Genomic DNA, 72,089 nt, shown 5'->3' on the forward strand with positions numbered 1-72,089 from the left:
TCCTCAGGTGGAACAAACCATGACAAGAGGACATAAATTTAAGGTGAATGGTGGAAAATATAGGGTGGATGTCAGATGTAGGTTCTTTACCCAGAGAATAGGGGGGCATGGAATGCACTGCCTGTGGAAGTAGTTGAGTCGGAAACATTAGGGATTTTCAAGAAGCTATTGGATAGGTACATGGATTACGGTAGAATGATGGGGTGTAGATTGATTTCTTCTTAACCTAGGAAAAAAGTTCGGCACAACATCGTGGGCCGAAGGGCCTGTTCTGTGCTGTATTTTCTATGTTCTATGTTCACTGTTAAATGCAAACTTGTACTGATGCTCTTCAGCTACGGGGATAGAATACAGGAGTTGGGACGTCTTATTGAAGTTGTACAAGACATTAGTGAGGCCACACATGGAATACTGTGTTCAGTTCTGATCACCCTATTATAGGAAGGATATTGTTAAACTAGAAAAAGTGCAGAAGAGATTTACGAGGATACTACCAGGACTTGATGGTCTGAGTTATAAGGAGAGGCTGGATAGGCTGGGACTTTTTTCCCTGGAGCGTAGGAGGATTAGGGGTGCTCTTATAGAAGTCTATAAAATAATGAGGAGCATCGATAAGGTAGATAGTCAACATCTTTTTCCAAAGGTAGAGGAGTCTCAAACTAGAGGGCATAGGTTTAGGGTGAGAGGGGAGAGATACAAAAGAGACCAGAGGGGAAATTTCTTCACACGGAGGGTGGTGAGGATCTGGAACGAGCTGCCAGAGGCAGTGGCAGAGGCGGATATAATTTTTTCCTTTAAAAAACAGTTGGATGGTTTCTGAGCCCTCCTCAGATAATGGAATTATGGTCACTGGTCCCAAAGTGATCCCTCACTATCACTTCCGTCATCTGCCCTTCCTTATTCCCCAAGAGGAGGTCATGTTTTGCCCCCTCTCTGATTGGGCCATCCACATATTGAAAGAGGAATTCTTCCTGAATACACTCGACAAATTTCTCTCCATCCAAACCCCTCATGCTATGGCTGCCCCAGTTAATGTTGGGAAAGTTAAAGTCCCCAACTATTCCCACCCTGTTATTCCGGCAGCTATCTGTAATCTCTTTACATATTGCCCCCTCAATATCCTGCTGATTATTTGGGGGCCTATAGTACAGTCCTATCAAAGTGATCTCACCCTTCTTATTTTTCAGTTCTACCCATATAGACTCAGTGGGCGAACCCTCGGATATATCCTCTCTCTGTACTGCCGTGATACTGACCCTAATCAAAAACACAATTCCCCCTCCTCTCTTTTCTCCTGTTCTATCTTTCCTACAGCATCTGTACCCCAGAACATTGAGCTGCCAGTCCTGCCCCTCCTTTAGCCATGTTTCAGTAACAGCTATAATATCCCAGTCCCATGTACCTATCCATGCCCTGAGTCCATCTGCCTTGCCCGTTAGGCCTCTTGCATTGAAATAAATGGAGTTCAATCTGTTTATCTGCCTTCCACTTTTCTCCTGACTGACTTTTGTTTCAATCCTCGCTTTATTACCCTCTGACCTCCTGCATCGGTTCCCATCCCCCTGCCACATTAGTTTAAACCCTTCCCAACAGCACGAGCAAAAAACCCCCCCAGGACTTCGGTTCCAGTCTGCCCAGGTATAGACCGTCCAATTTATAATTGTCCCACCTCCCCCAGAACCCCCCCAGGACCGGTTCCAATGTCCCAAAAATCTGAATCCCTCCCTCCTGCACTATCTCTCAAGCCACACATTCACCCTGCCTATCCTGTCATTCCTACTCTGACTAGCACATGGCACTGGTAGCAATCCCGAGATTACAACCTTTGAGGTCCTACTTTTTAGTTTATTTCTTAACTCCCTAAATTCAGCATGTAGGACCTTATCCCATTTTCTACCTATATCATTGGTGCCTATATGCACCACGACAACTGGCTGTTCACCCTCCTCCTTTGGAATGTCCTGCAGCCGCTCTGAGACATCCAGGAAACTTTCACCTGGGAGGCAACATACCTTCCTGGAGTCTCGTTTGCGTCTGCAGAAACTACCCCCTTACCATTGAGTCCCCTGTCACTATAGCCCTGCCATTCTTCTTCCTGCGGCCCTGCGCAGCAGAGCCAGCCACGGTGCCATGACCCTGGCTACTTCTGCCTTCCCCTGGTGAGCCATCTCCCCCAACAGTATCCAAATCGGTACACCTGTTTTGGAGGGAGAGGACCGCAGGAGACCCCTGCACTGCCTTCCTGCTCTTTCTCTGTCAGATGGTCACCGATTTCCTATCTCCCTCAGTACTCTTAGCTACGGTCTGACCAACTCGCTAAACGTGCTATCCACGACGTCCTCAGCATCGCGGATGTTCCAAAGTGAGTCCATCCGCAGCTCCAGAGCTGTCAAGGGGTCTAACAGGAGCTGAAGCTGGACATACTTCCTGCACGTGAAGGAGCCAAGGTCAGTGGACGTGACCCTGAGCTCCCACATCGCACACGAGGAGCATGACACGGGTCTGAGATCTCCTGCCATGTCTTAAATCTTAGGTTCATTTATACAACGACAATTCCAAAAATCAAAAGAAATAATAATAGACAAATGAAAAGAAAAGAAAAACTACTGACCAATCACCACTACTTGCCAGATAGATTCAAATTTAGCAAGTCCCCTCTTGGCCAATCTAATCACAGCCCTTCTGTGACCTCACTCTTCAGTTTCTCCCAGTCTGAACCTCAGATTCACCGTCGACCCGCTGACCTTCCCAAGATGCCGTTGCTCCAACCACTCGTCTCCGCTCCGCTCCTGAAAAGCCAGAAGAAAGAAAACAAAATGAAAGGGGAAAAGCGCCTCCTCCCACTCTGCACTGAATTACCGCCCTGCTCCAAATGACCAAGTTCCAATCCTCACTCGGGCTCTCTCACTCACTCAGGCTGTCTCAACTTCACCGTGCACTAAGCTTACTGAGTGTGCGCTTTATACCTCTCTTTATATAGAACCCAGCTAAACTGAGATGACTCACACAGGTTAAGCTTCAAACAGAAGAATCCGATTTACACCGTGGCCTCTAAATCAGGCTTCAGGTGATTGACAGATAACTGCCACTCAGCAATTAGGGTGGGGACAGCTTCAGCCAATCAGACACAAACTTTTAACTGAGAAACAGGACAATTAAATTGAACTCTTACTCCGAGCTATTCAGTTTTAAGGGGTCTCATCTCAGGACACCCCCTTCACTCTCTTCATCGCTGAACTGTTCTACCCCAGGCAACATCCTGGTGAACCTCCTCTGCACCCCCTCCAGTGCAATCACATCCTTCCTATAATGTGGTGACCAGAACTGCACACAGTGCTCCAGCTGTGGCCTCACCAAAGTTCGAGAAAACTCCAACATGACTTCCCTGCTTTTGTAATCTATGTCACGATTGATAAAGGCAAGTGTCCCGTATTCCTTTTTCACCTCCTGATTAACCTGCCCTTCTGCACGCAGAGATCTATGGACAAACACGCCAAGGTCTCTTTGTTCCTCAGGACTTCCCAGTGTGGGGCCATTCATTGAATATTTCCTTGTCAAATTACTCATTCCAAAGTGTAACTCCTCACACTTTCCAGGGTTAAATTCCATCTGCCACTTTTCTCCCCATTTGACCATCCCGTCTACATCTTCCTGTACCCCAAGACCCTCAGCCTCACTGTTAACCCCCCGGGCAATCTTTGTGTCATCCGCAAACTTACTGATCCGACCCCCCACATAGTCATCTCAGTCATTTATATAAATGACGAATAATAGGAGACCCAGCACAGATCCCTGTGGTACCCCACTGGACACTGACTTCCAGTCACTAACGCAGCCGTCTGTCATCACCCTCTGTCTCCCACAGCTCAGCCAGATTTCAATCCACTGCATCAAGTTCCCCTGAAATTTGCTGAAACGCATGAAAACGACATCAACGTCACCCTCTGTCACTCTTCCTCTTTAACGTCATTGCCTCCTGCGAAAAAGGATATTAAACAAGCTTCTGTCGTCTGGGACACTTTGTGTTTCAATGTATTTACTGGACCTGCAATAAACGGTGTGGATAAAGAGGATTGTTATTCTGTTGAGATGATCAGTAAAACTCTTTTTGCTGTGACTCTGTCACTCTGTGTTTCTGGGGGTAAGTACAAGTTTTAGTTTGGTTTGGAGAAGTTTAACTTGTTCTAAAAGAACTCTCCCTGGTTTGTGCTGCGGTGTCTCTGCACCTGTAACTTGTGTGAATTCTAGAGTTAGAACATTCAAACTGGACATGAGAGTTTCAGCAGAATTTATCACCACATTGAGAATGTTCAGTGCACCTGACACAGAGTTACACAGACTGGGAACACGGGTCAGAAAACTCGGTTTTCCCATTCCTCTCTGTTACTCATTTAATGTGACAATGGGTTTGAGTGACAGTCTGGACATTAAGTGGGTGTGTTTGGAGTGGATTGAATTAATCTGTACATTAAGTGGGTGTATTTGGGGTGGTTGAATTAATCTGTACATTGAGTGGGTGTGTTTGGGGTGGATTTGAATGGCTACCGACAGATTTTTTAAAAGCTGTGTTTTTAACGTTGTGATTCAGAGCTGAGTTCTACCAATTGAGACAAGCAGACACACAAAACAATTTTCTTTCATCAATAACATTTAATTTGTCAAAATATAACTCTTCCATTACTCGACAAGCAATGAATCAGTTTGAAGTTCTGGCTCTGTTGTGACACCAAACCCTGTAGCTATTCAATTTCAGTAACTTTCCCCAGAGATTAATGTGTTAAATGACAGTTCAGGTGCTGTGTGAGGGTTTTAATTGACGGACAAATAATGGTCAGGAGATCGAGAGCGTGTCCTGTTCATTTTAAAATTGTTGTTTGGAGTGTTTAATATTGGACTGAATCACCCAATCGGTCAGCTCAATGTCGCTGTCTCAATGCAGCAACACATCTGAACGATGACACAATGCTTTTCTCTCTCTCATTTCCCAGAATGGCAGCTTTAATTGAGAGCTCCACTTCCTGAAAAGGCAGCTAAAACCACCGCTTTCTGACTGAGAGATACAAGTGCCCCAAACTGAGCCAGGCTGACACATGAGCTTCACTGTAGCTGTAGAATGTCGGCCTGTGCTCTCACCGTGGGCGGGATTCTCTGCAGCCGGACGGCAAAATCATGTTTGGCGATTGGGCGGAGAATGGGCTCCGACGCTGAAATCGGGGCCGGCGCCGGTTTGACACCGGTCAGCCAAGCTCCGCCCCCTCCGGACTGCAGTCATCGTGACGCGCGCCACGTGCAGTCGCACTGCCATTGGCGCCTCATCGGCCGGCCCACTCACGGTGCTCCCCGCCTGATGGGAAGATTCCCGATGCCGCGGGACACGTGTGGTCCCACAAATAGTGAACCTGGCGTGCCGGCTGCAGACTGTGTTCAGCACCGCCAAACCCGGCCGGGACACGTGTCGCTGGATGGGGGGCTTCTGCGTGGCCTGGGGCGACTGGTGGTGGATGGCCAGGCGGTGGCCAGGGGGTGGACTTTGGGGTCGCGGATGGCCGGTAGGGTCCGCACACCGGCGCCGCCATGTTGTACGGCGCGACCACTGAAGGTTGTCTGCCGTGTGCATGTTTGGCCCAGGAAGCGGCCATTCTCCATTCGTTTTCGGCATTGGAGGCGGCGCCGGCGCTCGCCCCTCACCGGTACCGGAATCGGCGAGGGGTTTGCTCCGATTCTTTTGATGTGAACCTCCGGCGGATTCTCTGCTTGAGCCGGCGTTTAGCCGCAGGACAATCCAGCCCCATCTCTGTTTCACAGACAGAATACAGTGAGGAACATCCTCATCATCTCCCAAGCTGCCGATCAAAGGGACAGGCTCTCTGCCGGGAATGGGATTGGTTAATCTTCCAGAGTTCAGTCCTGCCTTCTCAGAACAAGAAGTGCAAACCGGGCCAGAAAGGGGAAGCACCATTTTCTGCATCAAAGTGGAGCCTCACTGTCCTTGTGATATTGTGATGATCCAAGGGTGATTGCAGAGTGTGGGCCCTCCACAGTGTCCTGTAGAGATGGGGGTGGGAAAAATATATCTTCATTCACTGACAGAGGGACACACAATAAACACAGGCTGAGTCCTCAATAACAGGAGCCAAACTCAAATCAACAGCTTTTAATTTCTATAATGTTTACAGTTTTAAAAATATCAAGTTATTTCCCAAAACTGTCAAATATTGGGAGCCTTTTCTGCCTGATTTAACAAGGTCCATTTTGTATGAGAAAAGCACATGAGGGATTTGACATAGAACATACAGTGCAGAAGGAGGCCATTCAGCCCATCGAGTCTGCACCGACCCACTTAAGCCCTCGCTTCCACCCTATCCCCAGAACCCAATAACCCCTCCTAACCTTTTTGGTCACTAAGGGCAATTTATCATGGCCAGTCAACCTAACCTGCACATCTTTGGACTGTGGGAGGAAACCGGAGCACCCGGAGGAAACCCACGCAGACACGGGGAGAACGTGCTCAGACAGTGACCCACCGGGGAATCGAACCTGGGACCCTGGAGCTGTGATGCCACAGTGCTATCCACTTGTGCTACCGTGCTGCCCTGTGTCAGTGATGGGGCAGATATATGGTCAGAGGATCACCTGCGAGACAAAGGTGATGAATCTGAAACAAGAACAGAGAATTCCGGAAATATTCAGCAGGTCTGGCAGCATCAATTAGGAGAGAAAGCCCCGGAAACATTGAGTCCTTTTAGCATTATTCCCATTTATCTGTTAGACACGTTCCGAATGAAAGGCAAGGGAATATCGAATGAATGGTGTCTGGTAAACTTGAATCTGTTCCTCAGAGAAATAATGGACAGGCTGAATGAGGATTGGAATTGCTTTGTTTGTCGTCATGACCAGCAGGTGGAGTTCCCCAAAAGTTATTGATCGGGGTGAGACCCCTCGATTCATCACCATCCGGCTGTGATACCCGCTAATTGTCACAAACCCGGGTGAGGGGGGAAGGCTGGTTCCATGTCTTCATCCAACCCACCCTCTGCTGGGAACAACAAAGGTTTAATCTAACAAGGTTCCCTTCCCGTCAGCACCTTTTCCAGACCCAATAGATCTGTTTAAAAGGAGCCAATTCAACCAGCTTTTCTTGAGTTAAGGTTGAGTAAGTTAATTAACCAGAAAAGAATCTCAGTTGAAATGGTGGAACACATGTATCTTCATTCATATAGATTAGAAACAGTTCAAAATAAAAAGTTATAGGGAAGTCATTGAGTTATGAGGTGTAGGTTTTGCAGGGTTTGTGGTCAGCTTCCAGCTTCTGTTGCTCAGCGTCGCACACAGACCGACCGACAATCAGACCGAGAGAGAGAAAATGACAGAATGGCCAACACACAGGCTTTTATCACTCAGATGTGTACTTCAAGGGGCTGCTGTGTACTTGTCTGTCTCGGCTATTGTCAGCAGGGACCTTGAGAAGAGAGAGTCATTATGTCCCTTTGCCTTCCAGAGAAAGTAATCAGTCTGAGAAAGTTTTTTACAAGAACCTTGAGTTGTGTCGGAGCCCAGGAAGACATCCCATTGTTCTGTCGAGACCTCGTGCAGCCATTCTGATCGTGGATAATGGGCTGTTCATCAGCCTCTTCCATGTCTCGTGTCCATTAAAAAAAATATCCAACTCAAGTCCTCTTAAAGTCCAATATTTCCATGTATAACCCCAAGTTTTTCTCTCTATCATTGTAACAGTGTGATAATACAATCTTTCACCTTTTTTTGCAATGGTTGACTACTTTTTTTGCTAGGTTTTTTTGCCTCAAAATAATGGAAATTTCTTGCAACTGTGTAATAATTCTTTAAATGATCGTCATTGCCAATCTACTGTCAGACTTTTTGATGTATTTTTCTAGTCCAGCACTGCCAATTCCCCCCTCATACCTCCATAGTTTATTTGTTTAGATTGAAGACCTGAGCTTCAGATCGAACGACATCACTTTCAAACTTAATATAAAATTATGGTCACTCTTCCCGAATGGTTAATTTACAACAACATTATTAATTAGTCTGTTCACATTGCATAGAATCATAGAATTTACAGTGCAGAAGGACACCATTCAGCCCATCGAGTCTGCACCGCCCCTTTGAAAGAGCACCCAACCTAAGTCGACACACCCACCCTATCCCCGTAACCCAGTAACCCCGCCCAACCTTTTTATTGGACACTAAGGGCAATATAGCATGGCCAATCCACCTAACCTGCACATCTTTGGACTGTGAAAGGAAACCAGAGCACCCGGAGGAAACCCACTCAGACACGGGGAGGACGTGCAGACTCCGCACAGACAGTGCTAACCACTGTGCTATCGTGCTGCCCATAATGCAAGATCTAAAAAAAACTGTACCCTAGATGGTCCCTCAAAATAATGTATAGAAGACGTTCTTGCAATACATTCCAGGAATAATCTTCCACAGCGACTCCAATGTGAATGAGGGTTTCTCAGTCTACATGTAGATTGAATTCACCCATGATTACTTTATTAACCTTGTCACAGGCACATCTAATTTCCTGACTTATATCATGCACAACGCAGAGAGTGGGGTAAAGGGGTATTTTTCAGGATGGCAGCCGGTGACTAGTGGTGTACCTCAGGGGTCTGTGCTGGGACCACAACTTTTCACAATATACATTAATGATCTGGAAGAAGGAACTGAAGGCACTGTTGCTAAGTTTGCAGATGATACAAAGATCAGTAGAGGGCCAGGTAGTATTGAGGAAGCAGGTGGGCTGCAGAAGGACTTGGTCAGGCTAGGAGAGTCGGCAAAGAAGTGGCAGATGGAAGACAATGTGGAAAATTGTGAGGTTATGCACTTTGGAAGGAGAAATGGAGGCATAGACTATTTTCTAAATGGGGAAATGCTTTGGAAATCAGAAGCACAAAGGGACTTGGGAGTCCTTGTTCACAATTCTCTTAAGGTTAACATGCAGGTTCAGTCGACAGTTAGGAAGGCAAATGCAATGAGGCAATATAAGGCTCTGGTCAGACCCCATTTGGAGTATTGTGAGCAGTTTTGGGCCCCGTATCTAAGGAAGGATGTGCTGGCCTTGGAAAGGGTCCAGAGGAGGGTCACAAGAATGATCCTTGAAATGAAGAGCTTGTCATATGAGGAACGGTTGAGGACTCTGGGTCTGTACTCGTTGGAGTTGAGAAGGATGAGGGGGGATCTTATTGAAACTTACAGGACACTACGTGGCCTGGATGGAGTGGACATGGAGAGGATGTTTCCACTTGTTGGAAAAACTAGAAGCAGAGGACAAAATCTCAAACGAAAGGGACGATCTTTTAGAATAGAGATGAGGAGGAATCTCTTCAGCCAGACTGTGGTGAATTTGTGGAACTCTTTGCCGCAGAAGGCTGTGGAGGCCAAATCACTGAGTGTCTTTAAGACAGAGATAGATAGGTTTTTGATCAAGAAGGTGATCAGGGGTTATGGGGAGAAGGCAGGAGAATGGGGATGAGAAAAATATCAGCCATGATTGAATGGCGGAGCCGTCTCGATGGGCCGAGTGGCCTAATTCTGCTCCTCTGTCTTATGGTCTTATGATGCCCGACATCACCATGACTGTTTTGTGGGCTACAAACAACTCTGACCAATGTGTCCTGCCCCTTGCTGTTTCTTAAACCAGTCCTGATTTCACATCTTGGGCGAAATTCTCCGTTAACGGCGTAAAGTCCGCCGATCGGCACAAAAAACGGCGCAAATCTGACTTGCGTCACGCCGGAAAAATCGTTGCGAAGTCTCCAGCCCGAAATAGGCAAGCAGCGACGTGACGGGATCCGCACTTGCTCACGTGGTTCACGCCGTGCAGCGTCATACACGCCGCACGGCTTGACGGCTCATAGCGACGCGCTGCTCCCCCCCACCCGACCGGAACACATGACCGGAACACCCGACTGGATAGCTGGCCGCCGCTCAGCCCCGAGGTTCGAGTCACGCGATGTGGAGGCGCTCCTGGACGCAGTGGAGCAGAGGAGGGAGGCCCTGTATCCCAGGCACGGCTGCAGAGTTGCCCCACGCCACAGCCGGCGTCTGTGGAGGGAGGTGGCAGAGGCCGTCACCGCTGTGGCCCTGAGACCACGGACAGGCACCCAGTGCCACAAGAAGGTGAACGACCTCGTCAGAGCAGGCAGGGTGAGCCTCCCCCCGCCCGATATCCATATCCCCCCTCCCCCATATCCCCCCTCCCCCATATCCCCCCTCCCCCATATCCCCCCTCCCCCATATCCCCCCTCCCCCATATCCCCTCTCCCCCATATCCCCCCTCCCCATATCCCCGATATCCCCCTCCCCGATATCCCCCATATCCCCCTCCCCATATCCCCCATATCCCCCCTCCCCCTCCCCCATATCCCCCATATCCCCACTCCCCCATATCCCCCATATCCCCCCTCCCCCATATCCCCCATATCCCCCCTCCCCCATATCCCCCTCCCCCATATCCCCCCTCCCCCATATCCCCCTCCCCATATCCCCCCTCCCCCATATCCCCCGTCCCCATATCCCCATATCCCCCTCCCCCATACCCCCCAAATCCCCCTCCCCATATCCCCCATATGCCCTCTCCGCAATACCCCCCTCCCCCATATCCCCTCCCCATATCCCCCTCCCCCATATCCCCCCTCCCCCATAATCCCCCATATCCCCCCTCCCCCATATCCCCCTCCCCCATATCCCCCCTCCCCATATCCCCCCTCCCCATATCCCCCCTCCCCATATCCCCCCTCCCCCATATTCCCCCCTCCCCCATATCCCCCCTCCCCATATCCCCCCTCCCCTATATCCCCCCTCCCCATAGCCCCCATATCCCCCCTCCCCCATATCCCCCCCCTTATCCCCCTCCCCCATATTCCCCATATCCCCTCTCCCCCATATCCCCCATATCCCACTCCCCCATATCCCCCCTCCCCCATATCCCCCCTCCCCCATATCTCCCCTCCCCCATATCCACCCTCCCCAATATCCCCCCTCCCCCATATCCCGCCTCCCCATATCTCCCCTCCCCCATATCCCCCATAACCCCCCCTCCCCCATATCCACCCTCCCCATATCCCCCATATCCCCAAGTGAATCCAGCCCTAACCTTAACCTCTGCAATACACGCGCAACCGATGGCGTGCATTCATATACCTGCCTAACACTGCTGCCTTTTACCCCTGCCACCAGCCCCACCCCACCCCCGCCACAGAAGAAGCGCGCACAGAACAATAGGGAGCATGTGAGGACTGGAGGAGGGCCCGCTGATGAGAGGCCACTGACCGAACACGAGGAAAGGGCCCTGGAACTGGCTGGCGGACCTGAGGACCGGGAGGTTGCTGATGCAGAGGTCGGGGGCGTAATAGCAAGTGAGCCACCGACAGCCCGTCCCCATATCCCCCCTCCCCTATATCCCCCTCCCCCATACCACCTGATCACTGCCCGCGTGTCTAACCATGCATGCTTCATTGTGTATCGCAGGAGCAAACGTCGAGGCACCCATCCCCGCAGATGCAGACCGCCCGCAGGATGCCCCTCGGAGGCCACGGGAGACGGAGAGACCCGGACCCTCCGGCATGCGACGCCCGCAGGATGCCCCTCGCACACCACGGGAGACGGAGAGACCCGGACCCTCCGGCATGCGACGCCCGCAGGATGCCCCTCGCACACCACGGGAGAAGGCGAGACCAAGACCCTCCGGCATGCGACGCCCGCAGGATGCCCCTCGCACACAACGGGGACGGATAGACCCAGACCCTCCGGCATGCGACGCCCGCAGGATGCCCCTCGCACACCACGGGAGACGGATAGACCCGGACCCTCCGGCATGCGACGCCCGCAGGATGCCCCTCGCACACCACGGGAGACGGATAGACCCGGACCCTCCGGCATGCGACGCCCGCAGGATGCCCCTCGCACACCACGGGAGACGGAGAGACCCAGACCCTCGGGCATGCGACGCCCGCAGGATGTCCCTTGGAGACCACGGGAGACGGAGAGACCTGGAGCAACAGGGAAACGACGCCCCTGTCACGTGCGGGTGCGACGACGCAGGCGTGTGCCACCCAGCGACGAGAGGGGCAGCCACAGGCCCCCGTCACAGCCGAGCCAGGACACCACTACCCAGGACACCACTACCCAGGACACCACTACCCAGGGCACCCCTACCCGGGACACCCCTACCCGGAACAGCACTACCCAGGAAGACAAAATACCGGACAGTGACACAGAGTGGATGGGTGGAGACGAACCCCCTCCCCAAAGTGCCATGGACTCAGAGTGGGACGAAGAGCACGACACAACGCCACTGCTGTCACCAACACCCTCCACCATCGCAGAAACACTCACCTCGGTTGGGCACTTTAGTGATGAGGCGTCTGGTACACTCACTGGTGCGCACAACACAGCCGTTCCGGTACAGCAGGTGGAGGTAGGAGCAGCAGAGGGGCCGGGCGGTCGGAGGGCAGCCCAGTCCAAGCGAACATCTGCCGCCCAGATGGATCCCGGGTTCCTGGAGTTACCACACCCACACATAGATCCGATGCAACCACCGACCCGGAGACGAGCGAAGAGGGTGACGGGCGGCTTGCGGCGGCTGCAGTCGCAGGTGGAGGAGTCCACCCGCGTCCAGGAGCTGGGAGTCGTGCCGGTCATGCGTGCCACCCAGGCCGACACCGCACGGGTGGCGTCCGCGGTGGAGGCAATGGGTGCGACGGTGTCAGACATGGGGAACGGTTTGCGAGGCCTGGGGCTTTCCGTGCAGGCGGCGTCTGTGGCCCAGGACATGGCTGCCCTCTCACAGGAGGCCATGAGACAGTGCCAGCGCCAGATGGCAGAGGCGCTCAACGCCATGGCCCAGTCTCTGCAGGCCATGGCCCAGTCTCTGCAGGCCATGGCCCAGTCTCAGCAGGCCATAGCCCAGTCTCAGCAGTCCATGGCCCAGTCTCAGCAGGCCATCGCTGAGGGCATCGGCGTCAGTGGCCATGTGCGAGCTGGCGTTGCACAGTCACAGACAAGGTTTGCCAACCCCCTGGGCTCCATGGCTGCAAACCTGCAGACCCCTGTCGATACCAGCATGGGCCTCCAGGACTGGCAGCGCCAGATGTCGGGGGGGCGTCGGATGGCCAGTCCGTTCGCATCCCCCACCTGTTGATCTCCAAATTTCTTTCTCTGTCAGTCTGGCCTCAATAAAAGTTGAGACGGATTCGCACGTAAACAGAAGTTATTTATTTAGCTTGCAAGCTTGAATCATCTTACAGAAATGTAACAGGACATCCAGCCTCTTACACTCCAGAAAACGACTGAACTAACAGACAAAGGGATCTCTGCAAAATCAGTTCAAATGGTATCAAGTTTCACATACTCGACGGACATAAATCAGCCTATGTCCCTCCTGACCTGTTCGATCTATTCTGATTGGCTCACTTCCAATCCCTTTCTCTGGCCCCTATCAATGAAGCATCACCCTCATAGACACACCTCTTCCTGCTTTTTCCATGCGGTCTCAAATTCCTTTGTCCCTAACTGCAAGAATCAAAGTGGCTTATTTCTACATTACATTAACTAGTAACTCTAAAGTAACTATTTTATATCACATTCGTCATTCCCTCCTTTTATCATTCCATGATAACCGAACTATCCAATCTATAGCTACGGTTCCTCATCTAAAAAGATCCGTCGCTGCATTTCCAATTCCTGTCTTAGCCCCCCTTCATCTGCCTCACCCTCATGGATTTTAACAGTTAAATTTTTTTTCTCGGTGATTGGGGCGGTGATCTGATCTAGTGCACCCCGCATTCTACCCATCACACATTTAAGGATGGCCAGGCCCACAAAGATGCAGCCGATAGCTACCACTAGATACATGGCCATATTTATCAACCAGTCCTTCCATCCTCCAGATCCCCAGTTACCCCAAGAGTCAGGATCCTGCATCCCGTCCAAGTGATCCCGTATGCGATCCATAAATTTAGTAATGTTAGCGGTCAAGTCCTGAACACCCACGATCCACTTGCCCTGTACTATGGCGCATACCCCACCCTCACGGGCCAGAAGATAGTCAAGAGCATACCGGTTCTGCATTGCAAACAACCGTAGCTGAGACAACTCCTTGGTTATTGCCCCGAGGGCTCCCAAGGTTTCATTTCCCAAGATGGTAAGGCCGCAAACAAAATAATTCCGATCACTAACAGCCAAGGAACCCCCCACACCTCCCAGTGTCAATACGCTCAGAATGCCCCACCCGGCTGAGTGGCCCCGGTTGGGTGCAAGAACCTGAGGTTTTTTCCAGTTCTCGCAAAATTCAGCAGAGACTGCCCAGCGTGCTAACTGATTATGCAGGTTCCACGCCGAAGGGCAGGGGACTGTGGTAGGGACTAGAGTCCCTATAGCAATTCGGCGGGGAAATGGGGTGACAAAACGTTGGTCGCCGTACCATTAAATAAAAAGTAGTATCCTTGTTCCGTGTGGAGACTAGCATCACAATCAGCATATCGGTTGCGTAAGGACCTCCCAGTAGCCCAGTTTATCCAATTTTGAAATGCCCATTCGGGCCGCCCAGCAATGCAGAAAGCCCTATTCCCAACAGTGATATGAGAGACATTCGCCCAGCCACAAAGGAGCTGGAGGCCAGCGTTCAATGGAACGCAAGTGATGTTGTAACAAACGCATTGGCCAGACGCCTGGGTGATATGGCACCTCCTGTCCGTACAGGTGGGGAACAGACATGTTATATTTGTGTCCACCTCTACCAGCAAACAGCCGTACCCTTCACTGCTGAAGCAATTCTCGTACGACCGGGAATCCCTATTGGGAGTGAAGTGGCTAGGTATGTACGCCCTCCACCGTCGCAGCCTATCATACTGTGAATGGGGATTACCCCGAGGAAGGGGAAGGCAAATAGCCGGTGGTGCTGAATCCGGATCGTAAGGAAGAGTGACTTGCTCGGGCAATGGCTCGGAACGCTGACAATGAACCACCGTTTGGGGAGTGCCCCAAAGCGGTGAAACAGAAAATAACCTAGACACCGCTGCGGGGTTTGGGTAGCAGACAACCTGTCCCTGGCCATACAGACGGTGGTAAATCTGGTAGAAGAGATTCATACTACCCGGGTTTTCCTCAGTTTGGCCTTTAATTAACTTAAGTGCATCTCCCGGTAACCTACGTTCTAGCTGTACTTCCCTTCTCATACGCCCCGTCCTCTCTCTAGTCCCTTTCTCTTTCTCATGGTCTCTTCCTACACTCTTCTGACAGCCTGATGTTACCTTTATTGTACCACTTTTAACACATCCAAAATCAAATTTACATGTATTCCAAAAACAAGGCAATGTCCATATAATGTTCCCTTCCCATCGCCGGGACCCGTGCAACTGCTTCATGACTCCCGCATTCTCCTTAACTTTGATGACCTTCATGAGTCGATACCATGTCCTCGTATATGGGGGCAGTGAAGAACATCACCTTTGCATAGGTGATGTATCCTTGTAGATTGGTTGGGGCTACACAGATACATAATATTCCCCTTTTCCATGTCCATCGCCAATAACACGCCAAGCGAAGTGAGGCCAAATATCAGACAGACGATGCGTAGCCACTCCATCATGCTCCACACCTGTAAAATAGCACTGGAGAAGGGAGGCAGGTTAGTATCCGACCTTTTACAGTAGTGGAGATGGACTCAATTTTTTTAGTTATGAGGGTCTGATTGTGTCTCTCAACCACCCCGGCTGCCTGCGGTCTGTAAGCACAGTGTAACTGCTGGCGTATGCCCAACTGGGAGCAAAACTCCTTGTTAATTTGTCCAATAAAATGAGGCCCATTATCAGAACTTAACTGAGCTGGTATACCGTACCGGGGAATGATTTCCCTCATCAAGACTTTAACCACAGTAGCAGCTTTACTATAGATAGTCGGATACGCCTCGACCCATCTGCTGAACACATCCACAATGACCAAAACATATTTGTAACATTGACACCTTTCCAACTCAATGTAATCCATTTGGAGCATCTCAAAGGGACCACTGGGCAACGGGGTTTGCCCCTTCCCACAAGGGATACCTTTTCCGGTGTTATATTGCTGACAAATCAAACACCGATTACTGATACTTTGGGCCAACCCCTGCATTTTAGGGTGCCACCAAGTGTCCAGCAACAAATCACTAGTCCCTCGAGCCCCACAATGAGTTGCAAAGTGTACACATTCGATGACCCATAAAGCCAGTACATCAGACATACAAGTCTGATGTGCAGGCGTGGTCCATAAAGAGGAAACAGAATCATATGTACAACCTAACCGTTTCCACATTTGTTTATCACTCTCAGGAGCGTCCTCCTGTAACCTTATGACGTCTTGGATGGTTGGCATTGGCTTGTCAGAAGCAGACACATTCATAGTAGATCGTTTAGTCTGACTTAACATTTTAGGCACCATCACTTGCTGAATTTGTGCGGCTGTGCGCGCTGCACAATCTGCTCGTTCATTACCAACGTCAACTGGGGTTGTACCATTCGTGTGGGCAGCGCATTTAATAACGGAAATCTGCGCTGGCAGAAGGAGGGCCTGCAGTAGGTCATTAACTAAACCCCGGTGGGATATTTGACCACACATAATCATGTCAGGTTGTTCTGACGAAATGTCACTCAAATCGCCCCTTATTGTGGTAGTTTCCTGAATCAAGGCTAAACAGTCGTGGCCAGGTGCGTCTTCATGGACAGGGGGACCTCTAAGAAAACAGGCTGGATTGATAGTGGTACAGTATTTAAATGTCAGACGTGGATTGTTCAAAAGGTATATCTCATACCTATTCTGACGAGCTGCGGTAAGATGCTGACCATTCGCCCCATATCCCTGGCATGGTACTGGTCATGGACCTGACGTGTAATATGAGGGCTTACCGAAGCTGACTGTGGCCATAAATGTGGTGATATTGTAACAAAATCGGCTGTACCTTCTTTTCCCGTGACTGTGGCTGTAACCTTGACTGGCCATTCGGTCTCAAGTAATGGCCGGTATTTGTCCTCCAACTCCCTGTTTCGTCCAGTTCTGTCATAGGCCAGGGTAACGTGATGCAGTGATAGTGGCTGTTCAATGTCTAACGTCCACCACTGGGGGGTGATAGAAATATAGCACTGTTGTCTCATCCTCCTCTTCGCTGATCCACCCACCCAAAGTCACTATATTGGAGCTCCTGCTGGTAAACTACCATTTCTGCCGCTTGTTGGGATCGCAGATCATCCTTTTTCATTACATACTCAGTCTTAACCTTTGTAACTGAGCCTCCTTCTTGGCCTACACCCTCCTTCCAGTAAAATCTGACTGCCCTTGCCATCTGGGAAGGGTCGTTCTCTGTCCAATTCATGTTATTACATTTCACAGCAGTAACCACAGAAGGTGGTAGGCAATGCATTAACATAGCACAGTATTGAGGGGAATTCTGACCAGTTTGATACAGCAAATCGCCTGACTGCCCCCGGTAGATTTCATTAAAACGCCCCAGACATTCCTATGGCTCGTCAATCTTCCTAGGTTTTAGGTCTAAGATAACAGAAAGATTTATGGGCCTTTGAAATGTGCTATTCAACGCATTCAAGATCTGTGTCCTTCTTTTCTCTATTTGCTCTCTTTTTTTTAAAACTTAAACATGTTTGAAAATTCAAATTGAATTACTGCAACTTGCAAGCTTAGCTCTGATCTCAACTCAGAACTAAATTTACAATTTGCTTAACACAAACTTGTATAACATTTACAACTTAATTATTTCTTTATCTTAACAATTTTTCTTTTAACAAGTTTTTTTTCTGTTACATACACATAAGTATTAGCAAAATCAACTATCATAAGTATTAGCAAAATCAATTATCATCTCCAGATTGACACTTTTTAAAATGGTGTCCATGATCTTCTTTAAGTTTCTATTAATCTCCAGATAAAATGAGATAAACCTTATTTCAAGTAAGTAAAATTTAAGATTCTGGCAATTTCAATCAATTGCTTTCGAAAATAATAACTTTTATCAAAGAGGTGGAGAAACCCACTGGTTTCCTTTAATTAATTCAAAACGTAACTTTGCTGGTGTTCACTGACTCAAAGGAAAGGTATCCGATTACACTGCAGACTGGTGCTGTTATCTCAAGGCCTGAGTGAGAAGCACTGTCTGTTTTCAACTCCGCCTGCTGCTGTTAACCCTTTGAGAGACTTCTGCTTCAACCTCACAATCTCAACTAGACCTCGGAACTTTACAGTCCAAGGAGACAATTTTAGCTTAATCAACTATATATTTAAAACACTCACACATAGAGTTGAACCATCTTCAGATTTAAAAACAGTTATACTGGACTGAACCTTCATTAATTAAGTCACATCAGCCTCTGAACCCTAATAATAGACTGAACCTTTATTATTTAAGTCACATCAGCCTCTGAACCCTAATAATAGACTGAACCTTTATTATTTAAGTCACATCAGCCTCTGAACCCCGATAATAGACTGAACCTTCATTATTTAAAGTCCCATCAGCCCAAAACCCTAACCCAAGCCGAAACAACAATATGAAATCCCATCAATTAAAGTGCTAATCCCCAGACTGACCTGTGATTTCGTCGAGGCGGTCTTTCTGTGCCAACCGCGAGTGACCAGACTAATCAGACGATAAGAAGAGGGGAACAATCAATGCTGGTCGTTTTCCATTTCTACATTGAGGGCCCTTTGTTCCCGTCCTCCTGTTCATAATCAGTCTAATTCTGATTTCGCAGTTGGATCAGGATCGCCCAGAGAAATCCCGGTTTTCGGCACCAAATGTTGATCTCCAAATTTCTTTCTCTGTCAGTCTGGCCTCAATAAAAGTTGAGACGGATTCGCACGTAAACAGAAGTTATTTATTTAGCTTGCAAGCTTGAATCATCTTACAGAAATGTAACATTGGCTCACTTCCAATCCCTTTCTCTGGCCCCTATCAATGAAGCATCACCCTCATAGACACACCTCTTCCTGCTTTTTCCATGCGGTCTCAAATTCCTTTGTCCCTAACTGCAAGAATCAAAGTGGCTTATTTCTACATTACATTAACTAGTAACTCTAAAGTAACTATTTTATATCACATTCGTCACACCCATGTAGAGGCCTGGGGGCATCGGGCACCCCGAGGGAGGAGGAGGTGGTATGGTCCGTCCCGGGTCCCCCTGTAGGGGAGGTCCCGGAACACTGCGACACCTCGGACTCCCCCCCTTCCGTCCCAGGTGCATCGGGTGGGCAACGGGCAGGACAGGCTGGCAGCTCGCCATCCCAGTCGCCCGGGCCGCAGCCTGGCCCACCTAGGCCAGGACGCCCCAGGAAACGGCCGCCAAAGGGATCCCGTGTCAGAGGGCAGGAATCACAGGAGTCCACCTCCAGTTCTGCTCTACCATCTGGGGAACCACGTAGACATAGTCAAAGGGCCCGTAAGGCCAAACAATTAGACACTGAGTAAGTTGGCACGGGTGCAGGGCACAGATGAGTTTTAGGGGCTAGGGCACGTGCATGAACTCCTTTGGTTATTAAAGTCAATGTTACACCTACAGAAGCTGCCTTTGTGCTCTGTCCAAAGCGTGCGGGGGTGTCATGTACGTTGAGCGCAAGTGTGTGTGTGATGGGTGGTCTTACCTCAGCCCCAGGTGAGTCTGCCCCCTTCCCCCTGGGCCGCCATCAACATCCCCCCGGGCAGAGGACGGGACCGTGCGCTGCAGTGTCACAGCCGCATGCAGGGATGATCCGGGTGGATGGTGGTACTGTGGCCATGGGTCAGACATAGTCCAACGATGTGGAGCCCGGAGCTCATCGCAGGGCGGGTTGTCATCATCCTCCATGGCCTGCGATAGACACGCGTCCACCCGCAACTGTGTGAGCCCGGCCCGTTGTGCCGCAGGTGGATCGGCAATGGGGGGGGGGTGGTGTGCATGCGGGTGGGGTGGGTGTGGTTGGGGAGGGGGGTGAGGGTGCTGGGTGGGTGGATGGGTGGGGGGGTGGGTGGTCGGCTGTTGCCATGGTGTGCAGTCTGTGGCCATACTACCCGATTCCCACGCCCATCTAGTCAGTGAAGCGGGCAGCTATCAGTCTGTCCCATGCCCGCTGGGCCAGCTGGTAACGGTGGACAGCCACCCGCCTGTGTCTACCCCGTCTGCCCTGACCATTGCCCCCATCCCCCTCATCTGGGGAGGACTGCACCTCTTCCTGCTGCTCCTCCACTCCACCCTCCTCTGCCTGCGGCACATCACCCCTCTGCTGGGCTATGTTGTGCAGGACGCAGCACACCACAATGATGCGGCCGACCCTATCTGACCGATACTGGAGGGCGCCCCCAGAGAGGTCCAGGCACCTGAAACGCATCTTCAGCACGCCAAAGCACCTCTCTATCACTCCCCTTGTCGCTACATGGGAATCATTGTATCGGTTCTCCGCCTCATTGCGTGGCCTCCGTATAGGCGTCATCAGCCACGATCGCAATGGGTAGCCCCTGTCGCCCAGCAACCAGCCCCTCAGCCGGGGATGGCGTCCCTCGGACATGCCGGGGATGGATGACCACGACAACACGTATGAGTCGTGTACACTTCCTGGGTGACGGGCGCAGATGTGCAGGATCATCATGCGGTGGTCGCAGACCACCTGTATGTTCATCGAATGGGTCCCCTTCCTATTGGTGAACACGGCCCTGTTATCTGCAGGTGGCCGCACAGCGACGTGCATCCCATCAATCGCGCCCTGGACCATGGGGAACCCGGCCACGGCAGAGAAGCCCACGGAACGGGCATCTTGGCTGGCCCGGTCCACAGGGAAGCGGATGTAGCGGTGCGCCATGGCATATAGGGCATCTGTCACTGCCCGGATGCACCGATGCACCGATGTCTGCGATATGCCGGACAGGTCCCCACTCGGTGCCTGGAATGACCCCGTTGCATAAAGGTTCAGGGCCACCGTAACCTTGACGGACACGGGGAGAGGGTGTCCCCCGCCAGTGCCACGCGGTGACAGGTGTGCCAGCAGGTGGCTGATGTGTGCCACGGATTCCCGCCTCATCCGGAGTCTCCTCCTGCATTCCCGGTCCGTGAGGTCCTGGTATGACTGCCGGGGCCGGTACACACGGGGCGCCCTCGGGTGCCTCCGTTGCCGTGGGGCCGCGACGTCCTCCTCCCACTCCTCGTCCTGTCGGTCAGGTGTCCCTCCAGCCTGGGCGGCTGCCGCCTGTCCCTCTGCGGCAGCCTGCGCCGCCTCTCTGGCACGCTCCTCCTCCTCCTCCTCCTCCTCATCCAGGGCAACATAGACATTAGCGGCTGCCGCCACGGCGGGCAACATCGCTGGATGATCGGAAAACCTGACGGCTTGATTGCGGGGGGCGGGGTGGGGGGGACGACATGTCATCATTGCCCATATCCCCTCCTTCCCCCCAGCCAGGTGGCATGGACCGCATGGGTCCAACTGTTGGAGGCTGGCACCTGGCCAGGTGGACCAACTCACTTGCCTTCGCATCCCCCTCCCCGGCACGGACCCCACATCCCCCACCCCGGCACGGACCCCCCATCCCCTTCCCCGGCACGGGCCCCCCCCATCCCCCTCCCCGGCACGGATCCCCCCATCCCCCTCCCCGGCACGGACCCCCCATCCCCCTCCCCGGCACGGACCTCCCATCCTCCTCCCCGGCACGGACCCCCCATCCTCCTCCCCGGCACGGGCCCCCCCCCCATCCCCCTCCCCGGCACGGACCCCCCCCAACCCCATCCCCGGCACGGGCCCCCCCCCATCCCCCTCCCCGGCACGGACCCCCCATCCCCCTCCCCGGCACGGACCTCCCACCCTCCTCCCCGGCACGGACCCCCCATCCTCCTCCCCGGCACGGGCCCCCCCCCATCCCCCTCCCCGGCACGGACCCCCTCCCATCCCCCTCCCCGGCACGGGCCCCCCCCATCCCCCTCCCCGGCACGGACCCCCCCATCCCCCTCCCCGGCACGGACCCCCCATCCCCCTCCCCGGCATGGACCTCCCATCCTCCTCCCCGGCACGGACCCCCCATCTTCCTCCCCGGTACGGCCCCCTCCCCGGCACGGACCACCCCCCCATCCCCGGCACGGACCCCACATCCCCCTCCCCGGCACGGACCCCCCCCCCATCCCCGGCACGGACCCCACATCCCCCTCCCCGGCACGGACCCCCCTCCCGGCACTCACCTGGAGCCCAGCCCACTCTAACCACCCCCCCCCCCCCCCCCCGCCGCACACACACACACACAACCCTAGACACACCTCTCCCCACACATTCAGACTGCGGCCACGCCATCGCCTGCCCAGCGGCCAACCCCCCAGGCCGTCACTCACCTCCACGCTGGTCGGCGTGAACCTGGAGCACAGGTTTACGCCGATTAAAAGGAGGCTTGATTTACGTTGACGTGACCGGTTATCACGTCGACGGGACTTCGGCCCATCCGGAAGGGAGAATATCGGCAGGCCCAAAATCGGCTGCCTTGCGCACACCCGTGCCAGTCTACGATGTCTGCGGCGACATTAACGCCCCGCCGACTTTTCTCCCTTCGGAGACTTCGCCAACCGGCGGGGCCGGGATTCACGGCGGCCAACGGCCATTCTCCGGCCCTCTGGGGGGGCGGAGAATGACGCCCCTTGTTCTTGTTCTCTAAGCTCCGCCCTCACTTTTGTACTAACCTTATCCACTATTGTCAACATTACCCCATCGCCTGTTTATTTTTTCCAGTCCTTCCTCAATGTGGAATATCCTTGAATACTCAGTTCCCAGCCTGGTCACCCAGCAGCCATGTCTCCATAATCCCTATTGGACCGTTCCCTCTTTACTTCTATTAGTGCCATCAATTCACCTGCTTTTAATTCAGCCTTTTCTCGATTTTGACTCTATTTGCTGCTAATCTTTTTTTCTGCCGCCTTCGACTTTCATCTACTACTTTTCAATTCTCCATTTCCAGCTTTGTTTTCTCCTATCGGAATTCCCAGTCAGGTTCCCTCAGGCTCTGCCCTTATTCGCTGAGATTTTCAAAGTTGTTGAGTTCCATCAAAACATTTTCCTTTCCTGTTGCTGCCTCTTCCCACGAAGTCAGCTCATTTTTATTAACAGTTCTAATTCTGTGTTCATTCACTTTGTGTTCAGTGCTGCTCTTTTTTTATTCTTGTCTTGTGGCTCCTCGTTACAGATTTCTGAATCTATTTTGGTGAACTGTTGCCTCACTATTTCCCGTAAGTTTTGGTCTACAAGCTCCCTGTTTCAGTTTCACTAATGACAGTATTTCAACTTCCCTGTCAGGAAACATCTTCCGCTGCCTGGAAATCTGTCGGTACTGTTTGAGTTCATTCTGTTCAAGGATAATTCGCTTTAGTTCATCGGTACAAGAGTCTAACTACAGAGGCCATCCAGAGTTTAGTTTTCAATGCTGCAAACCTCTCCATTAGCAGCTCTCACTGCCCAGACATAGTTTTTCCATTATTGTTCTTCTATCCCCTGTAACAGCTGCATTTTGGGGAGCGAGTGTTTCTAACTTTCATGCCACACGGTCATCGTTGTCAGACCAATGTTAATTGTCCATCTCTCTGCCTTTGGGAAGGGGGTAGTGAGCTATATAACTATATAAATACGATGGAGAGTCAGGGGACAGGAATCCTGTGGTGAGTAACTCACCTCCTGACTCCCCAAAGTCTCTCCACCATCTACAAGGCACAAGTCAGGAGTGTGATGGAATACTCTCCACTTGCCTGGGTGAGTGCAGCTCCAACAACACTCAAGAGGTTTGACACCATGAAGGTCAAAGAGGTCCCACTTGGTGGGCACCCACCCCATCCACCACCTTCAATATTCACTCCCTCCACCATCGACACACACTGGCAGCCGAGTGCACCATCGACAAGATGCACTGCACCAACTCACCAAGACTCCTTAACCAGCATCTTCCAAACCCACGACCTCTACCAGATATTCCCCTTCCTAACCGAACTGTGGGTGTCCCTACCTCAGACAGACTGCAGCGGTTCAAGAAAGCAGCTGACCACCACCTTCTGAAGGACAATGAGAAACGGGAAATAAATATTGGCCGAGACAGCGATGCCGACATTATTTTAATTCTATTGCTGTTTTTTATACTTCTCACATTTTGTTTCCCTGGTCTGTGTGTCAGCTTCTTCCTTTCGCTTTATACAAATGGTTGCTTAACTTTGTTTGATGCGCAATCAATTACACTCAAGATGAAGTGATTCCATAACTGAAGGCTTTAATCTGCTAGAACTCTTCCCCAGCAGCTTCGATACAGAAAGTGAAGGCTGCTGGGACGGCACCGGTTCTTATACTCCGCCTCTCAGGGCGGAGCTATGTACAACAGCCAATGGTAGACTCCTGGGTCTAACAAATGGTCATCCACCTCTTAGGTACCGCAATAGCTGGTACTACCACATTCACCCCCTGTTAAAAACGAGCCCGGCGGGGGTGGTTCCGTTCTCCCTCTCTACCTGCCCGTTTCCCCGGAAGTTGGAAATTGTCGTCCTGCTCGAGGCGATGCCCTTGCTGAGCAGGAATTGACGCAGTTCGTCGCTCATAAAGGAGGACCCCCTATCACTGTGTATATATGCAGGGAAACCGAACAGTGTAAAGATACCCTGGAGGGCCATGATGACGGTGGTTGTGGTCATGTCTGGGCAGGGGATGGCGAATGGGAACCGGGAGTATTCGTCAATCACGTTAAGAAAGTACGTGTTGTGGTCGGTGGAGGGGATGGGGACTTTGAAGTCCATGCTGAGGCATTCAAAGGGACGGGAAGCCTTTATCAGGTGCGCCCTCTCTGGCCGGTAGAAGTGCGGTTTGCACTCCGCGCAGATTTGGCAGTCCCTGGTGACGGTCTTGACCTCCTCGATGGAGTAGGGCAGGTTGCGGGCCTTGATAAAATGGAAAAAGCAAGTGATCCCTGGGTGGCAGAGGTCCTCGTGGGGGGATCGGAGGCGGTCCATTTGTGCGGTGGCACATGTGCCGCGGGGCAGGGCATCAGGAGGCTCGTTTAGCTTCCTCGGACGGTACAAGATCTCGTAATTGAAGGTGGAGAGTTCTATCCTCCATCGCAAGATCTTGTCGTTCTTAATCTTGCCTCGCTGTGCATTATCGAACATGAAGGCAACCGACCGTTGGTCCGTGTGGAGAGTGAATCTCCTGCCGGCCAGATAATGCCTCCAGTGTCGCACAGCTTCTACTATGGCCTGGGCCTCCTTTTCGACTGAGGAGTGGCGAATTTCGGAAGCATGGAGGGTTCGGGAGAAGAAAGCCACGGGCCTGCCCGCTTGGTTGAGGGTGGCGGCCAGAGCTACGTCGGACGCATCGCTCTCGACCTGGAAGGGGAGGGACTCGTCGATGGCACGCATCGTGGCTTTAGCAATGTCTGCTTTGATGCGGCTGAAGGCCTGGCGGGCCTCCGTCGACAGGGGGAAGGTTGTGGACTGGATCAGGGGTCGGGCTTTGTCTGCATAATTGGGGACCCGCTGCGCATAATAGCTGAAGAACACGTGGCAGCGCTTCAGGGCCTTGGGGCAGTGAGGCAGGGGGAATCTCCATGAGGGGGCGCATGCGCTCAGGGTCGGGGCCTATGACTCCATGTGGTGATACACCGTGCATCACTCCACTTCGCGCTACGTGGCCTAGAATGGCTAGACGGTCGGTACTAAACACACATTTATCCTTCTTGTATGTCAGATTAAGGATTTTCGCGGTCCAGAGGAATTTGCGGAGGTTGGTGTCGTGGTCCTGCTGGTCATGGCCACAGATGGTGACGTTATCCAGATACGGGAACATTGCGCTTAATCCGTACCGGTCAACCATTCGGTCCATCTCTCGCTGGAAGACCGAGACCCGATTAGTGACACCAAAGGGAACTCTTAAAAATTGATAGAGCCGCCCATCTGCTTCGAATGCAGTGTACTTGCAGTCACTATTACGGAAGGGTAGCTGGTGGTAGGCGGACTTGAGGTCCACCGTGGAGAAGACCTGGTATTGTGCGATCCTGTTTACCAGGTCGGCTATACGGGGGAGAGGGTACGCATCCAGCTGCGTAAACCTGTTGATGGTCTGGCTGTAGTCGATGACCATCCTATGCTTCTCCCCGGTCTTTACCACCACTACTTGAGCTCTCCAGGGACTGTTGCTCGCTTCGATGACCCCTTCCCCCAGCAGCCTTTGGACCTCGGACCTGATGAAGGTCCGGTCCTGGGCATTGTACCGTCTGCTCCTGGTGGCGACGGGTTTGCAATCCGGGGTGAGGTTCGCAAACAGGGAAGGCGGGTCGACCTTAAGGGTCACGAGGCCACAGACAGTAAGGGGAGGTATAGGGCCGCCGAATTTAAAAGTCAGGCTTTGCAAATGGCATTGGAAATCCAGCCCCAGGAGGGTAGCCGCGCAGAGGTGCGGCAGGAGGTACAGGCGGAAATTGTTGAATTTCCTGCCTTGGACAGTGAGGTTCGCTAGCAGAACCCCTGTATCTCCACCGAGTGTGCCCCGGAGGCCAGGTAGATCCTTTGATTTACAGGGTGGGTTACAAGTGAACAGCGCCTTACCGTATTGGGGTGAACAAAGCTTTCCGTGCTCCCAGAGTCAATCAGGCACGACGTCTCATGGCCGTTGATGAGGACCGTCGTTGTAGCCGTTGCGAGTGTCCAAGGTCGACTTTGGTCCAGTGTTGCCGAGGCCAGATGAAGCAGTAGCGAGTTCTGATCGGGCAGCGTGTAATCGACCGAGCTGGGCCTCGGGCCCCATCCAAGATGGCGTCACCCATGGGTCGCACATGGTGTCCGGGGATGAAGAAAATGGCGTCGGCGATGGACAAAATAGCGGCACCCACCAGTCCAACGTGGAGCCCGGGAGGCAAAATGGCCGCTCCCGTGGGTCGCAATTGGCGTTAGGATGGGGGGGGGGGCGCGGTGAGCGCTGGCCGGTCGGGGCCTGAAGGGAGGGTTGCCGCAGCGGTCCATAGTCGCTGGAGACCGCGGCCTCGGCGCGGGCCTGGCAGACCCCCAAAAAGTGGCCCTTCTTGCCGCACCCTTTGCAGGTGGCGGTGCGGGACGGGCAGCGCGGGCGGGGATGATTCGCCTGCCCGCAGAAGAAACAGCGGGGCCCGGCGGCGTTAGCGGGCCATCTCGCCACGCAGGCTTGCGGGGTCAGGGAAAAGGTCTGAGGGGCTGCTGCTGCGGGGTGCCACGCAGCCCAGGGGGCCGCCGCGTGATCGGGTGCAAAGGACAGTGCGTTTTTATAGGCAACGTCCATGGACCCTGCCAGGGCCCGTGCCTCTGTAAGTCCCAGAGTGTCCCTTTCTAGGAGCCTTCGGCGGATATCGGGGGAGGTCATACCTGCCACGAAAGCATCCCTGATTAAAAGTTCCGTGTACTCGCTCCCTGAAACTTACGGGCAGCCACAGTTTTGGCCCAGCACCAGTAGCGCCCAGTAGAAATCTTCCAATGTTTCCTCGGGGCTTTGCCGCCTAGTCGCAAGCAGGTGACGAGCATAGACCTGGTTTACTGGGCGGATGTGATGTCCTTCCAGCAATTCGATAGCGGCAGCATAGTTCTCCGCCTCCTCGATAAGGGCTAGATCCCAGGGTTGACCTCAAACCTAAAAAGACTGAAGAGCCAGAGGAATTTCTGGAATGTTTTAATTAAATCTAACGTGGGCAGTCAGGCGACTTGCCATACCAAGTTTGTAGTGACTACTGGATTGGACTGTAACTTGTTGGCCCGTGATTTACTGTGTATCTTCCAGCTACAGCTAGAGTGCGGAGCCGAAGGGGTAACGGTTCAATCATGGAGGATGAGACAACAGTGCTATATTTCTATCACTCCCCAGTGGTGGACGTTAGACATTAAACATTCACTGCATCACGTTACCCTGGCCTCTGACAGAACCGGACAAAACAAGGAGTTGGAGGACAAATACCGGCCGTTAATTGGGACCGAATGGCCAGTCAAGGTTACAGCCACAGTCACGGAAAAAGAAGGTAGCCGATTTTGTTACAATACCACCACATTTATGTCCACAGTCAGCTACGGTAAGCCCTCATATTACACGTCAGGTCCATGACCAATACCATGCCAAGGATCTGGGGCCTATGGTAAGGAGGGCAGTGGATCATTCAGGTCCAACAGAGTACACACTTCAAGTCATGTCAGACGGCACTTCCATAAAATATTTTGAGGTCCCTGAAACAATTAACACTCGACTGCAGCATCACCGGGGACATGATGTTTTGGAATATGTCAATCCACAGGTCTGGGCGGAATACCCATCACAAGTGGGAAAGACAAATGTTACACCTATTAAGGTAATGATTAAGGACCATGTAAAGCTGCCTTCCATTCGGCAATACCCCCTGAAACCCCAAGCTGCCCCGTCTATAGGCAAATTAATCCGAGAGCTGTTGCAACAGGGTATTGTGGTCCCTTGCCAATCAGAATGTAACACCCCCATACTTGCTGTGCCTAAACCCGCCAGACCAGACCATACCGATCAATCAATGCCATCGTACAGCCGTTACATGCTCTCGTCCCTAACCCTGCCCACATACTGGCTCAAATTCCAGCTCAAGCCCGGGTCTTCGCCATAATTGACCTTCAGCACCCCTTCTTTGCCCTCCCACTCGCATCTGAAAGCCAATATTTGTTTGCCTTCACTTACAATGGACAGCAGTATACCTGGACCCGACTGCCACAGGGGTTCGTCAACTCACCTACACTCTTCTCCAGATGTCTGCAGACCCAACTCCAGGCTTTGATATTGGAGCATGGTTCCACTCTAGTGCAGTATGTAGATGACATATTGGTAGCGAGTCCTGACGAACCCAGTAACAGGGATGATGTGATCCAGTTATTAAACCACCTATCCTCGTTGGGTTATGTTGTTTCACAATCAAAGGTTCTGGTGGCTCGGACAAAGGTCAAGTTCTTTGGAGTTTTACTTACAGCCACAGAAAGAAGTCTCGACCCCAGTAGGATTGAACCAATATGCCAATTCCCCGCTCCTACCATAGCCAAGAAGGTCCGTCATTGGCTGGGTATGGTGAATTATTGTCGGCAGTGGATACCAAACATCGCTGTCTATACAAAGCTGCTGACGCCTTACACTAGTGAAGGGGGGAATTTTACTCTCACCACCGAGGCACTCAAAGCCTTCCGTTGCCTGAAGCAGGCCTTGCTACAAGCACCGGCCCTCGGTAGGCCCTTGTACGACCGACCGTTGCAGATATACTGTACTGTTCTGGAAGAATGTTCAACAGCGGTACACACCCAGCAACATGGGGACAAACACCGGCCCGTAGTATATTATTCTTCCAAACTTGATCCAGTGGCTTTGGGCCACCCTGTTTGCACCCAGATCTTGGCAGCGATATACAATAGTTTGCAGGCTGCTGCCAATATAACTCTCCAACAGGATATTACGGTATATAGCTCCCACTCGGTAATAGCACTATTGGGGCAACTGCAGACTCAGCAACTTACCGCAGCTCGTCAGAATAGGTATGAGATATCCCTTTTGAACAATCCATGTCTGACATTTAAATACTGGACCACTATCAATCCAGCCTGTTTTCTTAGAGGTCCCCCTGTCCATGAAGACGCACCTGGGAAACGACTGTTTAGCCTTGATTCAGGAAACTACCACAATAAGGGACGATCTGAGTGATGATGATCTGAGTGATATTCCGTTCGAACAACCTGACATGATTATGTATGGTCAAATATCCCACCGGGGTTTAGTTAATGACTTACTGCAGGCCCTTCTTATGCCCGCACAGATTTCCGTTATTAAATGCGCTGCCCACACAAATGGTAAGACCCCAGTTGACGTTGGTAATGAACAAGCAGATTGTGCAGCGCGGACAGCCGTGCAAATTCAGCAAGTGATGGTGCCTAAAATGGTAAGTCAGACTAAATGATCTACTATAAATATGTCTGCTTCTGACAAGTCAATGCCAACCATCCAAGACGTCATAAGGTTACAGGAGGACGCTCCTGAGAGTGATAAACAAATGTGGAAACGGTTAGGTTGTACATATGATTCTGTTTCCTCTTTATGGACCACGCCAGCATATCAGACTTGTATGTCTGATGTACTGGCTTTATGGGTCGTCGAATGTGTACACTTTGCAACTCATTGTGGGGCTCGGGGGACGAGTATTTTGTTGCTGGACACTTGGTGGCACCCTAAAATGCAGGGGTTGGCCCAGAGTATCAGTAATCGGTGTTTAATCTGTCAGCAATATAACACCGGCAAAGGTATCCCTTGTGGGATGGGGCAAACCCCGTTGCCCAGTGGCCCCTTTGAGACGCTCCAAATGGATTATATTGAGTTGGAAATGTGTCAATGGTATCGACTCAGGGAAGGTCATCAGGTTAACGTACAATGCAGGACTCATGAAGCAATTGCACCGGTCCCGGCGATGGGAAGGGAACATTACATGGACATTGCCTTGTTTTTGGAGTACATGTAAATTTGATTTTGAATGTGTTAAGATTGGTGCCATAAAGGTAAAATCAGACTGTCAGGAGAGGGTAGGGAGAGGTTGTGTGAGAGAGAGGGGGACTAGAGAGAGGACGGGGCGTGTAAGGAGGGGAGTACAACTAGAACGTAGGTTATCAGGAGATACACTTAATTCATTTAGGGCCCAGACTGAGGAAAACCCGGGTCGTATGAATCTCTTCTACCAGATTTACCACCGCTTGTATGGCTAGGGACGGGTTGTCTGCTACCATCCTGGGAAACAAAACCTTGGGAGCCCTCGGGGCAATGACGAAGGAACTGTCTCAGCTGCGGTTATTTGCACTGCTGAACCGGTATGCCCTTGACTATCTTCTGGCCCGTGAGGGTGGGGTATGCGCCATTCTGCAGGGCAAGTGTATCATGGGAGTTCAAGACCTAACCGCTAACATCACTAAATTTATGGATCGCATACGGGGTCACCTGGACGGAATGCAGGATCCTGGCTCTTGGGGTAACTGGGGATTTGAGGTTGGAAGGACTGGTTGATAAATATGGCCATGTATTTAGCAGTGGCACTCGGCTGCATCTTTGTGGGCCTGGCCATCCTTACATGCGTGATGGGTAGAATGTGGGGTGCACTGGAACAGATAGACACCCCTAGAACCTTGGCTGTTAGGATCCACGAGGGTGCAGGAAATACAGCGACGAATCTTTTTAGATGAGGGGCCGTAGCTACTGATTGAATAGCTAGGTTATCATGAAATGATAAAAGGAGGGAATGACGAATGTGATATAAAATAGTTACTTGAAATATATTAGTTACTGTAATGTAGATGTAGGCCGGTCTAATTCATGTTAGTTCACAGACAAAGGATTTCAGAGAGCATTGCAAGGATTTCAGAGAGCATGGGGTGTTTAGTGTATGAGGAGAAAAGGATGCTGGGTAACAAGAGGCCAGGGGAAGGAATGAGAAATGAGCCAATTAGGATGTATGGCCAGGTCAGGAGGGGTATAGGGTGACCTATGGGAATTGTGTATGTGAAACTTGATGCCATTTGAATGTGTTTGTAGAGATTTATTTGTTCTCCAACTCACTCGATTCTGGAGACCTAGGAGACTGCTTGTGTTCTGGGTTTTTGTGAAACGAGTCAGACTTGCACGTTGAATAAAAATAACTACACACAGACACACACACACAGGTCACAGACTCACCCACTCACACACAGACTGTTGCTATATTTCCTCAATATAAATATGGCAGTTAATAATGTTGCCCTCATAGAACATAGAACATTACAACGCAGTACAGGCCCTTCGGCCCTCGATGTTGCGCCGACCTGTGAAACCACTCTAAAGCCCATCTACACTATTCCCTTACCGTCCATATGTCTATCCAATGACCATCTGAATGCCCTTCGTGTTGGCGAGTCTATTACTGTTGCAGGCAGGGCATTCCACGCCCTTACTACTCTCTGAGTAAAGAACCTACCTCTGACATCTGTCTTATATCTATCTCCTCTCAATTTAAAGCTATGTCCCCTCATGCTAGACATCACCATCCGAGGAAAAAGGCTCTCACTGTCCACCCTATCCAATCCTCTGATCATCTTGTATGCCTCAATTAAGTCACCTCTTAACCTTCTTCTCTCTAACGAAAACAGCCTCAAGTCCCTCAGCCTTTACTCATAAGATCGTCCCTCCATACCAGGCAATATTCTGGTAAATCTCCTCTGCACCCTTTCCAGTGCTTCCACATCCTTCCTATAATGCGGCGACCAGAATTGCACGCGATGCTCCAAATGCGGCTGCACCAGAGTTTTGTACAGCTGCAACATGACCCCATGGCTCCCAAACTCAATCCCTCTACCAATAAAAGCTAACACACCGTACGCCTTCTGAACAACCCTCTCAACCTGGGTGGTAACTTTCAGGGATCTATGTACATGGACACCGAGATCTCTCTGCTCATCCACACTGCCAAGAATCTTACTATTAGCCCAGTACCCTGTCTTCCTGTTATTCCTTCCAAAATGAATCACCTCACACTTTTCTGCATTAAACTCCCTTCTTTAATCTGGATATTGATATGATATTGCTTTCAGAGTCGCCAGGTATCAAATGATACCACCACAAGGTTCAACCGGATATCAATCAAAGAGCCAACAACCAGTTAGTTAGTTCAAGTTCAATAATACTTTATTTACACACAAGATTAACTCACACATGCAACACAAACACTACAAGCTAAATTACACCTAACACTACAACAACCTGGACTTATCTTCAGGCAGCCGGCTTTGGTCAGAGGAACAAGGCCTTTGTTTGGATCTGGAGCGGCTGGGTCTGGAGAAGCAACTGGGCCCATCCGTCTGGCAGCGGGCGTTGAACTTGGCCTTGCTTCTGGTGGTGGTGCTGCGATTGGAGTCAGGCATTGCCAGTGTGCCAGGGCCAAAAGAGATGGAACACATGGCCGTGTCTCTCTTTATCCTTTGGGGGTTTCGTGCTCTTCTGGGCGGTCCTTAGCTTTGGACCCAATAATTCGGCAGGCTTCGATCACTGCCTTCGATCTGAGCCAATAAAGGGGCGGGTGCCTTGATGGCTGGGCGTGTCCTGAGTGTCATTGACCTTGGCTGTTTGGGCTTCCTGGGTGAAGGGAGTGGCGCCGATGTGTCTGGAATTGTACCTGATCCCTGAGAACCAGCCCTTTGTCTTAGGGAAATGGGTCATTAGAATGCAAATCGATACTGTCTGGTTCTTTAGTGACAAATATACACTTAGGTTCTGAGTTCGTCTGGATCCTGCATTGGCCATATTTCCCTTGAGTCTTTGTAAGTGGCCATGTTTCCGTTGTAAGTGGCCATCCCAGATGGCGACAGCACAAACACACACAAACAGTCAAACACACACACATACACACGCACCCACACACACAAAGTCACACAGACACACACACACAGACGCACACACACAAACCCACGCACAGACACAGACACACACACACAGACACACTCACACACACAGATGCACACATACACAGACACACACACAGACACACACACACAGACACACTCACACACACAGAGGCACACATACACACACACACACACACAGACGCACACACAGACACACACATAGACGCACACACAGACACACACACAGACACACACACACACTGACCCGACTAGTCACTGCCTACCAATTAGGAAGAGATCCATTTATTCCAGCATTTTGCTTCTTGCCTTCTGACCAGCTTTCTACCCATCTCAAGATCCGCTTGGGTCACTGCCTGTGCGGAGTCTGCACATTCTCCTCGTGTCTGCATGAGTTTCCTCCGGGTGCTCCAGTTTCCTCCCACAAGTCCCGAAAGACGTGCTTGTTGGGTGAATTGGACATTCTGAATTCTCCCTCAGTGTACCCGAACAGGTGCCGGAATGTGGCAACGAGGGAGTTTTCACAGTAACTTCATTGCAGTGTTAATGTAAGCCTACTTGTGACACTACTAAAGATTATGATGGAGACACTACCTGTAATCCCATGCGCTTTAACTTTCAATATTAATCTGCTATGTGAGACCTTGTCGAAAGCCTTCTGAAAGTCTGAATAAACCGCATCCACTGGTTCTCCCTGGTCAACTCTACGAGTTACATCTTCAATGAATTCTAGTAGATTTATCAAGCATGATTTTCCTTTCGTAATTCCACGCTGACTTTGTCTGATTACACCACTGCTTTCCAAATGCTGTGCTATGAAATCCTTGATAATGGACTCCAGAAATTTCCTTGCTCCTGACATTAGGCTCACTGGTCTATAGTTCCCTGTTTTCTCTCTCCCTCCCTTTTTGAATAGCGGGGTTACATTCGTTACTCTCCAATCTGTAGGAACCATCCGAGAGTTCAAAGAATTTTGGAAAATGACCACCAATGGATCTACTATTTGTAGGGCCACTTTTTTAAGTATTCTGGGATGAAGATTATCAGACCCTGGAGATTTGTCCGCTTTTAATCCCATTTCTTTACAAGGACTCATTTCCTTCAGCTCGTCACTAAAACTTCTGTTTCTCAGAACCTCCAATACATTATTCATGTCTTTTTCTGAAGACAGAAACAAAGTTTGAATTTAGTTCCTCAGCCATTTCTTTGTTCCTGTTATGAAGTCCCCAGTTTCTCAACATTAGTTTTTATCAATCTTTTTCCCTTTACATACCGACAGAAACTTTTACAGTCAGTTTTTATGTTCTGTGATATGTAATTTCAAATTGTATTTTCCCTTCTTAATCAATCCCTTGGTCTACCTTTGCTGAATCTTAAAATGTTCCCAATCCTCAGGTCTATTGCTTTTTCTTGCTAGTTTGTATGCCGTAGAATCTAATAATATATCTTATTTCCCTTGGGAGCCATGGTTTCGCCCCAGTTCCCTTTCTACACTTGTGCCCCTTAGGAATAAAGAACTTTTGAGTTCAGCTATTCGTTCCTTGAATGCTGCCATTGCCTGTCCGCTGTCCTTCCTTTCAGTAATGTTTCCCAGTCCGTCACAGCCAGCTCATGCCTCATATCATCATAATGACCTTTATTGAGGTTCAGGACCCTGGTCTCAAAATTAACTACTTCATTATTCACCTTGATAAAGAATTCCACCACATTATGGTCACTCATCCCCAAGGGTTCTCTCACAACTAGATTGCCAACTACTCCTTTCTCATTGCACAACACCCAGTCCAAGATGGTCTGTTCCCTCGTTGCTTCCTCAACACACTGGTCCAGAAAACCACCTCGTATACACTCCAGAAATTCCTCCTCTATTGTACTGTGACTAATTTGAGTCACAAAATCTGTATGTCGATTAAAGTCACCCATAATCACAGATATTCGTTTACCACACGCATCTCTGATTTCCTGTTTAATGCTATTCCCAACATTACCACTGCAGTTTGGTGGTCTGCTTACCACCCAGGCGAATGTTTTTTGGCCCTTAATGTTTCTTAACTCGACCCAGACAGTTTCCACATCGTCTAGACTAATATCTTTCCTCACTATTGTGTCAATATATATTTTAAAAATAAATTTAGAGTACCCAATTCATTTTTTCCAATTAAGGGGCAATTTAGCGTGGTCAATCCACCTAGCCTGCACATCCTTGGGTTGTGGGGGCGAAACCCACGCAAACACGGGGTGAATGTGCAAACTCCACACAGACCCAGAGCCGGGATCGAACCTGGGACCTCGGTGCCGTGAGGCAGCAGTGCTAACCACTGCGCCACAGTGCTGCCCCATCAATATCTTTTTTTAAAAATAAATATTTGATTGAAAATTTTTGGTCAACCAACACAGTACATTGTGCATCCTTTACACAATATTATAACAACACAAATAACAATGACCTATTTTAAAAACAGAAAATGAATAAATAAAACTAACCCTAATTGGCAACTGCCTTATCACAAGTAACACTCTCCAAAAATATAATTTAACAATCCAATATATAATTATCTGTCGCAACGACCTATACATATTATACAGTATATATTAACAACCCTGAGAGTCCTTCTGGTTCCTCCTCCCCCCCCCCCCCCCCCCTCCGATCCTGGGTTGCTGCTGCTGCCTTCTTTTTTCCATTCCATCTATCTTTCTGCGAGGTATTCGACGAACGGTTGCCACCGCCTTGTGAACCCTTGAGCCGACCCCCTTAGAGCGAACTTAATCCGCTCTTGCTTTATAAACCCTGCCATGTCATTTATCCAGGTCTCCACCCCCGGGGGCTTGGCTTCTTTCCACATTAACAATATCCTGCGCCGGGCTACTAGGGACGCAAAGGCCAAAACATCGGCCTCTCTCGCCTCCTGCACTCCCGGCTCTTGTGCAACCCCAAATATAGCCAACCCCCAGCTTGGTTCGACCCGGACCCCCACTACTTTTGAAAGCACCTTTGTCACCCCCATCCAAAATCCCTGTAGTGCCGGGCATGACCAAAACATATGGGTATGATTCGCTGGGCTTCTCGAGCACCTCGCACACCTATCCTCCACCCCAAAAAATTTACTGAGCCGTGCTCCAGTCATATGCGCCCTGTGTAATACCTTAAACTGAATCAGGCTTAGCCTGGCACACGAGGACGACGAGTTTACCCTGCTTAGGGCATCTGCCCACAGCCCCTCCTCGATCTCCTCCCCCAGCTCTTCTTCCGATTTCCCTTTTAGTTCATCTACCATAGTCTCCCCTTCGTCCCTCATTTCCCTATATATATCTGACACCTTACCATCCCCCACCCATGTCTTTGAGATCACTCTGTCCTGCACCTCTTGTGTCGGGAGCTGCGGGAATTCCCTCACCTGTTGCCTCGCAAAAGCCCTCAGTTGCATATACCTGAATGCATTCCCTTGGGGCAACCCATATTTCTCGGTCAGCGCTCCCAGACTCGCGAACTTCCCATCCACAAACAGATCTTTCAGTTGCGTTATTCCTGCTCTTTGCCACATTCCATATCCCCCATCCATTCCCCCCGGGGCAAACCTATGGTTGTTTCTTATCGGGGACCCCCCCAAGGCTCCAGTCTTTCCCCTATGCCGTCTCCACTGTCCCCAAAACTTCAGTGTAGCCACCACCACCGGGCTTGTGGTGTAGTTCCTCGGTGAGAACGTTGCGTTATTCCTGCTCTATGGCTGTCACCATAGCCTGTAGGCTAGTCCCCCTACAGGACGCCCTCTCTAATCTCTTCCACGCCGCTCCCTCCTCCTCTCCCATCCACTTACTCACCATTGAAATATTAGCGGCCCAATAATACTCACTTAGGCTCGGTAGTGCCAGCCCCCCCTATCCCTGCTACGCTGTAAGAATCCCTTCCTCACTCTCGGGGTCTTCCCGGCCCACACAAAACCCATGATGCTCTTTTCAATCCTTTTAAAGAAAGCCTTCGTGATCACCACCGGGAGGCACTGAAACACAAAGAGGAATCTCGGGAGGACCACCATCTTAACCGCCTGCACCCTCCCTGCCAGTGACAGGGATACCATATCCCATCTCTTGAAATCCTCCTCCATTTGTTCCACCAACCGCGTTAAATTTAACCTATGCAATATGCCCCAATTCTTGGCTATCTGGATCCCCAGGTAACGAAAGTCCCTTGTTACCTTCAACGGTAGGTCCTCTATTTCTCTACTCTGCTCCCCTGGATGCACCACAAAAAACTCACTTTTCCCCATGTTCAATTTATACCCTGAAAAATCCCCAAACACCCCAAGTATCCGCATTATTTCTGGCATCCCCTCCACCGGGTCTGCCACGTATAGTAGCAAATCGTCCGCATACAAAGATACCCGGTGTTCTTCTCCTCCTCTAAGTACTCCCCTCCACTTCTTGGAACCCCTCAACGCTATCGCCAGGGGCTCAATCGCCAGTGCAAACAATAATGGGGACAGAGGGCATCCCTGCCTTGTCCCTCTATGGAGCCGAAAATATGCAGATCCCCGTCCATTCATGACCACGCTCGCCATCGGGGCCCTATACAACAGCTGCACCCATCTAACATACCCCTCTCCAAAACCAAATCTCCTCAACACCTCCCACAAATAATCCCACTCCACTCTATCAAATGCTTTCTCGGCATCCATCGCCACTACTATCTCCGGTTCCCCCTCTGGTGGGGCCATCATCATTACCCCTAACAGCCTCCGTATATTCGTGTTCAGCTGTCTCCCCTTCACAAACCCAGTTTGGTCCTCGTGGACCACCCCTGGGACACATTCCTCTATTCTCATTGCCATTACTTTGGCCAGGATCTTGGCATCTACATTTAGGAGGGAAATAGGTCTATAGGACCCGCATTGTAGCGGGTCCTTTTCCTTCTTTAAGAGAAGCGATATCGTTGCTTCAGACATAGTCGGGGGCAGTTGTCCCCTTTCCTTTGCCTCATTAAAGGTCCTCGTCAATACCGGGGCGAGCAAGTCCACATATTTTCTATAGAATTCGACTGGGAATCCATCCGGTCCCGGGGCCTTTCCCGCCTGCATGCTCCTAATTCCTTTCACCACTTCTTCTACCTCGATCTATGCTCCCAGTCCCACCCTTTCCTGCTCTTCCACCTTGGGAAATTCCAGCCGATCCAAGAAGCCCATCATTCTCTCCCTCCCATCCGGGGGTTGAGCTTCATATAATTTTTTATAAAATGTCTTGAACACTCCATTCACTCTCTCCGCTCCCCGCTCCATCTCTCCTTCCTCATCCCTCACTCCCCCTATTTCCCTCGCTGCTCCCCTTTTCCTCAATTGGTGTGCCAGCAACCTGCTCGCCTTCTCCCCATATTCGTACTGTACATCCTGTGCCTTCCTCCATTGTGCCTCTGCAGTGCCCGTAGTCAGCAAGTCAAATTCTACATGTAGCCTTTGCCTTTCCCTGTACAGTCCCTCCTCCGGTGCTTCCGCATATTGTCTGTCCAACCTCAAAAGTTCTTGCAGCAACCGCTCCCATTCCTTACTCTCCTGCTTCCCTTTATGTGCCCTTATTGATATCAGCTCCCCTCTAACCACCGCCTTCAACGCCTCCCAGACCACTCCCACCTGGACCTCCACATTATCATTGAGTTCCAAGTACTTTTCAATGCACCCCCTCACCCTTAGACACACCCTCTCATCTGCCATTAGTCCCATGTCCATTCTCCAGGGTGGGCGCCCTCCTGTTTCCTCCCCTATCTCCAAGTCTACCCAGTGTGGAGCGTGATCCGAAATGGCTATAGCCGTATACTCCGTTCCCCTCACCTTCGGGATCAACGCCCTTCCCAGCACAAAAAAGTCTATTGGCGAGTAGACTTTATGGACATAGGAGAAAAACGAGAACTCCTTACTCCTAGGTCTGCTAAATCTCCACGGGTCTACACCTCCCATCGGCTCCATAAAATCTTTAAGTACCTTGGCTGCTGCCGGCCTCCTTCCAGTCCTGGACTTCGACCTATCCAGCCCTGGTTCCAACACCGTATTAAAATCTCCCCCCATTATCAGCTTTCCCATCTCTAGGTCCGGAATGCGTCCCAGCATCCGCCTCATAAAATTGGCATCATCCCAGTTCGCGGCATGTACGTTTACCAAAACCACTGTCTCCCCCTGTAGTTTGCCACTCACCATCACGTATCTGCCCCCGTTATCCGCCACTATAGTCTTTGCCTCGAACATTACCCGCTTCCCCACTAATATAGCCACCCCCCTGTTTTTCGCATCTAGCCCCGAATGGAACACCTGCCCCACCCATCCTTTGCGTAGCCTAACCTGGTCTATCAGTTTCAGGTGCGTTTCCTGTAACATAACCACATCTGCCTTAAGTTTCTTAAGGTGTGCGAGTACCCGTGCCCTCTTTATCGGCCCGTTCAGCCCTCTCACGTTCCACGTGATCAGCCGGGTTGGGGGGCTTCCTACCCCCCCCCCTTGTCGATTAGCCATCCCCTTTTTCCAGCTCCTCACCCGGTTCCCACGCAGCTGTATCTCCCCCAGGCGGTGCCCCCCCGCCCATCCCCTCCCATACCAGCTCCCCCCTCTCCCCAGCAGCAGCAACCCAGTAATTCCCCCCTCCCACCCCCCCGCCCCCCGCTAGATCCCCCGCTAGCGTAATTACTCCCCCCATGTTGCTCCCAGAAGTCAGCAAACTCTGGCCGACCTCGGCCTCCCCACGTGACCTCGGCTCGCACCGTGCGACGCCCCCTCCTTCCTGCTTCTCTATTCCCGCCATGATTATCATAGCGCGGGAACCAAGCCCGCGCTTCTCCCTTGGCCCCGCCCCCAATGGCCAACGCCCGATCTCCTCCACCTCCCCTCCTCCCCCCATCACCACCTGTGGAAGAGAGAAAAGTTACCACATCGCAGGATTAGTACATAAAACTCCTCTTTCCCCCCTTTTTAACCCCCTCTTCGCCCCCCACATTCGCCCCACCACTTTGTTCAAACGTTCTTTTTAATAACCCGCTCATTCCAGCTTTTCTTCCACAATAAAAGTCCACGCTTCATCCGCCGTCTCAAAGTAGTGGTGCCTCCCTCGATATGTGACCCACAGTCTTGCCGGTTACAGCATTCCAAATTTTATCTTCTTTTTATGGAGCACCGCCTTGGCCCGATTAAAGCTCGCCCTCCTTCTCGCCACCTCCGCACTCCAGTCTTGATAAACGCGGATCACCGCGTTCTCCCATTTACTGCTCCGAGTTTTCTTTGCCCATCTAAGGACCATTTCTCTATCCTTAAAACGGAGGAATCTCACCACTATGGCTCTGGGAATTTCTCCTGCTCTCGGTCCTCGCGCCATCACTCGGTATGCTCCCTCCACCTCCAACGGACCCGCCGGGGCCTCCGCTCCCATTAACGAGTGCAGCATCGTGCTCACATATGCCCCGACGTCCGCTCCCTCCGCACCTTCAGGAAGACCAAGAATCCTCAGGTTGTTCCTCCTTGCGTTGTTCTCCAGTGCCTCCAACCTTTCCACACATCGTTTCTGATGTGCCTCATGCGTCTCCGTCTTCACCACCAGGCCCTGTATGTCGTCCTCATTCTCGGCTGCCTTTGCCTTCACGACCCGAAGCTCCCGCTCCTGGGTCTTTTGTTCCTCCTTTAGCCCTTCGATCGCCTGTAGTATCGGGGCCAACAGCTCTTTCTTCATTTCCTTTTTGAGCTCTTCCACACAGCATTTCAAGAACTCTTGTTGTTCAGGGCCCCATGTTAAACTACCACCTTCCGACACCATCTTGGTTTTTGCTTGCCTTCCTTGCCGCTATTCTAAAGAATCCACCGCAATCCGGCCACCTTCCTCTCCTTTTTTCATCCGTATCCAGGGGGGATTCCCTTCTGGTTTACCGCACAGTGTTTTTAGCCGTCAAAATTGCCGTTGGGGCTCCTATCAAGAGCCCAAAAGTCCGTTTCACCGGGAGCTGCCGAAACGTGCGACTCAGCTGGTCATCGCCGCACCCGGAAGTCCATCAATATCTTTTTTAACCAACAATGCAACTGCAGCACCATTTCCGTCCTTCCTGAAAACTGAATAGCTTCAATGTTTAGTTCCCATCCTTAGTCACCTTGGAGCCATGTCTCCGTAATCCCAACTATATCATATCCCTTTACATCAATCTGCACAACTAATTCATCCATTATTTCAAATGATCTGCACGTTTCGGTAAAAAACCTGAAGGTTAGTCCTTTTAACGTTCCTTGTTCCATCCCTACAATTGTTTACAGCGTCATTATCAGACAAAGGGCCTTGATTTCTCTGCCTATCACTTTTCTTATTTTCCTTTCTGTCACATCTTCAGAGGTACGATGGTCTGTTCTATGAGGGAGGGTGTGGAGGTGTGAGCAGCGTTGTACCTCTCCTCAGCTCGAGTCTGAGGGTGATGCACCAGAGTCATCAGCCAATGTTAAAGTGGGCAGCCCTGAACCCCCAGCAACCATCGCAGCAGATGTTGTGGATCCAGTTGCTATGGTGATGGACATTCCCACCCTGCCCCATCCCCTCCTCCCCACCCGCTCTTGCACAAACCTCCTTCCTCATTGTCCCACTTGTCTTCCTCAGCAACCCGTTCACCACGCACCGCACCTCCGGGGGAACGTAGGGCCATTGGAGTGGAGGGTCCATGGGTCCCGCAGCACATTCTGTCCAGAAAGGCCAGCTCTGCTTGGAGCTGAAGGGCACAAACTAGTGGCCCCAGCAGAGAGGTGCTGAGTGTAACAGGAGTGACGCAGCGCGATGGTGGGCAGGATCTGTGTGTTACTCACCTCAACATCTCGAGTGAACTGAGGTCCATCTCGTTCATGCTTCTCTTTTTCAATCGGGTTCGAGTCCGACATGATTTCCCGCTGGTGTGATGCACGATAGGAAGGCCTGATGGGATATTGACGAGCTGCTGTTAAATTGAATATTCATGAGATGCAAATGAATGCAAATTGCAATCACACCACCAGGCAGCAGGATAACTGAGCCACGAATAATCCGCCTTCAGGGGAATTACAAACTTTTTTATACCCGGGGGTTTCCGGCTTTTCCTCTCCTGCTGGATTCTCTGCTCCCTCCCGTCACCAAACTCTCCCCGGTTGGGATGGGAGAGGGATCATAGAATCCCTACAGTGCAGAAGGAGGCCATTCGGCCCATTGAGTCTGCAGTGACAGAGCACTGCAGCCAGGCTCACTCCCCTGTCCTATCCCCGTCCTATCCCGGTATCCCCGCACATGGCCAAACCACCTAACCTGCACATCTCTGGACTGTGGGAGGAACCCGGAGCTCCCGGAGGAAACCCACGCAGACACGGGGAGAATGTACAAACTCCGCACAGACAGCCACCTGAGGCCAGAATTGAACCCGGGTCCCTGGAGCTGTGAAGCAGCAGTGCTAACCACTGTACCACCCAACACCTTCCAGGGAGATCCATTGACTCACTCACTACCTGAGCTGTATTTCCCTCAATTTGCCTCTCCTGGGACCACCACTGGCTCCGTGCCCTTTACCAATATTAAAAATGTCAGTTGGAGGGACAGGGTTTGGCTCCCTCAGGTTTATTTCCAGTCTCTCTCAGTTGCCCCCACTCCCATGCCCTCTGTGTTGAAGATGGCAGTAGCAGCTGGTAAAGATCCTGGGCGTCATTCTCCGACCCCTCGCCGGGTCGGAGAATGGCCGTTGGCCGCCGTGAATCCCGCCCCCGCCGACGTCTCCGCTCCCGGAGATTGGGCGGGGGCGGGAATCCGGCTGCGCCGGTTGGCGGGACCCCCCGCTGGATTCTCCGGCCCGGATGGGCCGAAGTCCCGCCCAGGAATTGCCTGTCCCGCCGGCGGAAATCAAACCTGGTATTTACTGGCGGGACCAGGCGACATGGGCGGGCTCCGGGGTCCTGGGGGGGGGCGCGGGGCGATCTGACCCCAGGGGGTGCCCCCACGGTGGCCTGGCCCGCGATCGGGGCCCACCGATCCGCGGGCGGGCCTGTGCCGTGGGGGCACTCTTTCCCTTCCGCCTCCGCCACGGCCTCCACCATGGCGGAGGCGGAAGAGACTCTCCCCACTGCGCATGCGCGGGAAACTGACAGCGGCCGCTGACGCTCCCGCGCATGCGCCGCATTTCCGCGCCAGCTGGCGGGGCAACAAACGCCATTTCCGCCAGCTGGCGGGGCGGAAATCCCTCCGGCGTCGGCCTAGCCCCTCAATGTTGGGGCTAGGCCGCCAAAGATGCGGAGACTTCCGCACCTTTTTGCCGGCGCGATGCCCATCTGATTGGCGCCGACTTTGGCGCCAGTCGGCGGGCATCCCGCCGTTGGGGGAGAATTTCGCCCCCTGTACCTGAGGAATGGAGGGATAGAGACACCATTCTCCCAATCTGACCCTAACCTGGGGAGAGGCCTCAGTTTTCACAAACCCAATAGGCTGTGGCTCTGTTGATCCGTGGGGCGGTCCTGTCCCTTTAAATGTCTGACTGCCTCTTGAATGTTGCAGACACTTCCCATTCTAATTCCCAAACCTACTTCCTATTGTGAGAAACACTCTCCCACTATTGGTTCAGTAAAGATAACTCCAATCTCCATGGACTGCAGCAGTTCAAGAAGGCAGCTCACCACCGCCTCCTTCAGGGCAATTAGGGATGGGTAATAACAGCTGGCCTAGCCAGCGACACCCACATGCCAGGAATTCATTTAGACACTAACTGGGAGAGGTCAGTGTGTTTGAGAGAGCTGTTCCACAGTGTGAGAACAATATTGCATTTCACAATTATATCAACACATCTGGACTGCTGAGATCAGCACAGAGTAACCCCCAGGATAGAAATCATTCACAAACTAACACAACTAGATCAGTCTCAGAAGCTGTTTCCTCTCTTTAACACAGAACTTCTACCGCCTGGACTGTCCCTTTAAATACTCACAGGAAACTTTCAGCTCAGAATTTAACTCACTGATTTTGTTTTTCTCTCAAAGGTGCGACTGATCCAGTCCTTATCCAGTCTCCGAGTCTGGAACGTGTCCCAGAGGGTCAGACTGCACGGTTCCAGTGCACCATGCGGAAATACGCAGTGAAATACACAAATGTTTATTGGTACCGGGAGCGGCCAGGGAAACAGTGGGAGAGGATTTTAACACATTATGCATATAATGACATAGACCGGTCTCCAGGTTTCTCTGAGCGTTTCCTGCCTTCCAGACACATCGGCTCCAACAGATACATCCTGACAATCAGCAACGTGCAGCCCAGTGACACTGCCGTCTATTACTGCTCAGTGTGGGGAAGGGTCTATGGGAGTGGAAGCCGGCTGAATGTAACCAGTGAGTAGAGTTTTCATTCCAATTACCCACAGCAATAGCCTCTTCCAGATGAGTGAATTGGAGATGAGTTTGTGATGATGAAGAGCTAGGAGGTGATGTAAAGTGATCTTACTGATGGGTTCACTGTGGGGAAGAAGCTGAGCTCAGCTTCAGCAATTCCCCAAAGTTCCACATCTCTGGCTTTATCCTGAGGGGGTGTCTGGGGAGGTTAGTGCCGTGTGGCTGTTTACTGAGCTGCAGAGAAACTTTGTCTGAGCCGAGTCCGAATGTTGGACAGACATTTGGAGAGAGTGGAAAGAACATTGGGATCAATGGAGGAGGTGGAGAGACTGATCTGAGTGATGGTGAAGTTGGGAATGTTGACCAGGTTTCTGAGGGTGAAATGAGGATGAGGAGGGAGCCAGGGATGGTGCCCTGGGGACACAGCAGAGGCGATCATTCAGACACTGGAGGAGAAATCCTTTGGTGCTGATATAATGTGGATGATGTGAGCAGCAGGAGTGGGACCGTGAGAGAGCAGTGCGAGGGGCTGGAATGTGGATTCACCGAGACTTTTAAACAGGAACCTGTGCTCAGTGATGTTAAACAGAGTGGAGAGGTGAAAGATTCTGAGGAGGGATAGACAGTGGCCATCACATTCACACAGATATCAGTTATGATGTTGATCAGTGGAGTGCCAGTGTTGTGGGTGAGAGTGAAGACTGATTGCAGGATCAGGAGCTGGGAGTGGGCAGGAGGTGGCTCCCAATTGCAAGCAGCAAGAGTCAGTCGAATGGATGGTTTGATTGTGGAGACAAAGAAATGTCTCCGTTGCTGAGAATGTGTGTGTGAAATGAGCATGGATTGTGTGGGGAGGAGTGGACAGACGGTCAGATCTAAGCACAGCTGTCTTTTCACATCCAGTCATGAATGATGGTGGGGAGTTGTGACGGTCCCGAACCAGACCCCAAATTTGTTAGGATCCCGGACAGGAAACCCCAAACAATTTACAATTCATAAAACTGTGAGGAAAGGATATTTCACCCCAGGAGTGGTGAGTCTGACCAATAGGCATCTTTTATTGTAAAGCAAACTTTAATTTAAACACAGAATTAACCACATTGTAAGTGTGGTAGTCTGTGTAGAGGTATTACGGTACCTGGTAATGCTGGAACACCATTGGTAGATATTGTATGTTTCCTATTGGTCAAGCTGTATGGTAGCTCCGCCCTGCAAGGCGGGGTATAAGAGCCCGAGCCGCCCCAGCAGCTCAGGTACAGAGTGAAGGCTGCTGGGAAACATCTAGCTTATTAAAGCCTTCAGTTGGACTACAACCTTGCTTTAGTGGTCATTAATCGTGCATCAGTGAGTGATTGTAAAGTTACCACAGTCCCAGATGACCACAGGCTGCTTTCCCTTTGAGGGGGAGAGCTGACTGGTGGTGATTTAACCCGAGGGTCACCACACCTCAGGCGAGGGGCAGGGTTGAGAAGGCGGGGCCTTCATGAATAACCTCAGACTGTACGGGAATTGAACCCACGCTGCTGGCCTCGTTCTGCATCACAAACCAGCTGTCTGGCCCATTGAGCTAACCCGCCCCTTTAACCACATTGACAGCAAAGAAATAACTTTACATTTATCAGTGCAACAGTTCACAAATAAAAGGAAAAAAACTTACCTCGTGCTCTACTCCTACCAATATATATATTCCAAATAAGCAACCCACTACAGTTCAAAATCCACTCATAAATAAAGTTGACAATCAGGGTTACTCCATGTTCTCTGTGCAGACATTTGGCGAGAGAGGCCCTTTCAGGAACAACCTGAAAATCGTTCTGTCTTGTCAGACTCAAATCCTCTGACAAAACTGCGAAAACCACTGGCAGACCTGGCTCCTCCCATTAATTACATAATCTGTATCCCAATGTGATGTCCCATGACCTGCCCAGCGAGGACTAAACACTATCCCTCACCAATTATCTACACTCCAGTGACCGTCCAAAAACAGAAACTATATCCCATTGGCCATCTCTCTGTAAACAAATAAATGGTTAAATTCAACGGTGACCTCACATTGACTACTCCTTAATCGCAGCTTTAAGAACAAAGAAAAGTACAGCACAGGACCGGCTCCTTCAGCTCCAAGCCTGCGCCGCCCATATTGCCCATCTAACTGAAAACCTTCTAGACTTCCGGTGTACTTATCCCTCTATTCCCATCCTATTATGGATTTGTCAAACGTCACTTTCGTAGCTGCGTTCACCATCTCCTCTGACAGCGAGTTCCAGGCACCCGCTACCCTCTGTGTAATAAAACTTCCCTTGCACATGTCCTCGAAACTTTGCCCCTTGCACCTTAAACTTGTGTCCCCCAGTAATTGACTCTCCCATCCTGGGACAAAGCTTTTGCCTGTCTACTATGTCCATGCCCCTCATAATTTTGGAGACTTTTATCAGGTTGCACTTCAACCTCCGCCGCTCGAGTGAGAATAAACCATGTTTCTCCAACCTCTCCTCATATTTAATGCCCTCCATACCAGGCAACATCCTGGTAAAGCTCTGCTATACCCTCTCCAAACCCTCCACATCCTTCTGGTAGTGTGATGACCAGAATTAAACACTGTATTCCAAGTGGCCTAACTAAGGTTCTATACAACTAAAGCATGACGTGCCAATTTTTATGCTCAATTGCTTGACCGATGAAGGCAAGCATTCCATATGTCTTCGTGACAACCTTCTCCACCTGTTTTGCCACTTCCACTGACCTGTGTACCTGTACACCCAGATCCCTCTGCCTGTCAATATTCTCAAGGATTCTGGCATTTACTGTATATTTCCCAAATATTTTAGACCTTCCAAAAAGCATAACCTCACATTTAGCCGGATTATAGTCAATCTGCCATCTCTCTGCGCAAGTCTCCAAACGATCTATATCCTGCCGTATCCTCTGTCAGTCCTCATCGCTATCCACAATTCCACCAACCTTTATGTCATCTGCAAACTTATTAACACTGACCTCCAAACAGCAAAGGTCCTCAGCAGGTACCCCTTCACCCTGGGGTGTCCCTCGAAGATGTTGGGGATGTCTGACTGTCCCAGGATGCAGCTGTCGTGCACACTCCCGGGGAAGTGTGCACACACGAGCACGATCTCCATGTGGTGGTCGCTCACAAGTTGGAGGTTCAGAGAGTGGAATCCCTTTTTGTTGGTGAAGGGAACTCCGTGGTACCCGGTGTGTGCAAGTGAACATGTGTGCGATCTATTCCCCCCTGGATCTGGGGCATCCCAGCGATGCCCCCCCCCCCCCCGCCCCGTACAGCTGAGGCAGCCGTGGGGCCGTGACCTTGGCTCTGGCAGCTCTCCCAGATCAACCATGATTTTCCTCAATGTTGGGAACTGAATCCTGATTGGAGAACGGGGTACACTCAGTTTGGGGGTGAGGTTGGGAGGGGGTTTGGTGGCGTGAGGGGTGAGGTGGGGGGGTGAGGTGCGGGTGGTGGGGTGCTGACTGTACACAGCAGCAGAATGATTGTGAGGATTCAGTGTCAGGGAAAGGTGATCATTCCGAGGGAAGCAGTGAGCAGGATGGGGTGGGGATTAGGGATTTTCCGGCAACATTTCTGCTGCACCGGAGCACAGAGCAGAGAAGCAGAGGAGCTGGAATGTGAGAGGAGGGATTGGGAGATGTGTGGCTCCATGAGTGGGGACAGGGTGTGGGGAGAGCCTGAGACTGGGAGGTGTAATCAGGAGCTGCCGTCCATCCAGATGCACATCACTCTGCTCACTGACGTTGCTATTCCTCTTCACATTCCCAGCGGCATTCCTGTTGTTCCCTCAGTTCCTATTTCTATTATTTGGTCTCTATCTTTTTTGGTCCATGACCCTTAATTTGAGCAGAAGTAAGGAACACAAGGGTGGGGGTGCTAGATATTACATAGATATTCCATAATAGTTAACCAGTTGTATTTGTTGCTTATTTAATTATCGTAATTTTTAATAAGAAGTTAATTGTGTTTAAATTTACAAACCTGGTGACTGTAATTATTGGGCAGCTGAAGACCTCGGGTATTGTAAAATAAAAGTTAACATCAACCATGTTGTGACTCCGGGTCAAGTGGGGCTGGAATTGACCGCGCACTGGCCCAGGGAGTTGTAACAATATGTTTCAACTAATTGACATTTAATTCAGACAATTTTAACCGTGAGCTGATGTGTGACTCATTTACACTTGCTCAAAGCGAGACAGAGACCGGCTGTCTGCAAACAAAAGGAATATGTTCAAGCCGTGCTCCTTTCTTTCAATTCAACAGGAGCTTTGGGAGCCTCTAATTCGGGGTAATTCTCCATGGCAACGTTTCAGCCAATCAGAGTTGACTATCTTTTTTAATAATCTTTATTGTCACAAATAGGCTTACATTAGCACTGTAATGAAGTTACTGTAAAAAGCCCCTAGTTGCCACATTCCGGCGCCTGTTCGAGTACACAGAGGGAGAATTCAGAATGTTCAAATTATCTAACAAAACGTATTTCGGGACTTGTGAGAGGAACCCGGAGCGCCCGGAGGAAATCCACGCAGACACGGGGAGAATGTGCAGACTCCGACAGACAGTGACCCAAGCCGGGAATCGAACCAGGGACCCGAGAACAGTGAAGCAACAGTGCCAACCACTGCTCTACAGTGCCGCCCATTGGCACCATTTCCACTGTAGAATAAATTGTGATTCTTTGAAATTTAACATTCCTGTGTTTTTCTCGATGAGTACAAAATGAAAAACTTCAACAATGTGTCTCTTTTTGACAAGATTCAATCCTAAACAAACAAGCAACTGATTTTTAATTTACTCACACAAATATATTTTGCTTTATTTGAATGAATCAGTCCATCGTTTCAGTCTTAGAATCTGGGGCGAAATTCTCCCCCAGCGGCGCGATGTCCGCCAACTGGCGCCAAAAACGGCGCCAATCAGACGGGCATCGCGCCGGCCCAAAGGTGCGGAATGCTCTGCATCTTTGGGGGCCGAGCCCCAACATTGAGGGGCTAGGCCGGCGCCGGAGGGATTTCCGCCCCGCCAGCTGGCGGAAACGGCCTTTGTTGCCCCGCCAGCTGGCACGGAAATGCAGCGCATGCGCGGGAGCGTCAGCGGCCGCCGACAGTTTCCCGCGCATGTGCAGTGGGGAGAGTCTCTTCCGCCTCCGCCATGGTGGAGGCCGTGGAGGAGGCGGAAGGAAAAGTGTGCCCCCACGGCACAGGCCTGCCTGCGGATCGGTGGGCCCCGATCGTGGGCCAGGCCACCGTGGGGGCACCCCTCGGGGTCAGATCGCCCCGCACTCCCCCCAGGACCCCGGAGCCCACCCACGCCGCCTGGTCCCGCCGGTAAATACCAGCTTTAATTTACGCCGGCGGGACAGGAAATTTCTGGGCGGGACTTCGGCCCATCCGGGCCGGAGAATTGAGCGGGAGGTCCCGCCAATCGTCGCGGCCCAATTCCCTCCCCCGCCCAATCTCCGGTACCGGAGACTTCGGCGGCGGGGGCGGGATTCACGGCGGCGAACGGCCATTCTCCGACCCGGCAGGGGGTCGGAGAATGACGCCCCTGGTTCTCGCTTTTTAACACCGAACATTCCCTTTAAACACTTTGGAACCTTCAGACTCGTGTTTAACTTGTTGATATTTTTCTCTAAAAGGTGCGAATGCTCCAGTCCTTATCCAGTCTCCGAGTCTGGAACGTGTCACAGAGGGTCAGACTGCACGGTTACACTGCACCATGCGGAACGCCGCAGTGACACACACCGATGTTCACCGGGAGAGGCCAGGGAAAGATATGGAGAGGGTTTTAACTCATGATATAAAGAACAACACACGATGGAGTCCAGGTTTCACTGAGCGTTTCCATCCTTCCCGAGACACGTCCAATAAAACCTTCATCCTGACAATCAGCAACGTGCAGCCCAGTGACACTGCCGTCTATTACTGCTCCGTGTGGGGAGATATCAGTGGGAATGGATCACAGCTGAATGTAACCAGTAAGTACAGTTTCCATGATTCTCATGTGGTTTTACTCAGATAGAATCTTCTTGAACTTATCTTCCAGAACTTAAATTCTTTGTCTCCTTTGTTTACTCGGGTTTTTGCCAATGTGGCGCCTCGAGCTGTTTTGTTTTATATTCATACTTTATTGGCAAGATGCCATCCCTAACTGCCCTGGAGAAGGTGGTGGTGAGCTGCCTTCTTGACCCGCTGCACTCCATGTGGTGTAGGTACTGCTGTTAGGGAGGGAGTTCCAGGATTGTGACCCAGCGACAGTGAAGGGACGGCGGTACATTCTGTTACGACACCCTGGGCCAGTGCACGGTCAGTTCCAGCTACACAGATCCCAGAGTCCCAACATAAGTGAATTAACCAGTAATTTGTGTATTTTCCTGAGATCTTTGACCCTTGACTTCTCCAATGAGTTACAGGCACCAGATTTGAAAGTAAAACATTAGAACTGTTTATTTATAAAAGGAGTAAAAGATGAACAGATAATGGAAATAATGTAACACTGATCTACTAGTCTAACTATTCCCCAAACACCGCCCCACCCGCCACCCACATGCACACAAGACAGACACACAGGGGAGAAGGGAAAGGATCAAAATGATGGGGATTAAACTGGGTGTGAGATATTTGAGGATCTTTGCTGCTGAGGTTGAGGTCTTTGTAGGCCGTGATCTCTTCAGAATGCGAGGTGTTGAACCATCGGTTGGCTTGGACCCTCAAGCTGGGCCATTCAGGCCCAATTCTCAGGCTGTGGGATCCCCTCTGGGGACAAGTTACAACTTGTGTTGAGCTGAGCGTTACCCACGGAAGATGCACTTCAAACCTGCTGAGTTTCTGATATGTGGTCAGCTTCAGCAGACTCACCAACAACTTGTCTCAGTTACACAGAATATTAGAGCAGCATTTTCCTGAGGCCTTTGAGAGGTCTGGTACTTTTAATGGAAGAGGAACCGGAAAGGACCCCCTCCCCAGCTCTGTATTCACGTTTTGAGTACTCACTAACTGCTCTGTGTACCTGAAGGGGGTTCAAGCTGAGATTTGAGAGAGAATCCCCCTCTTCTGGGAGAGAGATTCAAGAGGATTCTGCTCAGCTCAGCAGTTTGGAAAAATCTGGGTTGGCCGGCACCGATTCGTCCTCCAACACGGCCGGAGACTTCTCCGCTCACACTCTCCTTGGCATTCCGTGGGCCACAACAGTTTTACGTGTTTCTGTAACATGGCCAACATGCATTTCCCCCCAGTCTCTAACTGAGACTGGGCAGCACGGTAGCATTGTGGTTAGCACAATTGCTTCCCAGCTCCAGGGTCCCAGGTTTGATTCCCCGCTGGGTCACTGTCTGTGAGAGTCTGCACATCCTCCCCGTGTCTGCGTGGGTTTCCTCCGGGTGCTCCGGTTTCCTCCCGCAGTCCAAAGATGTGCAGGTTAGGTGGATTGGCCATGAAAAATTGCCCTTTGTGTCCAAAATTGCCTTTAGTGTTGGGTGGTGTTACTGAGTTATGGGGATAGGGTGGAGGTGTTGGCCTTGGGTAGGGTGCTCTTTCCAAGAGCCGGTGCAGACTCGATGGGCCGAATGGCCTCCTTCTGCACTGTAAATTCTATGATAATCTATGAGACAAAATCTGAGGGTTTAATTGAGAAGGAGGTGCTTTTGGTGGTTGAACAGGTTTGAAGTCCCCACCATGGGTGGTTAACAGACTGCCCCTGGTACTTCCCTCCAACTTGATCGACACTCCTTGGCAACTTCTCGATACCTGACTCTGTCTGTCCCTCACCACTCGCTGTGCGAAACTGTCTACATCATACTCTCAGACAGAAAATTCCAGATCCTAACCACCCGCTGTGTGAATCTACCTGCACCACACTCACAGACAGAACATTCCAGATCCTAACCACTTGCTGTGTGAATCTGTCTCCACCACACTCTCAGACAGAACATTCCGGATCCTAACCACTTGCTGTGTGAATCTGTCTCCACCACACTCTCAGACAGAACATTCCGGATCCTAACCACTTGCTGTGTGAATCTGCCTCCACCACACTCTCGGACAGTACATTCCGGATCCTAACCACTCGCTGTGTGAATCTGTCTCCACCACACTCACAGACAGAACATTCCGGATCCTAACCACTTGCTGTGTGAATCTGCCTCCACCACACTCTCGGACAGTACATTCCGGATCCTAACCACTCGCTGTGTGAATCTGTCTCCACCACACTCTCAGACAGTACATTCCAGATCCTAACCGCTCGCTGTGTGAATCTGTCTCCACCACACTCTCAGACAGAACATTCCAGATCCTAACCACTCGTTTTGTGAATCTGTCTCCACCACTCTCAGACAGAACATAGAACATAGAATGATACAGCGCAGTACAGGCCCTTCGGCCCACGATGTTGCACCGACATGGGAAGTCAAAAAAACAAAAGCCATCTAACCTACACTATGCCACTATCATCCATATGCTTATCCAATAAACTTTTAAATGCCCTCAATGTTGGCGAGTTCACTACTGTTGCAGGCAGGGCATTCCACGGCATCACCACTCTTTGCGTAAAGAACCTACCTCTGACCTCTGTCCTGTATCTATTACCCCTCAGTTTAAGGCTACATCCCCTCGTGCTAGCCATTTCCATCCGCGGGAGAAGGCTCTCACTGTCCACCCTATCTAACCCCCTGATCATTTTGTATGCCTCTATTAAGTATCCTCTTCACCTTCTTCTCTCTAACGAAAACAACCTCAAGTCCATCAGCCTTTCCTCATAAGATTTTCCCTCCATACCAGGCAACATCCTGGTAAATCTCCTCTGCACCCGCTCCAAAGCCTCCACGTCCTTCCTATAATGAGGTGACCAGAACTGTACGCAATACTCCAAATGCGGCCGTACCAGAGTTTTGTACAGCTGCAACATGACCTCATGACTCTGGAACTCAATCACTCTACCAATAAAGGCCAACGCACCATAGGCCTTCTCCACAACCCTATCAACCTGGGTGGCAAGTTTCAGGGATCTATGTTCATGGACACCGAGATCCCTCTGCTCATCCACACTGCCAAGAACTTTACCATTAGCCAAATATTCCGCATTCCTGTTATTCCTTCCAAAGTGAATCACCTCACACTTCTCTACATTAAACTCCATTTGCCACCTCTCAGCCCAGCTCTGCAGCTTATCTATGTCCCTCTGTAACCTGCAACATCCTTCCGCACTGTCGACAACACCACCGACTTTAGTGTCGTCTGCAAATTTACTCACCCACCCTTATGCACCCTCCTCTAGGTCATTGATAAAAATGACAAATAGCAACGGCCCCAGAACAGATCCTTGTGGTACTCCACTTGTAACTGAACTCCATTCTGAACATTTCCCATCAACCACCACCCTCTGTCTTCTTTCAGCTCGCCAATTTCTGATCCACATCTCTAAATCACCCTCAATCCCCAGCCTCCGTATTTTATGCAATAGCCTACCGTGGGGAAACTTATCAAACGCTTTACTGAAATCCATATACACCACATCAACTGCTCTACCCTCGTCTACCTGTTCAGCCACCTTCTCAAAGAACTCGATAAGGTTTGTGAGGCATGACCTACCCTTCACAAAGCCATGCTGACTATCCCTGATCATATTATTCCCATCTAGATGATTATAAATCTTGTCTCTTATAATCCCCTGCAAGACTTTACCCACAAAAGACGTGAGGCTCACCGGTCTATAGTTGCTGGGGTTGTCTCTGCTCCCCTTCTTGAACAAAGGGACCACATTTGCTATCCTCCAGTCCTCTGGCACTATTCCTGAAGCCAACGATGACATAAAAATCAAAGCCAAAGGCTCAGCAATCTCTTCCCTGGCTTCCCAGAGAATCCTAGGATAAATCCCATCAGGCCCCGGGGACTTATCTATTTTCAGCCTGTCCAGAATTGCCAACACCTCTTCCCTCCGTACCTCAATGCCATCTATTCGAAGAGCCTGGGTCTCAGCATTCTCCTCCACAACATTATCTTTTTCCTGAGTGAATACTGACGAAAGATATTCATTTAGTATCTCGCCTATCTCTTCAGACTCCACACACAACTTCCCATCCCTGTCCTTGACTGGCCCTACTCTTACCCTAGTCATTCTTTTATTCCTGACATTCCTATAGAAAGCTATTGGGTTTTCCTTGATCCTACCTGCCAAATACTTCTCATGTCCCCTCCTTGCTCGCCTTAACTCTCTCTTTAGATCCTTCCTCGCTACCTTGTAACTATTAAGCGCCCCAACTGAAACTTCACACCTCATCTTCACATAGGCCTCCTTCTTCCTCTTAACAAGAGATTCCACTTCTTTGGTAAACAACGGTTCCCTCGCTCGACGCCTTCCTCCCTGCCTGACCGGTACGTATTTATCAAGAACAGGCAGTAGCTGTTCCTTGAACAAACTACACATATCCAGTGTGCCCAACACTTGCAGCCTACTTCTCCAACCTACCCTCCCCAAGTCATGTCTAATGGCATCATAATTGCCCTTCCCCCAGCTATAACTCTTGCCCTGCGGGGTATACTTATCCCTTTCCATCATTAACGTAAACGTCACCGAATTGTGGTAACTGTCCCCAAAGTACTCACCTACCTCCAAATCCAACACCTGGCCTGGTTCATTACCCCAAACCAAATCTAAAGTGGCCTCGCCTCTTGTTGGCTTGTCAACATATTGTGTCAGGAAACCCTCCTGCACACACTGTACAAAAAACGGCCCATCTAATGTACTCGAACTATATCTTTTCCAGTCAATATTTGGAAAGTTAAAGTCTCCCATAATAACTACCCTGTTACTTTCGCTCTTATCCAGAATCATCTTCGCCATCCTTTCCTCTACATCCCTAGAACTATTTGGAGGCCTATCGAAAACTCCCAACAGGGTGACCTCGCCTTTCCTGTTTCTAACCTCAGCCCATACGACCTCGGACGAAGAGTCCCCATCTAGCATCCTCTCCGCCACCGTAATACTGTTCTTGACTAGCAGCGCCACACCTCCCCCTCTTTTGCCTCCTTCTCTGAGCTTACTAAAACACCTAAACCCCGGAACCTGCAACATCCATTCCTGTCCCTGCTCTATCCATGTCTCCGAAATGGCCACAACATCGAAGTCCCAGGTACCAACCCATGCTGCCAGTTCCCCTACCTTATTTCGTATACTCCTGGCATTGAAGTAGACACACTTCAAACCACCTACCTGAACAATGGCCCCCTCCTGCAAAGTCAAATCTGTGCTCCTGACCTCTATACTCTCAATCTCCCGTACCCTAAAATTACAATCCAGGTTCCTATGCCCCTGCTCCATTAGTTTAAACCCCCCCAAAGAGCACTAACAAATCTCCCCCGCAGGATATTTGTGCCCCTCAGGTTCAGATGTAGACCATCCTGTCTGTAGAGGTCCCACCTTCCCCAGAAAGAGCCCCAGTTATCCAGAAATCTGAATCCCTCCCGCCTGCACCATCCCTGTAGCCATGTGTTTACTTGCTCTCTCTCCCTATTGCTCACCTCATTATCACGTGGCACGGGCAACAACCCAGAGATAACAACTCTGTTTGTTCTCATTCTGAGCTTCCATCCTAGCTCCCTGAAAGCCTGCCTGACATCCTTGTCCCCTTTCCTACCTATGTCGTTAGTGCCAATGTGGACCACGACTTGGGGCTGCTCCCCCTCCCCCCTAAGGACCCGGAAAACACGATCCGAGACATCACGTACCCTTGCACCTGGGAGGCAACATACCAAACGTGAGTTTCTCTCGCTCCCACAAAATCTCCTATCTGTGCCCCTGACTATCGAGTCCCCAATTACTAATGCTCTGCTCCTCTCCCCCATTCCCTTCTGAGCAACAGGGACAGACTCCGTGCCAGAGGCCCGTACCCCATGGCTTACCCCTGTTAAGTCCCCCCCACCACAAGTATCCACCGCGGTATACTTGTTACTCAGGGAAACGACCGCAGGGGATCCCTGCACTGACTGCTTCTTCCCAGTCCCTCTTACAGTAACTCATCTATCTCCAATCTTTGGTGTAATTAATTCCCTGAAGCTGCTATCTATGACCCCTTCTGCCTCCCGAATGATCCGAAGTTCATCCAAACCAATGGGTTTTATTATTAGGTTAGAGGAGGAGGGCTGGTGGGAGACACTTCACGTGTAGTGTCTCGGGTTTCCTCTCCACCAGAATGTATTGGTGGGGGGTGGGGGGGGGGGGGGGGGGGGGGGGGGGGGGGGGCCTTACCAGATGTCCGCGGGTTGAACTTCCGGTTCTCGCCTTAAAAAAATAAAATAAAAAATAAAACAGAAAAGAAGAACAGAAACGGGACCAGGTAAGTGTTGGAAACTCAAATACTCACCTCCCGGCAGCCCCTGCACCCGCTCCCGCCGAAATTCTAGGATAATTCCAGATCCTAACTACTCGCTGTGTGAATCTGCCTCCACCACACTCTCAGACAGAACATTCCAGATCCTAACCGCTCACTGTGTGAATCTGCCTCCACCACACTCTCAGACAGAACATTCCGGATCCTAACCACTCGTTGTGTGAATCTGTCTCCACCACACTCTCAGACAGAACATTCCGGATCCTAACCACTCGTTGTGTGAATCTGTCTCCACCACACTCACAGACAGTACACTCCGGATCCTAACCACTCGCTGTGTGAATCTGTCTCCACCACACTCTCAGACAGTACATTCCGGATCCTAACCACTCGCTGTGTGAATCTGCCTCCACCACACTCTCAGACAGAACATTCCAGATCCTAACCACTTGCTGTGTGAATCTGCCTCCACCACACTCTCGGACAGTACATTCCGGATCCTAACCACTCGCTGTGTGAATCTGTCTCCACCACACTCTCAGACAGTACATTCCAGATCCTAACCGCTCGCTGTGTGAATCTGTCTCCACCACACTCTCAGACAGAACATTCCAGATCCTAACCACTCGTTTTGTGAATCTGTCTCCACCACTCTCAGACAGAACATAGAACATAGAATGATACAGCGCAGTACAGGCCCTTCGGCCCACGATGTTGCACCGACATGGGAAGTCAAAAAAACAAAAGCCATCTAACCTACACTATGCCACTATCATCCATATGCTTATCCAATAAACTTTTAAATGCCCTCAATGTTGGCGAGTTCACTACTGTTGCAGGCAGGGCATTCCACGGCATCACCACTCTTTGCGTAAAGAACCTACCTCTGACCTCTGTCCTGTATCTATTACCCCTCAGTTTAAGGCTACATCCCCTCGTGCTAGCCATTTCCATCCGCGGGAGAAGGCTCTCACTGTCCACCCTATCCAACCCCCTGATCATTTTGTATGCCTCTATTAAGTATCCTCTTCACCTTCTTCTCTCTAACGAAAACAACCTCAAGTCCATCAGCCTTTCCTCATAAGATTTTCCCTCCATACCAGGCAACATCCTGGTAAATCTCCTCTGCACCCGCTCCAAAGCCTCCACGTCCTTCCTATAATGAGGTGACCAGAACTGTACGCAATACTCCAAATGCGGCCGTACCAGAGTTTTGTACAGCTGCAACATGACCTCATGACTCTGGAACTCAATCACTCTACCAATAAAGGCCAACGCACCATAGGCCTTCTCCACAACCCTATCAACCTGGGTGGCAAGTTTCAGGGATCTATGTTCATGGACACCGAGATCCCTCTGCTCATCCACACTGCCAAGAACTTTACCATTAGCCAAATATTCCGCATTCCTGTTATTCCTTCCAAAGTGAATCACCTCACACTTCTCTACATTAAACTCCATTTGCCACCTCTCAGCCCAGCTCTGCAGCTTATCTATGTCCCTCTGTAACCTGCAACATCCTTCCGCACTGTCGACAACACCACCGACTTTAGTGTCGTCTGCAAATTTACTCACCCACCCTTATGCACCCTCCTCTAGGTCATTGATAAAAATGACAAATAGCAACGGCCCCAGAACAGATCCTTGTGGTACTCCACTTGTAACTGAACTCCATTCTGAACATTTCCCATCAACCACCACCCTCTGTCTTCTTTCAGCTCGCCAATTTCTGATCCACATCTCTAAATCACCCTCAATCCCCAGCCTCCGTATTTTATGCAATAGCCTACCGTGGGGAAACTTATCAAACGCTTTACTGAAATCCATATACACCACATCAACTGCTCTACCCTCGTCTACCTGTTCAGCCACCTTCTCAAAGAACTCGATAAGGTTTGTGAGGCATGACCTACCCTTCACAAAGCCATGCTGACTATCCCTGATCATATTATTCCCATCTAGATGATTATAAATCTTGTCTCTTATAATCCCCTGCAAGACTTTACCCACAAAAGACGTGAGGCTCACCGGTCTATAGTTGCTGGGGTTGTCTCTGCTCCCCTTCTTGAACAAAGGGACCACATTTGCTATCCTCCAGTCCTCTGGCACTATTCCTGAAGCCAACGATGACATAAAAATCAAAGCCAAAGGCTCAGCAATCTCTTCCCTGGCTTCCCAGAGAATCCTAGGATAAATCCCATCAGGCCCCGGGGACTTATCTATTTTCAGCCTGTCCAGAATTGCCAACACCTCTTCCCTCCGTACCTCAATGCCATCTATTCGAAGAGCCTGGGTCTCAGCATTCTCCTCCACAACATTATCTTTTTCCTGAGTGAATACTGACGAAAGATATTCATTTAGTATCTCGCCTATCTCTTCAGACTCCACACACAACTTCCCATCCCTGTCCTTGACTGGCCCTACTCTTACCCTAGTCATTCTTTTATTCCTGACATTCCTATAGAAAGCTATTGGGTTTTCCTTGATCCTACCTGCCAAATACTTCTCATGTCCCCTCCTTGCTCGCCTTAACTCTCTCTTTAGATCCTTCCTCGCTACCTTGTAACTATTAAGCGCCCCAACTGAAACTTCACACCTCATCTTCACATAGGCCTCCTTCTTCCTCTTAACAAGAGATTCCACTTCTTTGGTAAACAACGGTTCCCTCGCTCGACGCCTTCCTCCCTGCCTGACCGGTACGTATTTATCAAGAACAGGCAGTAGCTGTTCCTTGAACAAACTACACATATCCAGTGTGCCCAACACTTGCAGCCTACTTCTCCAACCTACCCTCCCCAAGTCATGTCTAATGGCATCATAATTGCCCTTCCCCCAGCTATAACTCTTGCCCTGCGGGGTATACTTATCCCTTTCCATCATTAACGTAAACGTCACCGAATTGTGGTAACTGTCCCCAAAGTACTCACCTACCTCCAAATCCAACACCTGGCCTGGTTCATTACCCCAAACCAAATCTAAAGTGGCCTCGCCTCTTGTTGGCTTGTCAACATATTGTGTCAGGAAACCCTCCTGCACACACTGTACAAAAAACGGCCCATCTAATGTACTCGAACTATATCTTTTCCAGTCAATATTTGGAAAGTTAAAGTCTCCCATAATAACTACCCTGTTACTTTCGCTCTTATCCAGAATCATCTTCGCCATCCTTTCCTCTACATCCCTAGAACTATTTGGAGGCCTATCGAAAACTCCCAACAGGGTGACCTCGCCTTTCCTGTTTCTAACCTCAGCCCATACGACCTCGGACGAAGAGTCCCCATCTAGCATCCTCTCCGCCACCGTAATACTGTTCTTGACTAGCAGCGCCACACCTCCCCCTCTTTTGCCTCCTTCTCTGAGCTTACTAAAACACCTAAACCCCGGAACCTGCAACATCCATTCCTGTCCCTGCTCTATCCATGTCTCCGAAATGGCCACAACATCGAAGTCCCAGGTACCAACCCATGCTGCCAGTTCCCCTACCTTATTTCGTATACTCCTGGCATTGAAGTAGACACACTTCAAACCACCTACCTGAACAATGGCCCCCTCCTGCAAAGTCAAATCTGTGCTCCTGACCTCTATACTCTCAATCTCCCGTACCCTAAAATTACAATCCAGGTTCCCATGCCCCTGCTCCATTAGTTTAAACCCCCCCAAAGAGCACTAACAAATCTCCCCCGCAGGATATTTGTGCCCCTCAGGTTCAGATGTAGACCATCCTGTCTGTAGAGGTCCCACCTTCCCCAGAAAGAGCCCCAGTTATCCAGAAATCTGAATCCCTCCCGCCTGCACCATCCCTGTAGCCACGTGTTTACTTGCTCTCTCTCCCTATTGCTCACCTCATTATCACGTGGCACGGGCAACAACCCAGAGATAACAACTCTGTTTGTTCTCATTCTGAGCTTCCATCCTAGCTCCCTGAAAGCCTGCCTGACATCCTTGTCCCCTTTCCTACCTATGTCGTTAGTGCCAATGTGGACCACGACTTGGGGCTGCTCCCCCTCCCCCCTAAGGACCCGGAAAACACGATCCGAGACATCACGTACCCTTGCACCTGGGAGGCAACATACCAAACGTGAGTTTCTCTCGCTCCCACAAAATCTCCTATCTGTGCCCCTGACTATCGAGTCCCCAATTACTAATGCTCTGCTCCTCTCCCCCATTCCCTTCTGAGCAACAGGGACAGACTCCGTGCCAGAGGCCCGTACCCCATGGCTTACCCCTGTTAAGTCCCCCCCACCACAAGTATCCACCGCGGTATACTTGTTACTCAGGGAAACGACCGCAGGGGATCCCTGCACTGACTGCTTCTTCCCAGTCCCTCTTACAGTAACTCATCTATCTCCAATCTTTGGTGTAATTAATTCCCTGAAGCTGCTATCTATGACCCCTTCTGCCTCCCGAATGATCCGAAGTTCATCCAAACCAATGGGTTTTATTATTAGGTTAGAGGAGGAGGGCTGGTGGGAGACACTTCACGTGTAGTGTCTCGGGTTTCCTCTCCACCAGAATGTATTGGTGGGGGGTGGGGGGGGGGGGGGGGGGGCCTTACCAGATGTCCGCGGGTTGAACTTCCGGTTCTCGCCTTAAAAAAATAAAATAAAAAATAAAACAGAAAAGAAGAACAGAAACGGGACCAGGTAAGTGTTGGAAACTCAAATACTCACCTCCCGGCAGCCCCTGCACCCGCTCCCGCCGAAATTCTAGGATAATTCCAGATCCTAACTACTCGCTGTGTGAATCTGCCTCCACCACACTCTCAGACAGAACATTCCAGATCCTAACCGCTCACTGTGTGAATCTGCCTCCACCACACTCTCAGACAGAACATTCCGGATCCTAACCACTCGTTGTGTGAATCTGTCTCCACCACACTCTCAGACAGAACATTCCGGATCCTAACCACTCGTTGTGTGAATCTGTCTCCACCACACTCACAGACAGTACACTCCGGATCCTAACCACTCGCTGTGTGAATCTGTCTCCACCACACTCTCAGACAGTACATTCCGGATCCTAACCACTCGCTGTGTGAATCTGCCTCCACCACACTCTCAGACAGAACATTCCAGATCCTAACCACTTGCTGTGTGAATCTGCCTCCACCACACTCTCGGACAGTACATTCCGGATCCTAACCACTCGCTGTGTGAATCTGTCTCCACCACACTCTCAGACAGTACATTCCAGATCCTAACCGCTCGCTGTGTGAATCTGTCTCCACCACACTCTCAGACAGAACATTCCAGATCCTAACCACTCGTTTTGTGAATCTGTCTCCACCACTCTCAGACAGAACATAGAACATAGAATGATACAGCGCAGTACAGGCCCTTCGGCCCACGATGTTGCACCGACATGGGAAGTCAAAAAAACAAAAGCCATCTAACCTACACTATGCCACTATCATCCATATGCTTATCCAATAAACTTTTAAATGCCCTCAATGTTGGCGAGTTCACTACTGTTGCAGGCAGGGCATTCCACGGCATCACCACTCTTTGCGTAAAGAACCTACCTCTGACCTCTGTCCTGTATCTATTACCCCTCAGTTTAAGGCTACATCCTCTCGTGCTAGCCATTTCCATCCGCGGGAGAAGGCTCTCACTGTCCACCCTATCTAACCCCCTGATCATTTTGTATGCCTCTATTAAGTATCCTCTTCACCTTCTTCTCTCTAACGAAAACAACCTCAAGTCCATCAGCCTTTCCTCATAAGATTTTCCCTCCATACCAGGCAACATCCTGGTAAATCTCCTCTGCACCCGCTCCAAAGCCTCCACGTCCTTCCTATAATGAGGTGACCAGAACTGTACGCAATACTCCAAATGCGGCCGTACCAGAGTTTTGTACAGCTGCAACATGACCTCATGACTCTGGAACTCAATCACTCTACCAATAAAGGCCAACGCACCATAGGCCTTCTCCACAACCCTATCAACCTGGGTGGCAAGTTTCAGGGATCTATGTTCATGGACACCGAGATCCCTCTGCTCATCCACACTGCCAAGAACTTTACCATTAGCCAAATATTCCGCATTCCTGTTATTCCTTCCAAAGTGAATCACCTCACACTTCTCTACATTAAACTCCATTTGCCACCTCTCAGCCCAGCTCTGCAGCTTATCTATGTCCCTCTGTAACCTGCAACATCCTTCCGCACTGTCGACAACACCACCGACTTTAGTGTCGTCTGCAAATTTACTCACCCACCCTTATGCACCCTCCTCTAGGTCATTGATAAAAATGACAAATAGCAACGGCCCCAGAACAGATCCTTGTGGTACTCCACTTGTAACTGAACTCCATTCTGAACATTTCCCATCAACCACCACCCTCTGTCTTCTTTCAGCTCGCCAATTTCTGATCCACATCTCTAAATCACCCTCAATCCCCAGCCTCCGTATTTTATGCAATAGCCTACCGTGGGGAAACTTATCAAACGCTTTACTGAAATCCATATACACCACATCAACTGCTCTACCCTCGTCTACCTGTTCAGCCACCTTCTCAAAGAACTCGATAAGGTTTGTGAGGCATGACCTACCCTTCACAAAGCCATGCTGACTATCCCTGATCATATTATTCCCATCTAGATGATTATAAATCTTGTCTCTTATAATCCCCTGCAAGACTTTACCCACAAAAGACGTGAGGCTCACCGGTCTATAGTTGCTGGGGTTGTCTCTGCTCCCCTTCTTGAACAAAGGGACCACATTTGCTATCCTCCAGTCCTCTGGCACTATTCCTGAAGCCAACGATGACATAAAAATCAAAGCCAAAGGCTCAGCAATCTCTTCCCTGGCTTCCCAGAGAATCCTAGGATAAATCCCATCAGGCCCCGGGGACTTATCTATTTTCAGCCTGTCCAGAATTGCCAACACCTCTTCCCTCCGTACCTCAATGCCATCTATTCGAAGAGCCTGGGTCTCAGCATTCTCCTCCACAACATTATCTTTTTCCTGAGTGAATACTGACGAAAGATATTCATTTAGTATCTCGCCTATCTCTTCAGACTCCACACACAACTTCCCATCCCTGTCCTTGACTGGCCCTACTCTTACCCTAGTCATTCTTTTATTCCTGACATTCCTATAGAAAGCTATTGGGTTTTCCTTGATCCTACCTGCCAAATACTTCTCATGTCCCCTCCTTGCTCGCCTTAACTCTCTCTTTAGATCCTTCCTCGCTACCTTGTAACTATTAAGCGCCCCAACTGAAACTTCACACCTCATCTTCACATAGGCCTCCTTCTTCCTCTTAACAAGAGATTCCACTTCTTTGGTAAACAACGGTTCCCTCGCTCGACGCCTTCCTCCCTGCCTGACCGGTACGTATTTATCAAGAACAGGCAGTAGCTGTTCCTTGAACAAACTACACATATCCAGTGTGCCCAACACTTGCAGCCTACTTCTCCAACCTACCCTCCCCAAGTCATGTCTAATGGCATCATAATTGCCCTTCCCCCAGCTATAACTCTTGCCCTGCGGGGTATACTTATCCCTTTCCATCATTAACGTAAACGTCACCGAATTGTGGTAACTGTCCCCAAAGTACTCACCTACCTCCAAATCCAACACCTGGCCTGGTTCATTACCCCAAACCAAATCTAAAGTGGCCTCGCCTCTTGTTGGCTTGTCAACATATTGTGTCAGGAAACCCTCCTGCACACACTGTACAAAAAACGGCCCATCTAATGTACTCGAACTATATCTTTTCCAGTCAATATTTGGAAAGTTAAAGTCTCCCATAATAACTACCCTGTTACTTTCGCTCTTATCCAGAATCATCTTCGCCATCCTTTCCTCTACATCCCTAGAACTATTTGGAGGCCTATCGAAAACTCCCAACAGGGTGACCTCGCCTTTCCTGTTTCTAACCTCAGCCCATACGACCTCGGACGAAGAGTCCCCATCTAGCATCCTCTCCGCCACCGTAATACTGTTCTTGACTAGCAGCGCCACACCTCCCCCTCTTTTGCCTCCTTCTCTGAGCTTACTAAAACACCTAAACCCCGGAACCTGCAACATCCATTCCTGTCCCTGCTCTATCCATGTCTCCGAAATGGCCACAACATCGAAGTCCCAGGTACCAACCCATGCTGCCAGTTCCCCTACCTTATTTCGTATACTCCTGGCATTGAAGTAGACACACTTCAAACCACCTACCTGAACAATGGCCCCCTCCTGCAAAGTCAAATCTGTGCTCCTGACCTCTATACTCTCAATCTCCCGTACCCTAAAATTACAATCCAGGTTCCCATGCCCCTGCTCCATTAGTTTAAACCCCCCCAAAGAGCACTAACAAATCTCCCCCGCAGGATATTTGTGCCCCTCAGGTTCAGATGTAGACCATCCTGTCTGTAGAGGTCCCACCTTCCCCAGAAAGAGCCCCAGTTATCCAGAAATCTGAATCCCTCCCGCCTGCACCATCCCTGTAGCCACGTGTTTACTTGCTCTCTCTCCCTATTGCTCACCTCATTATCACGTGGCACGGGCAACAACCCAGAGATAACAACTCTGTTTGTTCTCATTCTGAGCTTCCATCCTAGCTCCCTGAAAGCCTGCCTGACATCCTTGTCCCCTTTCCTACCTATGTCGTTAGTGCCAATGTGGACCACGACTTGGGGCTGCTCCCCCTCCCCCCTAAGGACCCGGAAAACACGATCCGAGACATCACGTACCCTTGCACCTGGGAGGCAACATACCAAACGTGAGTTTCTCTCGCTCCCACAAAATCTCCTATCTGTGCCCCTGACTATCGAGTCCCCAATTACTAATGCTCTGCTCCTCTCCCCCATTCCCGTCTGAGCAACAGGGACAGACTCCGTGCCAGAGGCCCGTACCCCATGGCTTACCCCTGTTAAGTCCCCCCCACCACAAGTATCCACCGCGGTATACTTGTTACTCAGGGAAACGACCGCAGGGGATCCCTGCACTGACTGCTTCTTCCCAGTCCCTCTTACAGTAACTCATCTATCTCCAATCTTTGGTGTAATTAATTCCCTGAAGCTGCTATCTATGACCCCTTCTGCCTCCCGAATGATCCGAAGTTCATCCAAACCAATGGGTTTTATTATTAGGTTAGAGGAGGAGGGCTGGTGGGAGACACTTCACGTGTAGTGTCTCGGGTTTCCTCTCCACCAGAATGTATTGGTGGGGGGTGGGGGGGGGGGGGGCCTTACCAGATGTCCGCGGGTTGAACTTCCGGTTCTCGCCTTAAAAAAATAAAATAAAAAATAAAACAGAAAAGAAGAACAGAAACGGGACCAGGTAAGTGTTGGAAACTCAAATACTCACCTCCCGGCAGCCCCTGCACCCGCTCCCGCCGAAATTCTAGGATAATTCCAGATCCTAACTACTCGCTGTGTGAATCTGCCTCCACCACACTCTCAGACAGAACATTCCAGATCCTAACCGCTCACTGTGTGAATCTGCCTCCACCACACTCTCAGACAGAACATTCCGGATCCTAACCACTCGTTGTGTGAATCTGTCTCCACCACACTCTCAGACAGAACATTCCGGATCCTAACCACTCGTTGTGTGAATCTGTCTCCACCACACTCACAGACAGTACACTCCGGATCCTAACCACTCGCTGTGTGAATCTGTCTCCACCACACTCTCAGACAGTACATTCCGGATCCTAACCACTCGCTGTGTGAATCTGCCTCCACCACACTCTCAGACAGAACATTCCAGATCCTAACCACTTGCTGTGTGAATCTGCCTCCACCACACTCTCAGACAGAACATTCCGGATCCTAACCACTCGTTTTGTGAATCTGTCTCCACCACTCTCAGACAGAACATAGAACATAGAATGATACAGCGCAGTACAGGCCCTTCGGCCCACGATGTTGCACCGACATGGGAAGTCAAAAAAACAAAAGCCATCTAACCTACACTATGCCACTATCATCCATATGCTTATCCAATAAACTTTTAAATGCCCTCAATGTTGGCGAGTTCACTACTGCTGCAGGCAGGGCATTCCACGGCATCACCACTCTTTGCGTAAAGAACCTACCTCTGACCTCTGTCCTGTATCTATTACCCCTCAGTTTAAGGCTACATCCCCTCGTGCTAGCCATTTCCATCCGCGGGAGAAGGCTCTCACTGTCCACCCTATCTAACCCCCTGATCATTTTGTATGCCTCTATTAAGTATCCTCTTCACCTTCTTCTCTCTAACGAAAACAACCTCAAGTCCATCAGCCTTTCCTCATAAGATTTTCCCTCCATACCAGGCAACATCCTGGTAAATCTCCTCTGCACCCGCTCCAAAGCCTCCACGTCCTTCCTATAATGAGGTGACCAGAACTGTACGCAATACTCCAAATGCGGCCGTACCAGAGTTTTGTACAGCTGCAACATGACCTCATGACTCTGGAACTCAATCACTCTACCAATAAAGGCCAACGCACCATAGGCCTTCTCCACAACCCTATCAACCTGGGTGGCAAGTTTCAGGGATCTATGTTCATGGACACCGAGATCCCTCTGCTCATCCACACTGCCAAGAACTTTACCATTAGCCAAATATTCCGCATTCCTGTTATTCCTTCCAAAGTGAATCACCTCACACTTCTCTACATTAAACTCCATTTGCCACCTCTCAGCCCAGCTCTGCAGCTTATCTATGTCCCTCTGTAACCTGCAACATCCTTCCGCACTGTCGACAACACCACCGACTTTAGTGTCGTCTGCAAATTTACTCACCCACCCTTATGCACCCTCCTCTAGGTCATTGATAAAAATGACAAATAGCAACGGCCCCAGAACAGATCCTTGTGGTACTCCACTTGTAACTGAACTCCATTCTGAACATTTCCCATCAACCACCACCCTCTGTCTTCTTTCAGCTCGCCAATTTCTGATCCACATCTCTAAATCACCCTCAATCCCCAGCCTCCGTATTTTATGCAATAGCCTACCATGGGGAAACTTATCAAACGCTTTACTGAAATCCATATACACCACATCAACTGCTCTACCCTCGTCTACCTGTTCAGCCACCTTCTCAAAGAACTCGATAAGGTTTGTGAGGCATGACCTACCCTTCACAAAGCCATGCTGACTATCCCTGATCATATTATTCCCATCTAGATGATTATAAATCTTGTCTCTTATAATCCCCTGCAAGACTTTACCCACAAAAGACGTGAGGCTCACCGGTCTATAGTTGCTGGGGTTGTCTCTGCTCCCCTTCTTGAACAAAGGGACCACATTTGCTATCCTCCAGTCCTCTGGCACTATTCCTGAAGCCAACGATGACATAAAAATCAAAGCCAAAGGCTCAGCAATCTCTTCCCTGGCTTCCCAGAGAATCCTAGGATAAATCCCATCAGGCCCCGGGGACTTATCTATTTTCAGCCTGTCCAGAATTGCCAACACCTCTTCCCTCCGTACCTCAATGCCATCTATTCGAAGAGCCTGGGTCTCAGCATTCTCCTCCACAACATTATCTTTTTCCTGAGTGAATACTGACGAAAGATATTCATTTAGTATCTCGCCTATCTCTTCAGACTCCACACACAACTTCCCATCCCTGTCCTTGACTGGCCCTACTCTTACCCTAGTCATTCTTTTATTCCTGACATTCCTATAGAAAGCTATTGGGTTTTCCTTGATCCTACCTGCCAAATACTTCTCATGTCCCCTCCTTGCTCGCCTTAACTCTCTCTTTAGATCCTTCCTCGCTACCTTGTAACTATTAAGCGCCCCAACTGAAACTTCACACCTCATCTTCACATAGGCCTCCTTCTTCCTCTTAACAAGAGATTCCACTTCTTTGGTAAACAACGGTTCCCTCGCTCGACGCCTTCCTCCCTGCCTGACCGGTACGTATTTATCAAGAACAGGCAGTAGCTGTTCCTTGAACAAACTACACATATCCAGTGTGCCCAACACTTGCAGCCTACTTCTCCAACCTACCCTCCCCAAGTCATGTCTAATGGCATCATAATTGCCCTTCCCCCAGCTATAACTCTTGCCCTGCGGGGTATACTTATCCCTTTCCATCATTAACGTAAACGTCACCGAATTGTGGTAACTGTCCCCAAAGTACTCACCTACCTCCAAATCCAACACCTGGCCTGGTTCATTACCCCAAACCAAATCTAAAGTGGCCTTGCCTCTTGTTGGCTTGTCAACATATTGTGTCAGGAAACCCTCCTGCACACACTGTACAAAAAACGGCCCATCTAATGTACTCGAACTATATCTTTTCCAGTCAATATTTGGAAAGTTAAAGTCTCCCATAATAACTACCCTGTTACTTTCGCTCTTATCCAGAATCATCTTCGCCATCCTTTCCTCTACATCCCTAGAACTATTTGGAGGCCTATCGAAAACTCCCAACAGGGTGACCTCGCCTTTCCTGTTTCTAACCTCAGCCCATACGACCTCGGACGAAGAGTCCCCATCTAGCATCCTCTCCGCCACCGTAATACTGTTCTTGACTAGCAGCGCCACACCTCCCCCTCTTTTGCCTCCTTCTCTGAGCTTACTAAAACACCTAAACCCCGGAACCTGCAACATCCATTCCTGTCCCTGCTCTATCCATGTCTCCGAAATGGCCACAACATCGAAGTCCCAGGTACCAACCCATGCTGCCAGTTCCCCTACCTTATTTCGTATACTCCTGGCATTGAAGTAGACACACTTCAAACCACCTACCTGAACAATTGCCCCCTCCTGCAAAGTCAAATCTGTGCTCCTGACCTCTATACTCTCAATCTCCCGTACCCTAAAATTACAATCCAGGTTCCCATGCCCCTGCTCCATTAGTTTAAACCACCCCAAAGAGCAGTAACAAATCTCCCCCGCAGGATATTTGTGCCCCTCAGGTTCAGATGTAGACCATCCTGTCTGTAGAGGTCCCACCTTCCCCAGAAAGAGCCCCAGTTATCCAGAAATCTGAATCCCTCCCGCCTGCACCATCCCTGTAGCCACGTGTTTACTTGCTCTCTCTCCCTATTGCTCACCTCATTATCACGTGGCACGGGCAACAACCCAGAGATAACAACTCTGTTTGTTCTCATTCTGAGCTTCCATCCTAGCTCCCTGAAAGCCTGCCTGACATCCTTGTCCCCTTTCCTACCTATGTCGTTAGTGCCAATGTGGACCACGACTTGGGGCTGCTCCCCCTCCCCCCTAAGGACCCGGAAAACACGATCCGAGACATCACGTACCCTTGCACCTGGGAGGCAACATACCAAACGTGAGTTTCTCTCGCTCCCACAAAATCTCCCATCTGTGCCCCTGACTATCGAGTCCCCAATTACTAATGCTCTGCTCCTCTCCCCCATTCCCTTCTGAGCAACAGGGACAGACTCCGTGCCAGAGGCCCGTACCCCATGGCTCACCCCTGTTAAGTCCCCCCCACCACAAGTATCCACCGCGGTATACTTGTTACTCAGGGAAACGACCGCAGGGGATCCCTGCACTGACTGCTTCTTCCCAGTCCCTCTTACAGTAACTCATCTATCTCCAATCTTTGGTGTAATTAATTCCCTGAAGCTGCTATCTATGACCCCTTCTGCCTCCCGAATGATCCGAAGTTCATCCAAACCAATGGGTTTTATTATTAGGTCAGAGGAGGAGGGCTGGTGGGAGACACTTCACGTGTAGTGTCTCGGGTTTCCTCTCCACCAGAATGTATTGGTGGGGGGTGGGGGGGGGGGACCTTACCAGATGTCCGCGGGTTGAACTTCCGGTTCCCGCCTTAAAAAAATAAAATAAAAAATAAAACAGAAAAGAAGAACAGAAACGGGACCAGGTAAGTGTTGGAAACTCAAATACTCACCTCCCGGCAGCCCCTGCACCCGCTCCCGCCGAAATTCTAGGATAATTCCAGATCCTAACTACTCGCTGTGTGAATCTGCCTCCACCACACTCTCAGACAGAACATTCCAGATCCTAACCACTCGCTGTGTGAATCTGCCTCCGCCACACTCACAGACAGAACATTCTGGATCCTAACCACTCGCTGTGTGAATCTGCCTCCACCACACTCTCAGACAGAACATTCCGGATCCTAACCATTCGCTGTGTGAATCTGCCTCCGCCACACTCACAGACAGAACATTCTGGATCCTAACCACTCGCTGTGTGAATCTGCCTCCACCACACTCTCAGACAGAACATTCCGGATCCTAACCACTCGCTGTGTGAATCTGTCTCCACCACACTCTCAGACAGTACACTCCGGATCCTAACCACTCGCTGTGTGAATCTGTCTCCACCACACTCACAGACAGAACATTCCGGATCCTAACCACTCGCTGTGTGAATCTGCCTCCACCACACTCTCAGACAGAACATTCCGGATCCTAACTACTCACTGCGTGAATCTGTCTCCACCACACTCTCAGACAGAACATTCCGGATCCTAACCACTCGCTGTGTGAATCTGCCTCCACCACACTCACAGACAGAACATTCCGGATCCTAACCACTCGCTGTGTGAATCTGCCTCCACCACACTCACAGACAGAACATTCCGGATCCTAACTACTCACTGCGTGAATCTGTCTCCACCACACTCTCAGACAGAACATTCCGGATCCTAACTACTCACTGCGTGAATCTGCCTCCACCACACTCTCAGACAGTACATTCCGGATCCTAACCACTCGCTGTGTGAATCTGCCTCCACCACACTCTCAGACAGAACATTCCGGATCCTAAGTACTCACTGCGTGAATCTGCCTCCACTACACTCTCAGACAGTACATTCCGGATCCTAACCACTCGCTGTGTGAATCTGTCTCCACCACACTCTCAGACAGAACATTCCGGATCCTAAACACTCGCTGTGTGAATCTGTCTCCATCACACTCTCAGACAGAACATTACGAATCATAACCACTCGCTGTGTGCATCTGGCTCCACCACACTCTCAGACAGTACATTCCAGTTCGTAAACACTCCCTGTGTAAATCTGTCTCTATAACACTCAGGCAGAACA

General features: G+C 50.5%; 1 protein-coding gene across 1 annotated transcript; it reads left to right on the plus strand.

The window, feature by feature from the left end:
* Positions 1 to 3,865: 3,865 nt before the first annotated feature.
* On the plus strand, positions 3,866 to 50,763 carry LOC140406656 (uncharacterized; the record flags this gene model as incomplete). Its single annotated transcript, XM_072494660.1, has 3 exons — positions 3,866 to 4,141; positions 44,417 to 44,761; positions 50,425 to 50,763. Coding segments are annotated over 3 exons (960 nt in total), but the record flags the coding sequence as incomplete, so codon positions are not given.
* Positions 50,764 to 72,089: the final 21,326 nt, after the last annotated feature.

Source organism: Scyliorhinus torazame, unplaced genomic scaffold (assembly GCF_047496885.1).
Source record: "Scyliorhinus torazame isolate Kashiwa2021f unplaced genomic scaffold, sScyTor2.1 scaffold_775, whole genome shotgun sequence".
Taxonomy (NCBI): Eukaryota; Metazoa; Chordata; class Chondrichthyes; order Carcharhiniformes; family Scyliorhinidae; genus Scyliorhinus; species Scyliorhinus torazame.